We start from the raw sequence: 72089 nt of genomic DNA, 5'->3' as shown, positions 1-72089 counted from the left end.
AAAAACATGGCCTCTTCTTCCCGTCCAGCTACCCAGAACATGGCCTCCTCTTCCCGTGGTCTGCTCACACTCTTTCCAGACCTGAACGAGTCCACAAGAGAAATAACTGGTGCGGTGGCCAGTGAACCTCAACCAAACACCTCTGGTTTTGCTCCGTTGAACTTTTCGATGCGGTCTGTGGAGCAAAAAATGGCGGTACAAACTGATATTGAGGCCAATCAGTATACTTTGAAGTCATGTGTGGAGACCATGACGGCGGTCACAAACTTGTCGCACCGGCTTCAGAGTAGGACAAATGAGGTGCAACAGTTAAACGCCCAACTGGCTCTGCTCCAACGCATGTATAAGGATGCGCGAGCAGAGATAAGTGTGCTAAAGGCGGAAAATAAGGAGCTGAAGCGGAAGGCCACCGTGATGTTCCGATTTGGAGGTCCACCGTATGCTGTAGTGGAGGAGCAGGGAGGAGGCAACTTGCTTGGTGGTCTAGGAAGCACGGAGGCAACACCGTCAAGGGCCGCGCAGGACGGAGGCAAGAAGAAGAGACCGGCGGCAGAGTAGATAAGAAAAAATCCCGCCTGTGGATGTGTTGTTTGTTTTTGTTGTTGTTGTTGTTTTTTTTTTTTTTTTTTTTTTTGTAAAATTGTGATCGGGGTTGAGCCCTGAGATGAATAAAATATGGTTTGTTGTGCAAATTTGTAAATTGTTTTGTTTAGGTTTTTTTTTTTTTTTTTTTTTGAATGGAAAAATTATGTGTCAAAATAATATATTATAACAAACATATATATATAGTAAAATAAAAGAAAGTGCGCTGGATTATGGCTCCAGGCCTTGTTTTTTTTTTTTTTTTGTTTTATGTTTTATTTGTTTGTTTATTTTGCGGCAGGGGAGGTATTGGGTTTTGTGTGTTTGGGCTTTGTTTGGAATGGAAAAGGGAAGATAAAATTAAATAAATAAAGGTATGTTGGTAGTGGGGAACATGGGTGTGAAAAAGAAATAAATAAAAAAAAAGAAAAGAAGATTGGGTTTGGACGGCGTAATTAAACAATTTGGGGATGATGGTTTTGGGTGGAGAAAAAGTGTATGTAATAATAATAAGAAAAGTGACTTGGGTGGCCCGAGGAGGGTTCAATTCAGTTGCTTATTTATTTATTTATTTTATTTATTTTTGGTGGAGTGGATCACATGGGTGAGTGGTGGTAAAGGAAGTAAAAGAAAAAATAAAGAAATAAGAGAAGAAAAGTAAAATGGGATGGGGGATGTATATGGAGAGAGAGAATCAGTGCTTAGGTTCTGGTTGGGACCCACTTGCTCTACATTACCAGTAAATAGTTTCAATAACCCACCACACCCATCGAAAATGAGAGAGTGTATTTCGAAAATAGTTTCAATAAAGCACGTCCCTCGTGCTGATAACGGCACGGGGCTTCAAGGGGAGGATGTTGCGGATGATTGGGGAGCTCGTTAGGGCTTGGTGGATCGCCAATGACGCACCGCCGGGATAGGCGAAGACGGCTGGCACGCCGTCGCGCTCGAGCGCTGCGACGAGGACGTCGGAGCCCTTGCTGGATTCGTCGGCGTTGGCCAGAGGAGAAGGCGACGGTGAAGAACTAGATCTGCCAGCATGATGGCTGGAGTGGCTGAGTAAGCATCGGCAGAGAAGAAGATGGAAAGAAGGCGGCGGAAAATCCAAAAGAAGCTGCCGGAGAAAGGCCGGAATGATGGGTCATGGTTGAAGCATGAGTGCTCCTCACCAGAGATGCAGAGGGTCGGAAGGGATGATGCCAACGAAGGTATGTGTAGAAAATTCTAGGGGACTAGGTTGAGGTCTGGTGGGCGGCCAAGGCGAAGTTGCCGCCCGCCGGTGAAGCAAAAATACTAGGTTTTAAACCTGCTCTGATACCATGTAGAAATTTAATGTATAAAGAGAAATGATTGTATTATTGATTGTTGTATGTTATATTTTACAAATGGTGAGGGGCTCCTTATATAAGAGATGTAGTGGAGTAGGTGGTAGTAGGTGGTAGTGGTAGGTGTGTAGTAGGTGGTAGTAGGTGGTGGTAGGTGTAGTAGGTGGAGTAGGTGATGGTAGGTTTTAACAAACTCATACAATTATTAATTTCATTTTCAGAATTTTTTTTTTAACAAATATTACCAACAAAAAATGATTTTTTTCTAAATCAATTTCAAAATATCAATATCCTAAACACTTCAATATAATTTTTCTTCCAAAAATTAATCAAACAAAAATCTAAGAAATACATATATGCAATACCCCCTGTACGGGGAGGAAATAATTCTCCTCGTATAATCCTGTTGACCAAGTCCACGCTCCTCCGTACGACGTCGCTTTGTCACCTGAAAACACAAACGTGAGCTAGCCGGCGGGTGTGTGCCGGAAACCTCTCCGATGCCTAAGTCAGAAAACTTGACAAATAGACAAAGCTCAATGTTCTCAGAAAGAATTATGTTCAATTACCTCCTCCAAGGTGATGCTGTGAGCTTTTATAAGTTTCCCGTGGCGCAATCCTAGTAGGACTTGTACTTCTCCATGCAGAGTCCTCCTAGGATTCATTCTCCTAAGGATAATGCTTATCCTTTTATACCCTCCCCCACTGCTTAAACCAAGTGGGATGGTTTTCTTTATGGCCGAACTTCCATTTGACCGAAGTAAAATTGGCTATACCGAGCCACAGAGGGCCGAACTATCCTTAGCTCGGTCTTCTCCTCTAACTCCTTACTTCGGCTGCCCTGTTCAACCTTGATGTGCTTAGATCAAACTTCCAAGTAACAAGTTCTGACCGACCTAACCATTGTAAGTCACGACCGGACTAATTCCGAAACCGGCCTTCCTAGAACATACTGTGACCGGACTAACTCTGAGACCGGCCTAACTCCGAGTTGCTTCCGGACCGGAGTAGCTTTGCCATTCCTTTAGCCGAAGTAACTTCATCATTTGTGAGCCGAAGTAACTTTGTCTCCCCAAGGTCGGAGTAACATTGCTCTCCTGGGCCGGAGTATCCATTACGGCCTTCTTACTTAGTCCTTCGCGTTTTGGGCCTCAAAGCCCAACTTGCAGCTCGGCCTAATTTTTTCCCAAAAATTACCCTCTCAATTCCCCCTTAATTCCATCTGCATAGCATGATTGGGATTACCAGTCCACCAGCCGAGCTGGCGTCGTTTTAAGCTTTTCCAGCCGAGCTAAAAAATACTTTAGCCTCTCCAGCCGAGCTAAAAACTCTCGAACTTTTAAGCCGAGCTAATTTTACTTCGAGCTTCACTATGTCCGGTCAAAACGTCTCTTCAATCACAGCGATTGTAACGCTTCCCCTTCCCATGACACGTGGCAGATTCTGATAGGTTGAGGACGGCTGTCACACCATCTTTCGTACTTCGTGAATTTTGAACAGTCCCGCCTCCTTTTGCCGCCTCTTCTCAGTCTCTTTTCACAAAATAACTTTCCTACTCTTGAATCATTCACATACTTTTCATATTCTTCGTCTTCTCTCTGCGTGCTCTAGCTGTTCTTCCGTTGAACTCGAAGAGGCTGTGGTTTTGCTACCATTTTTCCTTCTTTGCCTTTGTTTCCCCCTGGTAAGTTCTGAAAAAACTTGTTTTTGCTTTCTTCGTTTCTGTTTTCTCTATCTTGGTGAAGCATGCTTGTGCATTTCTTATTTTTGCTTCTGTACTTTCATGAAAAAACCACAGAACTCCATGCGTGTATGAACTATTATGTAGAAAACCACTCTTAGATCCAAAATCACATAGCAACCGAACTAGGATCCTGTTTGCCCCAAATAGGTAGATCTCTGTAGTTAATGACCGAACTAGAACTTTAGCCGAAATAAAATCAAAGGGGTTACCAGTGCCTAACTCGCTTTAGCCGAAATAAGATCACCGAGTTTTGAATATAGCAAACTAGGAACCTTGGTTATCAACCGAACTAAGCTTTTGGGGCCAAGCCGGCTTTCTTGGTTCCTTTACGCGAACTCAGAAAGCCGCCCCTAGAGGCTTAACCGAAGTAACTCTATTCATACCACAACCGATTTAGGCCTTGGGGCTAAACCAGCTTTCTTAGTTTTTTAGACCGAACTCGGAAAGCTGCCCCTAGACGATAAACCGGTCTAATCTGCTCAAAACTGAGCTAACAAACCTTCTGATGAACCGAGGTAGAACCAGCCCACTAAGCCGAAGTAGGATTTGTATATCTTGCTTATAATTTGTAGCGCGGTCTAACGATCTGTGCTTAACCCCTTTGTTTTCTACTTTGCAGACTTAGGTTGCCCAGGCACTCCTGCGTGTGCTCAACCGAGCTACTGAGCCAAATTTTGGTACCGACATAAATTATAAGTAATTTATTCACCAGATGGGTAAGTATAGATATCTAGTTGAGACCCCTGGTGGCCTGGCCGAATTTAGGGAAGATTACCAAATTCCTGACGACGTCCATCTGACGTTGGCCGAAAAAGATGCTACTCCCTGGGACAATGAAGGCTTCGTCCCTTTTACCCTTCAATCCATAATAGAAACCGGACTACGGTTTCCTGTCCAACCGCTAATCTGCGAATTTCTTAGACAGACTAGGTTATGCCCACCCAACTGTCCACCAATACATATCGTATTATAATGGGAATAGCCGCACTGAACCACCAAACCGGACTAAACCTTGGTCTGGCCGAAATCTTTCATCAATACTCCATTGGCTCAAAGAATGCTGGGTGGGTCTATTACCTTAGGATTCGCCATCGCCGAGAGAAGATAGTTAAACACACACCAGATAAAGATCTTAATGATGATGATTTCTTTTGGGTCTCTGGGAACTTTGAGGATTTTCAAGCCCAAATTCCTGGCCGACCTATAAATTGGAAAATGGGAGAGCCTGGTAATTCAACTTCGGTCTTCTTCCTTGTACGTTTATATCGGTTTTTCTAGTCTGTTGACCGAACTAACACTCTTTTTTTTTTTCCGCAGATTTTGCCCACCTCCGTTCTCTATATAGCTATCCCAACCTTGCAATTTTGCGAGCCGCACTACGGTGCCAAGAGAGGAGTTGGGCTAAGCTTCTGAACTTTGAGCCGACCTACCGGTACAGCGGTCGCCGAAAAGCAAGGGTAACTGATTTTCTTCTTGAGGAAGACCCAAAACCGGACCCAACTTTGCCTGAAATAAGACTTGTTCCATTAACTGCTGAGGAAGAAATGGCAAAGAAGAGCAGAGTCAGGGCCCTTCTAACTTCAACAACCAGAGCCGAAGTACAGCCATCCATCGAGGAACAACCTGCCGTTGTGGCCCTCCCTTCTCAGCGGCCTTCTTCATCTCGCCCTTCCAAACGCGCCCGACCTACATCGACCGAACAGCAACTTGTCGATGAGGTTGAATCCATCCCCCAGAGCCCTCAACCTTCCCCTCAACCGGAGCAAACTGACTGAGCTGAATCTCCGAAGTGGGCTCCGCCGCTGACCTTCAATGACCGAAACATCAAAGCCACTGACTCGGTCGTAGCTGAAAAAGATCACCAACTGGCCTTTAACCTGGCCAAAAGTGTGTGCCCCCCCAAGGACATGGAGCACCACTTGAAGCAGCTGAACACCGAAATGAAATCAATTCGGTCTGCTTCCAAGTCCATGATCTTGGTAAGTAGCTCTGTCTGTTTTTTCTGTCTAAATTTTTCCAACTTTTACTTCGGCTGAGAGGAAATCTTTGTTTTGCCAGGCCTTGCAAAAGAACAATATCACTTATAGGAAAGTCCAAGAACTCCGCAAGACCACAAGGCAAGCGATGGCGGAAGCCGAAGCAAAGGCGGCCGAACTAGTGGAAGCCGAAAGGAGAATGACCGAGCTTCAAGCGGAGAACGGCCGACTTGCCGAGCTGGTGAACTCGGCTGAAGCGGAGAAGCAAAAAGCGGCCATTGTAATGAAAGACAAATATCTGCGTGAGCTGCTGAAGCTTGAGAAGAGAAAAGACGCCGAAATAAACGAACTGAAAAAGAACATGGAGGCGGCCGAAAAGGAGGGGTACAAGCGAGGTTTCAAGGAGGCAGAGAAGGCCTATGTCAAAAAATGCGACGCCGCCAAGGAGCTTTTCTTCAAATGCGACTGGAGGGCGGCTGTGGAGAAGCTCGGTCATGATGAACAGACCGAGGTCTTCGACCCTCCAGCGTACTTTATACCGAAGTCCCTTGCGGCGTATGCAGATGCCTTGCAACAAGAGTTCCTGGAGGACTCTGACACTGATGACTCCTCTGCTCCTGAAGACATTCCGGTTGTTGGTGCCGACCCATCACTTCGGTTGGAACCCATGGTAGAGGACTATCCTAACGAACAGCCGAATGAAGACGTGGTTCCAACCGAAGGAATCATGGCAGCCGAGAGTGAGCTTCCTCTTGAGACCGGTCTTCGAGTTAGTGATGATGCGGCTTTTGATGCTGAAATTGATGAACTTTTCTCTTAATTTTTTCTTCTCTTTGTAACCGAAGTATGCCCCTATGTAATGACTTTTCCTTGAATGAAAATTTTACACAACTCTTATTCCGGTTGTTGTGTGTATGCTTGCATTTTGTAATGTCTTCTATTACTCCAACTTCTATTTCGGTTTTGGCTTTTTAATCTATGCTTACCAGCCAACCACTCCTTAGCCGATATACTTACTTCGGCTAAGGAGTACAAAGTGTTGGTTAATTCCAGCCAACCACTCTTCAGCCGTGCACTTACTTCGGCTGAAGAGTAACAAGATTTGGTTTATTCCAGCCAACCACTCTGCAGCCATGCACTTACTTCGGCTGAAGAGTAACAAGAGTTGGTTTGTTCCAGCCAACCACTCTTCAGCCATGCACTTACTTCGGCTGAAGAGTAACAAGAGTTGGTTTATTCCAGCCAACCACTCTTCAGCCATGCACTTACTTCGGCTGAAGGGTAACAAGAGTTGGTTTATTCCAGCCAACCACTCTTCAGTCATGCACTTACTTCGGCTGAAGAGTAACAAGAGTTGGTTTATTCCAGCCAACCACTCTTCAGCCGTGCACTTACTTCGGCTGAAGAGTAACAAGAGTTGGTTTATTCCAGCCAACCACTCTTCAGCCATGTACTTACTTCGGCTGAAGGGTAACAAGAGTTGGTTTATTCCAGCCAACCACTCTTCAGCCGTGCACTTACTTCGGCTGAAGAGTAACAAGAGTTGGTTTGTTCCAGCCAACCACTCTTCAGTCATGCACTTACTTCGGCTGAAGAGTAACAAGAGTTGGTTTATTCCAGCCAACCACTCTTCAGCCGTGCACTTACTTCGGCTGAAGAGTAACAAGAGTTGGTTTATTCCAGCCAACCACTCTGCAGCCATGCACTTACTTCGGCTGAAGAGTAACAAGAGTTGGTTTATTCCAGCCAACCATCGAAGTTAGTTTTTCCAGCTAACTTATAGTATTTGGTTATTCCGACCAAATGTCCTGCAGCCTGGATCCTTATCCTGGGCTTAGGAAGGGTGTTGGTTTATTCCAGCCAACCTCTGGGTTAGTTTTTCCGGCTAACTTAGAATGAAAAAATGCTTGCAATGCGCCTAATCTTTACTAAAGCTAATTTTTACAAGGAACAACTTGTACTAAAAAGAATTTCTCATTTTATTGAAGGAAGAGAAAATTACATATGTTTGAAAAAAGAAAAGCTAAAAGTAAAATAACTTGAGATTGGCCGTATTCCATGGCCTAGGGACTGCCTTGCCATCCTTGTCTTCTAGGTGGTATGCCCCTTTGCCTGCTAACCCAACCACCTTATAAGGACCTTCCCAATTTAGGCCTAACTTGCCGTCTCCTGGGATCAGGGTGTTTCCCATTACCTTGCGTAGTACCCAATCCCCAATCTTGAATTGCCTTGGATGCACCTTTTTGCTGTATTTTCTGATTAACTCTCGTTGGTATGAGGCGATGTGGACTAACGCTCTTTCTCTTCTTTCTTCTGCAAGGTTGAGTTCTAGGGCTATGGCTTCTCCATTTAAGTCTGGATCAAAATTTTCGCTTCGTATTGTGGGGAGGCCAACTTCTAGTGGGATCACTGCCTCCATTCCATAGGCTAAGGAGAATGGTGTTTCTCCAGTTGATCGCCGAGGAGTGGTGCGGTAAGCCCATAAGACGTGAGGAAGTTCATCCGCCCACTTGCCTTTTGCTTTCTCTAGCCTTTTCTTTAGTCCATCCAAGACGACTTTATTCGATGCTTCAGCTTGTCCATTCGCTTGAGGATATGCCGGTGTGGAATTGTAGAACTCTATCTTGTATTCTTCACAAAAGCTTCTGAAGATTCTGCCGTCGAACTGAGTACCATTGTCTGAGATGAGTGCTTTTGGTATGCCAAACCGAGTGATAATATTCTGCCAAACAAACTTTTTCACATCTTTTTCTTTGATTGACGCCAATGCTTCTGCTTCCACCCACTTTGTGAAGTAGTCTGTTGCTGCGAGAAAGAATTTTCTGCCGCCAGGTGCAGTTGGAAGTGGTCCTACTATGTCTAAACCCCACATTGCGAAAGGCCATGGCCTAGTTAAGGGTAGGAGTTCTCTTGCGGGTTGATGTATTTGGTGTGCGAATTTCTGGAATTTTTCACACTTCTTCACATATTTCTCTGAGTCTGCTTGCATATATGGCCACCAATATCCTTGCGAAATAGCCCTGTAAGCGAGCGACCTTCCCCCTTGATGACTTCCACACACCCCTTCGTGTATTTCAAACAGGAATGCTTCTACTTTGCTGGGATGAACGCACTTGAGGTAAGGCCCAGAGAACGACTTCTTGTATAATGCCAAAGATGGAGATAGCCAAAATCGCTGCGACTTTGCCCTTATTCTGTTGGCTTCTTTTTTCTCTTCTGGTAGGATGCCGTCTTTTAGGAACAAGATGATGGGATCCATCCAAGAAGGGCCTAATTCTGTGCAACATACTTCTTCTGCTTCGGGGTCTTCTATGCTTGGTCTTGGTAAGAAGTCGATGAGTAATGGATGAGGGATTGATGTATCTGCCATTGAGGCCAGGCCTGCTAGCTCATCCGCTCGGCTGTTTTCCTCCCTACCAATTTGTTCTATCCTTACCACATCAAACTTCTTGATCTCCATTCTGACTAACTCTTGGTACTTGGCCATTCTGTCGTCCTTTGCTTCGTATTCGCCAGAAATTTGGTTTACCACCAGCAGAGAGTCACTGTATACCATTATTTCGGTTGCTTTCATGAAGTGTGCTGACTTGAGTCCTGCGAGAAGCGCCTCATACTCCGCTTCATTGTTGGATGCTGGGAAGCCAAGGTTGATTGCTTGCTCTATAACCAGGCCGTCTGGAGAGATGAGGACTATGCCAAGCCCTGCACCATGTCGGTTGGATGCTCCATCCACAAAGAGCTTCCACATCTCTCCAACAAATAGTTTCCAGCAAGTGGAAGGATCAGACGATGTCGTGAGGTCAAGAATGGTGTTTTCTTCAAAGTCCAGGTTGGCTGTCTGCCCTTCGTCCTCTGTTTGAACTGCTGGTGAGCCTTTGTTTGGCTCTTCCTTGTTGTCCTTAGTATGGTCTGCCTTTGTGCTTGATTGACTACCTTCCACTAGGGGTTGCGCTATTCCGGTGTCAACTTCCGTCCCTAGTTCGGTTGTGTCAGTCAGGTCGACTGGGCAGATATGATGACTTCCAAGAGTAAACTCTGCGACGAAGTCTGCCAGAGATTGGGCTTTTATTGCGGTCTTGGGTTGGAACTTAATGTCGAATTGTCCCAACTCCACTGCCCATTTTAAGATTCGCCCACTAAAGTTCGCCCTTTCAAATAGAGCTTTTAGTGGAAAGGCTGTGAGGACGACTATGGTGTGGGCGTGAAAGTAGTGCGCTAATTTTCTGGATGCCATCATTAATGCTAATGCTAGTTTCTCCAATGGCAAGTACCTTGTTTCGGCTCCCAACAATGTCTTGCTGACATAAAAGATGGGTAAGTGTTGTATTCCTTCTGCACGAACCAACACTGTGCTGACTGCGTGCTGAGAGACTGCCAGGTACAAAAAGAGTTCTTCACCAGGTACTGGAGTAACAAGTAGTGGTGGGGAAGACATGTATTCCTTCAAGCTTTCCAGAGCTCGGTCGCATTCTTCATCCCACTCAAATTTGGCCTTTAAAGCTTGGAAGAATGGTCGTAGTCTGTCTGATGACCTGCTTATGAACCGGTTGAGTGCAGCCGCCATACCAGTGAGATGCTGCACTTCTTTGGCTGAGTTTGGTCTCTTTAACTCCTGGATTGCTTTGATCTGAGAGGGGTCTGCTTCTATACCTCGGTTGGTCACCAGGAAGCCCAAGAATTTGCCAAATCCAACTCCGAATGCGCATTTGGACGCGTTGAGGCGCAACTTGTGTTTCTTCAGGATCTGGAACATCTCGCCCAAATCTTTCAGATGGTCATTCTCATCCTTGCTTTTGACCACCATGTCGTCGATGTAAGCCTCCATTGTTCTGCCTAACAATGGTTCAAACATCTTGGTGACCATCCTTTGGAATGTCGCCCCTGCGTTCTTTAGGCCAAAGGGCATGACCTTGTAGCAATATAACCCTCTTGGTGTTGTGAAGGATGTGACCTCCTGGTCTGGTTCATGCATGGCGATCTGGTGGTAGCCTCTGTATGCATCCAGGAAGCTGAGACGGTTATGCCCTGCCGTTAGGTCCACCAGTTGATCTATCCTTGGTAGAGGAAAGCTATCTTTTGGGCACGCCCTGTTGACTGTTTTGTAGTCGACGCAGACACGCCATTTACCATTCTTTTTTGGCACTACGACTGTGTTGGAGATCCACCTTGGGTAGTGCACTTCCCTTATTGCTCCTGCCTCCAGCAGGTTGCCTACCTCTTCTGCCACTATTTCGGCGTGGTGGAGTGCTGATCTGCGTGTGCGTTGAATGACTGGTCTGGCGGTTGGGTGGACATTGAGTTGGTGACTGATGAAGTTTGGATCAATGCCTGGCATGTCGTAAGGTGTCCAGGCAAACACTTCGATATTAGAGGTCAAGAATTCCAAGATCTCTAATCTCTCAGCGCTGGACAACGATGAGCCAAGCAAGAAGAACTTATCCGGGTTCTTCTCATCTATTTTTACCTCCACCAAGTCTTCCACCGCTTTCTGATCAGCCTCTTTGTCGACGTCCGTGAATAGTTCATTACTTTCTGGCTCTTCCACCGAATGAACGTATCCTTTGGCAGCTCGGCTTCCATTCGCTGTGGCGAAGCACTGTTTTGACATGATCTGATCGCCGTAGACTTCTTCAATTATACCGGCGTCATTGGGGAACCGTATTACCTGATGGTATGATGACGCTACCGAACGCATAGCATGCAGCCATGTTCTGCCCAGGATGATGTTGTAGGTGGAGGGGACCTTCAATACCCAGAACTCCACTTGTTTTGTTACACTTCCTGCTCTGACTGGAAGGATTATTTTGCCGACAGGCCACTTTGGCATGGAGTTGAATCCAATCAGGGGAGAAACTGCAGGTGCCAAGTCTTTGTCTTGCAGTTTTAGTTGCTTGAATGTGTCGTAATACATGATTTCACATGAACTACCCTGGTCAATCAGAATCCGCTTGACGTCAAAATCCTTGACTCGGAGAGTGACAACCAGGGCATCATTATGGGGGCAGTAAATTCGTTCCAAGTCCTTATCCGAAAAGGACATGACGTTTGTTGCCTCTGTCCTCCCCTTCTTGATGGCAGGTTGGGCACTTAATACTTCCCTAAAGTGCTCAGCCTTCTTGATTGAACCTCTGAGCTCGCATACGCGCTCAGGTTCAAAAACTCCATGAATTACATTGATAATGCCTTGAGGTGGTGCATCGATTGGCATTCTGTTGGGATGGTCATTATGATCTTGGGGGGCCGGTTGCGCTCCTCCTTCAATGTATTTGTCCAAGTGGCCTGCTGCCACCAATTCTTCCAAGTGCTGTCTCAGTGGCGTGCAATTCTCAGTTCGGTGCCCCTTTTCTTTGTGGAAGGTGCACCGTGATCTGTCGTCGTAATTCTTCTGGGCTTCCCCTAGCTTGGCTGGCCACTTTACAAATGGCTCGTCTTTTATTTCGCTCAGAATCCGATATATTGGTTTTTTGAACACTGTTGTTATGGCAGTGCGGATTCTCAACCATCTTTTGTCTGGGTCTTCCCCGTTATCTCGTCTGCCACGCCCGTTTTTATTCTGTCGATCTACTGTATTGACCTTTGCTGAGGTCTTCTTTTCTGGCATTGTGGTTGTACTAGATTTTGCTTTTGCACGTGCGCCATCATCTTCTTCCCTGATGTGCTGATGCACTCTCTCCATCAGGGCCTCCATGGTAAGGGGTGGCGTCATGGTAATTGAATCCCTTAGTCGGTTCCCTACTGGTAGGCCTCTTTTATACTGCGCAATGGCTAGATTGGTGGGGCAGTCTCCAATCTGGTTGAATGTCTCCCAGTAGCGACTGTTGTAAGATCTGAGGGTCTCTTTTTCACCCATGTCGATGGAGAGTAACTGGTCTATCTCCACCGGTGTTTTAGTATTTGTCCGAAATCTTGTTACGAACGCTTCCGCCAGTTGAGCCCAGGAGGCTATGCTACCTTCTGGGAGTTTTTCGAACCAAGTCAAGCCTAGGTCGCCCAGACTTGACGGGAAGAGTATGCACATTAAGGCCTCGTTTCGCCTGTACACAGCCATGACTTGGCGAAAGTGGCTCAGGTGTGTATATGGGTCCGTCTTCCCTTCATATGTATTGAATTTCGGCTGAAGGAAGCCTGATGGCAGGGGCGCGTTTTCGATCACTGGGACAAACGGCGAAGTCTGTAGTCTTGCCAATGCCTTGTCCGTTGGTTCGTAGGCCGGTCGCGGTATTGGCATTCCAACCTCGACGCTTCCATGCGTCCGAGGAGCCAACCGTTGTAAGGCCGAAACTCGGTGTGGATCTCTTGCCCTGGCATCCTCCTTGCATCGTGCTTTTTCTTCTAGCACGGTTCGTAAGTCGAATGACCTGGGCAGCTCTGTTTGTCTGGATCTGGTTTGGTGTGAATGTGAAGGCCAATACGTGCTTCCTTCAGTGTATGATCTTTTGGATCTCGTCCTTTCAGACCTGGAGTGGCGAGTCCTTGAAGATAAGGAGTGAGTGTCGCATGTCCTGAGGCTTCTGCTCTCTCCTTGGGAGGGTGTAGTATTCCTACTACGATTCTCTGAGTGGCGAGGGGGCGTCTTGTGCTTGCGCCCCTCTCCTGTCGCCACATCTTTAGTCTTCATCTGGCGTTTCAAAGCCTCCATGTCCGCCGCCATCTTTCGAATTAGTTCATCTTGTTCCTTCACGCGATCTTCCAGGGCTTGGGGATCAATCCTCCTCCTCTGCCTGTCGGGACTTTGAGAGTGACGAGGGCTGCCATTCCGCCTTCCCCTGCCACTCCTCCTGGAATTATGTTGTTGGGGCTCCAAGTCCGCCATGGGAGGGACAGCAGGTAATCCTTCACGCCTTGCGCCCCCTTCTGGAGTTAGTCCGTCGACGGCGGACTGCGGCAAGTCTTCAATGTGTGCCATTGAATGAGAAAAGGAGAAGCTTAGTCAAGAGGTTTTGTTCTTGTCTGTTCTTCCCACAGACGGCGCCAATTGTACGGGGAGAAAATAATTCTCCTCGTATAATCCTGTTGACCAAGTCCACGCTCCTCCGTACGACGTCGCTTTGTCACCTGAAAACACAAACGTGAGCTAGCCGGCGGGTGTGTGCCGGAAACCTCTCCGATGCCTAAGTCAGAAAACTTGACAAATAGACAAAGCTCAATGTTCTCAGAAAGAATTATGTTCAATTACCTCCTCCAAGGTGATGCTGTGAGCTTTTATAAGTTTCCCGTGGCGCAATCCTAGTAGGACTTGTACTTCTCCATGCAGAGTCCTCCTAGGATTCATTCTCCTAAGGATAATGCTTATCCTTTTATACCCTCCCCCACTGCTTAAACCAAGTGGGATGGTTTTCTTTATGGCCGAACTTCCATTTGACCGAAGTAAAATTGGCTATACCGAGCCACAGAGGGCCGAACTATCCTTAGCTCGGTCTTCTCCTCTAACTCCTTACTTCGGCTGCCCTGTTCAACCTTGATGTGCTTAGATCAAACTTCCAAGTAACAAGTTCTGACCGACCTAACCATTGTAAGTCACGACCGGACTAATTCCGAAACCGGCCTTCCTAGAATATACTGTGACCGGACTAACTCTGAGACCAGCCTAACTTCGAGTTGCTTCCGGACCGGAGTAGCTTTGCCATTCCTTTAGCTGAAGTAACTTCATCATTTGTGAGCCGAAGTAACTTTGTCTCCCCAAGGTCGGAGTAACATTGCTCTCCTGGGCCGGAGTATCCATTACGGCCTTCTTACTTAGTCCTTCGTGTTTTGGGCCTCAAAGCCCAACTTGCAGCTCGGCCTAATTTTTTCCCAAAAATTACCCTCTCACCCCCTATAATAATATATTTTCTCAAAATAACCAAAACATAACTTTAAAGTAATAATATGAAGAAAACTCCTACCTCAAAATATGAAGAAAAACAAATCTGAAAGGCAAATATTGCTCGATTTTTTATCTGAGACTACCACGGCGAAGAGTACGACGAGCTCTCTGACTTTCATTTACAAAAATTTTGCAAAATTTCACTCTTAAGACTCTCAATCGAAGCTCAAAGGTTGAGCTTCTATAGAATATTCAAGAGAGAGAAAGAGAGAAGCAGACTGTCTGGTCAACCAAAATATAAAAATAAAAAAAATAAAAAATAAAAAGATGGAGAAAGATGGAAGTAATGGGCATAAGGAAAAGAGGAAAAAGAAAGAGACAGCCCACATAGGCTCTGTCTCTACGCACGTCCCAACACACATGTATCCCAAAATTTTATTTATTTATTTTTGTATTATTCAATCCATTAACTGGTACAATATATATTGTAATAATATTTCAAAATTTTGTAACATAAATCATAAAATGATATAATTTTTCTTACCACAAAATATAACATTTTTATACACCACAAAATATATACACATTTTCATTCATTATAAAAATATATAATTTTTCACCGTATTATACACACCATAAATTCAACTTTCAAATATATATTATAACCATATATAACACATCTCCCAACATGGTCCCTACTTATCACGTAATTAAAGGACCAAACAGTTAAACATGGATTACAAACAAACTCAAATTAAATTGAATCTAAGGCCTCGTTTGGGAACAGGCTAATTTAGTAACTTTTTGGCTATTTGGCTAAAAAGGTAGGTAAAAAAAACTTGTATGTTTGGGATGACTTTTTGGCTAATTACGAAAAGATGTGCAAAAAGTAGAGAGAAAAGAGAATCTTTGACTTTTTGGTATGGGTTGTTGGCTTTTTGGCTAATTTAGTAACTTTTTGGCTAATTGGCTAAAATAGCCTCTTGCCAAACGAGGCCTAAGTCAAGAGTCCTGAATTAAATTCTCATCCATAAGCCAAACATAGTCCAATTATATACCAAAATAGACCCAACATATTTATCTCAAGTCATGTCTAAACATTCAAAATTAAATAACAAAATTCTGCTATAAAATAAACTGAACACTAATCGGTTCGCGAATTTTCATAAAATAAATATTCATCAATAAGTTCTGAATTTTTTACTCAAAGTGCTAGACTCATATGTGAACAACATATAAAAATTTCATAATTTTCTGAGACTAGAAACTATTTAAAAAAAATATAAAATCGAAATGTTTTCACACAGAATATACACATCACTCCAAATCTGAAAATTTGCTCAATTAAGTTATGCACTGACTATTTACAAAATAATTCGGGGTCATTACAACAAAAGTCTGAAATATTTCTTTATTCAAAAGGAGTTGAATATGCGCTAGAAGAGATGGCTTGAGCTAATAAAAGACTATGACCTTCAAATTCAGTATCACCCCGGGAAAGCTAATACAGTTGCTGATGCATTGAGCAGAAAGTCAATTGGGAGTTTAACTTGCTCGTTTGCTAAGCAGAAGGAAATCCTGCAAGATTTTGAGAAATCTGAGATCGAGGTAATATTACATGAGCAAAGCGGGTTGATAGCCGCCATTTTAGTCGAACCAACAATCATTGATGAAATCAAACGGAGGCAAAAGAATGATGAATTCCTCAAGAAGATAGTTGCTGAATTTGAGAAAAATATGAAATTGGGATATAGTATTGTAAATGAAGTGTTGAAATTCCAAGAAAGATTGTATATTCCAAACATCCCTGAGTTAAAGAGGAAAATTCTTGATGAAGCTCACAAATCAATATTTGTTATACATTCGGGTAACAACAAGATGTATCAGGACTTGAAGCAGAGTTATTGGTGGCCAAATATGAAACGTGAGATTGCGGAATATGTGTCTAAATGTCTTAAGTGTCAGCAAGTTAAGGCTGAACACCAAAAACCAGCAGGTCTACTTTAACCTCTCCCTATTTCGGAATAGAAGTGGGAGCACATAACCATAGATTTTATTGTTGGCCTACCTTGGACACCTAGAGGTACGGATGCTATTTGGGTTATAGTTGATAGACTGAATAAATCTGTACACTTTCTACCTATGAAAACTACGTATGATGCATACCGATTAGCCACTATTTATGTTGTTGAAATTGTTTGTTTATATGGAGTTCTGGTGTCTACTGTTTCGAATAGAGACCTGAAATTTGTGTCTAGATTTTGGAAAAGTCTACAAGCGGCAATGGGGACAGAGTTGAGGCTTAGTACAGCATTCCATCCACAAACTGATGGACAATCGGAATGGACTATACAGACTCTAGAAGATATGCTCAGAATGTGTGCTTTGGATTTTCAAGGAAGTTGGAAGACTTACTTATCGTTGGCTGAATTTGCGTATAATAATAGTTTCCACTCCAGCATTGGCATGGCGCCATATGAAGCTTTGTATGGCCAAAAATATAGATCTTCGATATGCTGGACTGAAGTTAGGGATAAAGTCTTGTGTAGACTTGAGCTTGTGCAGAAAACTACTGATAAAATCAAAGTCATCCGACAAAGGCTTAAGACAGCTTAGAGCGGACAAAAGAGTTATGCAGATGTTAGGAGAAGGCCTCTTGAATATGAAGTCAGTGATCATGTGTTCATCCGTGTGAATTTGATGAAAGGCCAATTAAGGTTCGACAAGAAGAGTAAATTATTGCCCCGTTACATTGGACCGTTTCAAAATTTAGAAAGGCTTGGTCCAGTTGCTTATAAAGTTGCCTTATCGCCGGAAATAGAACAAATGCATAATGTATTTCATGTATCAATATTGAGAGGCTATCTCCGAGATCCGTTCCATGTAATGGACTATCACCGAATAGCACTGGATAAAAATATAAAGTATGGAGAATGGCCAGAACGGATCATCAATCGACAAGTAAAGCGGCTAAGGAACAAATCCATTCCAATGGTGAAAGTGGAATGGAAATAGCATTATGGTAAGGATGCCACGTGGGAGAAAGAAGAAGAAATACGACAACACTACTCATATTTGTTTCCAACGAAAGGTAACGCAAGTTTGGGGGACCAAACTTCCAAAATAGGGGAAGAATGTGACAACCCTACTCTGTGTTATGCTAATTAATCTTAATTATACTTATAATTATGAACTTGATATGATTTTGAATGCTAATTATATGATTATATGGGTTTTTGAATTTCTATATGTTCACTGTAGGAAAATCTGTTTGATTTTCTGTTATAAAATTTAAATTAAAGACCATAAAGGCGGCAAAAACCGAAATTGAATATGTTATTGTGATTAGCCTAATTTTTAGAGCCTACAGTGAAATTTAATTAAAAATTGATTCGGATCGAATTAATTAGATTAAATTGATTAAATTAAGCACAATTAATTAGTTCTAGTTAAGGTTGATTAGGGAAGTGTATATATAGAAGCTAAATGTGCTTAAACTCATTACATGAGCTCAAAATCTAAAAATAAACACTCTAGGGAGAGAAAGAGAGAGAGTGAGCCGATTCTAGAGAGAGGAAGAGAGCATCCTTGAAGATTTTGCTAGAGAATTCAAGAATTGAGAGAATTAGCTCAAGAACTAGCTAAAGTTTAGAAGGTTAAAGCCTCTAGGGTCAAGTGCAAGGACGAATCAAGTACCGAAACACTGTGAGTAATATCTTAGTAAAGATAACTTGAGTATATATGTATTATTTGCTAAATGATACTTGTGTGGTAAGTTTCTAAACTTTTGATTGATACTGTAAATGAAATATGTGAAGCAAATGATATATGATTATGAAATGGGCCTAAGGCCGTTTGGTTTACTTGAAGAGGATATAACGTGGGCCTAAGGCCGTTTTGGATAAAGAAATGATTGGACCTAAGGTCGTTTTGAATGCGAAAGTGAATGTGAACATGATCATAGATTATGAGTGCGCACAAATGTGAATGTGGATTGGTTAGACCCAAGGTCGTTTTGTGTACGAAATGGATCCAAGGTTGTCTAACGTATGGTGGGCCTAAGGTCGTTTCGTATATATTGGACCGAAGGCCGTTATGCCTAAGGATTGTACCTAAGGTTGTTTTGTATATAATGGACCAAAGATCATTCTACAAATACGATTGGACCTGAGGTCATTTGGTACATGAATACGAATATGATCTATGATATGTTGAACCTAAGGTCGTTTTGTGTTGATATCGATCCACAAGTTTGGTTTATAACTTATGATTAAACGAATCTCATTCATGAACTCCTTTACTTTGGTATTATTCGCTGGGCATTAGCTCACTCTTTTTTTATATGTGTGTAGGTAAGAAATGAGGTGTCCAACCCCAGCCTCAGTGAGCTAAGAGGAGCCGAGTTTTAAGGAGTCAACCAAGATCGCCTCACGTAAGAGGCCTTGTTTTTGTTTTACTTTCCTTTTTGTCCTTTTGCGGTCATGCCTGGCCAAGTTGTGTATAACCTTGGTTTTTGTTAACACTGACTCTTGAATGATCTTGGACTTATGTAGTACATAATATGGATGTGTGCATAGTGTGAGTTATTACACTTTTATGAGAAATTTTTTAGTTAAGCCATGTTTGCACAGCTCATTAGACAATCTTTGTAAGTTCTTACTTCTGCTATTTGGCTACTGTAATTAAATATGATTTGATTTCTGACTGAGGCCGTAGGTAATCTCATGATTACTGGCCGGTTATGACCCTAATCCATGGGGGCGGGTTTGGGCCTTGACATCAAACCCTTATAATAGCTTTGTAGTGTTCTATTCCTGGATTACTTGTATATCTGCTTAATTTACTTACTGCATAAGTTATATCTGGGCTAGTGCAGTTCATCAAGTACATTAAGCTTTCAATAATTTGGGCATACTCTAATTGAGAAATACTTTCTTGTACATTCTTAGAAAGAAACAAATTAACATCCACATGAGTTCTAGCAAGATGATTATCATCTCTGCTGAATTTGTCAAATATTTTCTCAATGTAAAATGATTGTGACAGAGAGAAAGAGAGAGAGAGAATCAAGGGTGTTGATTTTCAGGAAGAGAGAAAACAAAGAAAAGATGGGGATGTTGTACATAATTCTACTGGGTTTAGGAGACGAGAAAGACATAACGCTAAGAGGTCTTAAAGAGTGAAGATATGCGGCAAAAGTGTACATGGAAGCCTACACTTCTCTCCTCTCTTTCAGCCTTTCCTCTAATGCCCTCTCCACTCTGGTATTGGAAGACAAAAAAAAATATGAGATTTGCGATTTGTTTGATACATTCTTTTCTTCAATTTTCTCATCAACCAAACAAAAAAAGAGCGTTGGGTTTGATTGTTTTCAGTCATTCAATCTTATCTTATCCTCGGCTGGGCAGGGGGTAACTAGATTTCAACTCATGTGCAGCAAAAATTGTATGGCAAGTTAGTAAACAGAGAAACTGTGAAGGAAAAAGTATACACCATATTGTCAAAAGCTCATGAATCTGATATTGCTTTTTGGTAGTTGGAGATCCTTTTGGGTAATGAACCATGCTTATTTAGTTTTTGAAATTGGCTTCTATAACACATTTAGATTATCTATATGAATTAAGCTATAATGGATGAAGTGACATAATTTTAGAAGCTTTGAGTCTTTGTAGTTTGTATAATATGTGAGATTTATGGTTTGCAAGTGACAATGTCATAGCATATCTTGGTACACTAATTGGTGCGTATAGCACCACTGTATCTATATTTGTGTGGCTGCTTTGTATATTCGGTCTGTAATTCATGATGGAATTGGGTTTTGACACTTTTTATTTCTTTGATATGTTTTAATTTGAGAGAAAAGACATTTGATCATTTTATTTGTAAAATTTTTCAAGAAAATGTTATGTTTGTTTAGGACCTTTGGGAAGTATGGGTTGATGTGAGAATATATGTTAATTATGGAAATATATTTTAGATTGATTATGTGCATATATAGATTGATTGTATATGGTTATTATTTCCTATTTCACCTTAGGTTTATGTTTGCCATATATATCGGTTGTAATCTTTGTATTGAGCAACAGTTGAATTTACAAGTTTATTCAAAAACTTACATGGTATCAAAGTAGGTCACGAAACCCTATATTGTCGGTTGAAGAGTATCGGAGACCTTCTTTAATCCAATCGTCTGATTTGGGCTTCGTTGGGTGATCGTCGGAATCACAATTTTCTGTCACCAGAATCACGAGTCGTTGGTTCAAACTGGTTCGCGATCAATCTCGCTCTCAAACGTGGTTGTCGATCAAAGCTCCTTGCTTCATGGGTTGTTTGTTCGTCTCTTTACCTCGGCTTGGTCTGGTTCATCTGGGTTTGGTTCTTCTAGTGACCCATTTGGTCGACCTCTAGTTCGTCTCTTTGCTCTCTCGACCTCTGACGTGGTTCGACCTCTTCTTTCTGGTCAACTTGGGTGACCCATCTGGTCGACCCATCTGTTCGACATGGTAGCAGTGCTTCGACTCAGTCTGTCTCTCTCTTTCTGGTTCTTTTGACCTTCATTTGTCTCTCTCGGCTTCTCTCCACTTTAGTCTATGATCTCTCTCTCTAAGTTTGCTTTGGTCCTTTAACTTGTTATGAAGTTTCTCTCTTATTACATTTTGACCCTACTCTAGAGTTTCTCCCTTATTAAATTTGACCACAGTGTATATTTCTAGTTTCGTTTGGACCCATTTAACTTCTAATATTATGAGTGTGTTCATTGTTCTTGTTTACGAATACACTTATAATGACGGATACCCATCAGCTTCAGCCTCTGTAAAGCCTAAGAAAGGGCCATTGGTATCAGATGAGTGTGTGTTCTGCCATCAAAGAGGCCATTGGAAATATCATTGTCTCAAGAAGGAACATTTGCCTTTTCAACCTCCCGCCAGTTCTATTGTATCTGCTCCAACTCCTGATCCTGACTTGGCTTCCTTGAGTGCTTAGATTAGTGAGCTTCAATATATACTGTCTACCTCCCAGTCTTCTCCGTCTGCCTCCATTGTTTCCTCTCTTCATTCAGGTTTGCTTGGGTCTTCTTCAAGTATTTCTTCGTCTGTCTGGATTTTTGACTCTGGTGCCTCTCATCATATGACTCTCCATCTCTCCGTACTTCAAAATTATACTCCTCCATTTCCTAATACTGTCAATGCTGCTAATGGGTCTCGTATGTCTGTTATATATGTTGAGTCTGTCCTACCGTCTGCTAGGTCTATTTTCTCTATTCTATCCGTCATTTATGCTCCTCAGTTATTTGTCAGTTTATTATTTATCAATAAGCTTGATGCCTCTGGTTTTGATGTTATCTTCTCTTTTTCTTAGTGTTCTGTGCAGAATCGGATGTCTAAGCAGCAGATTGGGACCAGCCGTAGAGTTGGAGACCTCTATGTGGTAGAGAGCTTGCATCTGCCTGTGATAACCTCTCCGACTGCCTTTTTCTCTTTTCAGTTAGATTCTCTGTCTAGTTCTTTTTATTTATGGCATTCTAGATTAGGGCATTTGTCGGTTGATCGTTTATGATCTTTAGCTCAGTCTGGTATATTGGGTAAAGTTTCTTCTAGTGAATTTACTAAATGTTAGGGGTGTAAACTTGCCAAAATGACAGCCTTACATTTTCGTAAAAGTACTTCTATATTTGATACACCATTTTCTTTAGTTCATACAGATGTTTAGGGCCTTTCTCCTGTTTTCACCAAAAGGGGTTCTGCAAACTATGTGTCATTTGTTGATAACTGCACTCATTATACTTGGATTTATCTTATGGCTCATAAATACGATTTCTATCAGATATACCATACCGTTTAGTATATGATTATTACTCAGTTTGGGTCTATAATTAAAGTGTTACGGTCTGACTTGGGTGGGGAATATTTTAAAAATGAGTTCTGTGAGTATTTGGCCAATTTAGGTACCATTCACAAAACTTCATGCGCAGATACATTTGCCCAAAATGGTCGAGTCGAGTGTAAACACCGTCATCTTTTTGAGACAGCTAGGTCTTTTATTTTCTCTGCCTCAATTCCGGCTCCATTATGGGAGGGAGGCAATTCTTACTGCTACTTTTCTTCTCAACCGCATGCCTACTCCTCTTCTTTCTAGTTGGTCTCCTTATAAGGCTTTGTTCTTCCAAATTCCTAACTACTCATTTCTTCGTGTGTTTGGGTCTGCCTGTTTTGTCCTTCTTCCTTGCAAAGGTAGGACCAAACTTAGTGTCTGGTCTGTCCTCTGTGTCTTTTTGGGTTATAGTCTTACTCAGAAAGGTTATCGATGTTACGACCCTGTTTCCTGTCATGTTTCTTTTCTCGAATGCCTACCTTACTTTCAGCTTCCTCATTTCACCACCCCAGTTTCCAAAGAGGATTTAGTTCATATTGATCTGTTTCTTTCTGAGGTCCCATCTGATGAGTACATCTCCATAGTTCCTCCTGAGCTTGTTCCATCTTCTCCTTCTACTTCACCTCTGGCAGCTTCTCCTCATCTGTTGTTAGTTTATTCTCGTCACAAGGCTTCTCCTCTACCGGTTGCCTCTACCCCTGCTGCTGATCCTCCTGCTTCTGACAACTCTGACCCTATCGCACACTGATATCCTACTTGAGCACGTCATCCTCCAAATAGATTGAGTTGGTCTAATATATGTTTTTCTGTTTCCTATCGTACTTTTTTGTCTGCTATTCATTCTTTTTCAGAACCTCAGTCTTATAAGAAGGCCTGTTAGGATCCCTATTGGATTCAAGCTATGGAGGTTGAGTTATCTGCTTTACAAAAAACTAGTACTTGGGAGTTGGTTTCTTTGCTTGCTAGTAAGAATCTGGTTGGTTGCAAATGGGTCTATAAAGTCAAAACTCATTCTGATGGTTCTCTTGAGCACTACAAAGCTCGTCTGGTTGCCAAAGATTTCTCACATAAGTATGGTATTGATTATGAGGAGACATTTGCTCCTGTTGCCAAGATGTTTACAATCTGTACTTTGATCTCTGTCGCTGCTGTTCATTTTTGGCATCTTTATCAGACGGATGTTAAGAATGATTTTCTTAATGGCCATCTCACAGAGAAGGTTTACATGCGTCCTCCCCCTGGCCTTCACCATTCATTTGGATAGGTTTGTCGCCTTCAGCGTGCTCTGCATGGCCTAAAGCAGTCTCCTCGTGCTTGGTATGATCGCTTTCAGACTGCTATTACTGCGCTTGGGTTTCCTCCTTGTACTCAGGACTCTGCTTTATTTCTTTTCTACACCTCTGTTGAATTCGTTGCCTTATTACTATATGTGGATGATATGATCATCACTGGCTCTGACTCTTCTACCATCTCTAAGGTCAAGCAGTATCTTTTCCGCACATTTGAAATGAAGGACCTGGGCCCCTTGCGGTATTTTCGTGGTATTGAGGTCGCTTCATCTCCCAAGGGCTACTTTCTATCTCAAGCCAAGTATGCCAATGAGGTTATTCATCGTGCCAGTCTTACTGACACTAAGTTTTCTGATACCCCTATTGAGCTTAATGTGAAGCTCACCACTACTGATGGTGTTCTTCAAGATGATCTTACTTTATATCGAGAGCTCGTGGGTTACTTAGTCTACCTAATGGTTACTTGTCCTGATTTTTCCTATGCTATTCGTATGGTTAGTCAATTCATTTCTACTCCTCGTTCACTACATTGGGCTACTTTGGTTCGGATTCTTCGCTATCTCCAGGGTACTATATTTCAAGGTTTACTGTTGTCTTCTACTTCCTCTTTGGACTTGGTGGCTTATGTTGGTTTTGATTGAGCTGGTGATGTCACTGATCGCAAGTCCACTTTTGGCTTCTGCATGTTTCTTGGAAGAGTAAAAAACAGACTGTTGTTGCGCGTTCTACTGTCGATGCTGAGTACCGTGCTATGGCTCATGTTACTGCTGAAATTGTTTGGCTTCGTTGTCTCTTGACTGATATGGGTGTCCCTCAGTCTTCTCCAACCTCCATTTACTGTGACAATTGCAGTGCTATTCATATTGCCCATAACACTGTCTTTCATAAGCGGATGAAGCACATTGAGATTGATTGTCATTTTGTCTGTCAGCATCTATAGTCTGGCTCCATCTCATTTCCTTTTGTTTCTTCGGCATTACAACTTGGTGACTTCTTTACGAAAACTCACACCATTGTTCGCTTTCAATTTCTTCTTGGCAAACTCTCAGTGTTTTCTGCTAAACCACCTTGAGTTTGAGCGAGGGTGTAAGAATATATGTTAATTATGGAAATATATTTAGATTGATTGTGTGCATAGATAGATTGATTGTATAGGGTTATTATTTCCTATTTCAGCTTAGGTTTAGGTTTGCTATATATATTGGTTGTAATCTTTGTATTGAGCAATAGTTGAATATACAAGTTTATTCAGAAACTTACAGATCACACACCATGTTTAGGAAATTAGGCTACACCTGTAAACCACAAATGTTTTGTGTAAAATATGTTATGAATAGCAGAAGTCAAGTTTCGTGATGATTGTTATCTATTGGGTACTTATAGAGAACCTAAAGCTTTTGCCTTTGGAATAATGTCAAGTTTCTTACCATGAATGTATGAGATTGTGAGGCATTGAGAGACATAGGAGGAGGGGTGGAAAGAAGTTGTGGGTTTGACATCATTTTCAATCATACCTTCCCAAGGATTAATTGTGTTTGATATTTTTCTTTGCATTTACTTGTGGGAGAAAAATAATAATGGAAAGACCAAAGAAAATGCTGTTAGACAATTTGAAATTTGATTGACTTTACTAATTGCCATCTCTGTCTTGTATCTCTTATTCTAATGTTAAACATAGCTACAACACACACTGATATTGTTGTTCGAGCAAAGAAATTGGGGGTGGATGTCAAGGTGGTACACAATGCATCAGTGATGAATGGAGTTAGAGTTTGTGGTCTACAACTCTAGCATTATTGGGAGACAGTTTCCATACCATTCTTTACAGAATCATGGAGGCCTGACAATTTTTATGAGAAGATTTAATGAAATCGCATGCTTGCATTACACACTTTATGCTTGTTAGGTAAAAATAATGTCTTTTTTAGTTACGGTGTTTATGCAACAAAAAAAATTGGATCGGCATGGTGTTTTATGCAATGTCAACTTTAATCTTTCAATTATGGAAAATTTTATCTTCTTTTTTCTTGTAACCTCTAACAACTGTGTAGCCTTGGTTTTTTCGAACCAACTGTGTAGCCTTAGATGCTTGACACCCTCCTGATTTGCACCTAAGTAAGCCTTCTTGGAAGAGAACTAAAAAAGATTCACACACACTTGAGGATTTCTAGAGAGAGAAACAATTTTAGAGAGAGAAACTCTTGGAGAACACTTGCTTTGTATTCTTTTTTTTTTTTTTTTTTTTAACAAATTTTCTTTGTATTCACTTGGATAGTTTGGACAAATGAGGCAAGGAACATTCTAGAGATACAAGGACGGAGAGGATTCTAGATCATTCCTTCATCTTCTCAAATATCATATTCTAGAATATACAAGAATGATGTACGAGCTTCAAGAATTATGTATAAGGTTCTACTAATCTCTTGATTGTTTTAGAGAATTCTAGATTATTCTATTTAGCCTTAAATTTTATAGTCATTTTCCAAGACTTTTGGCTGGACGTGACAATATGTTAATGTTACATGTTATCGTTGCATTGCTTCCCCTTCTACCTTCAAAAATATTATGCCAAATGTTAATTATCATGTTAGTGAAGGTTCTGTAGGACAATCTTCACTGTATTTAAATAAATTAAATTCTGTTGTGTACTGAACAACAACCAGAATATAAAGAAATAAAGGAAATGAGAGAATTTGTTTGATTACAAAAATCAAACTCGAAATAAAAATAAATAAATAAAAACAGATTTTATTTTGTTACAAAAATAAAATTAAAATCTGATTTAAATAAACAATAATAACACTGAAAATAAATTAAATAACTTACTTGATTAATTTCTTCGAATTATAATCTGATCAAGTCCAGTGTTTAACACTGTGTCCTTAAGACAAATTCGTCATCTCCACGGTGCTTTCAGAATTTGGACGTCTATCTCTTAGGATGAAATGATCTACTACAAACAATAGCAGCACTACAAATTGTTTGCCTTACGAACACACTAAGTGTTTACACTCTTTCTTTTAGAAATTAAATGCAGCAAAATGCAGAGATTTATAGCAGAGGATGGAGTACGAAAATTAGAGTAAAATCCAAATGGGAGGCTAGTCTATTTATAGATGTAAAGGTGGCTGCTGGTTTTGAATTGAACAGGTATGAAACCTATTGGTTTTGAATTCAAACAGATTTGAATTTATTGGGTTCATAATTTAAACAGATACAAAAACGGGAAGGGCCCTGTTTTGATGTACATTAAAAACCAGACTAGTTTATTTCGGGAAGGGCCCTGTTTGGATGTACAGTAAAACCAAACCAGTTTATTTCCGGTTTAATTTGAATTTTGGATTTTATTTTATACAAAATAAAATTAAATTCAAATATTTTTGGCCCAAAAAGATGAGTATTGGGCCGAACAAGCCCAACCCAACCTCACACCCGTGTCCAAGCGCAGCTCACCTGGATGGACGGCGCGCATGTGGTGATTTTTGGGTCCAATGGGTCTAACCCATTTTGCCCATAACCTCTCTCTCTAAAACACTTGGGTACCCCTTAGGGCACACCCCAAGTACCAAACCCAAGCCTTATAAACCCATTCAAAACTTCTAATCAAATCAATGTGGGACATGCCATTTTACAACCTTAAGGAATTTTCACCAAAACTCCATTTCCCTGGAGCACACTTTGGCTTCAATTTCCCATTCACTCGGTAATGGTTTTGAGCAACCAAATATACCACGTGAATCACAACGCGACATAGAACACGTTATCATTTTGACCCGTGAAAATTGACGCACGGGTCCCACCTAAAAAATAGACCAAACTTAGCAAAAAATTCTGATTTTATCCAGAATTTTATAACCATTTCCAACAGGTTCTTGCTATTGCAACTAGACTTGTCAATGTGTCTTTCTCTAATCTTCTTACATTATTGTCTAGCACCAAATCCATTTTATTTTAGATGCCATCAATGGTTGATGAATGTTCACCATTCCCTCCTTGTGCTTTTCCATCTTTGTATTAAATTTTCTGAATGCTTAATGAACTTGATATATAGATAAAAAAAAACCTAGATTAAAAAAATAAATAATAATACGGGATAACATGCTCAATAAGGCATATGAGAACCCATTAACTGAAATGTTTTGGACAATTAGATTTCTCATTTTTATTTTTTTATGGCCATGAAATTTTAAAACCCACATCTTATTGTTGAAGGACACAACTTGTCAAAAGATGGTGAGCAAGATTTCGTGGCTTTTTGAGAATTCCCTAATTTTCCTTGATTTTTAGTGCCTATATATGACGCGCTGCAAATATCTTAAAGGAATCCTCATTGGAATCCTTGTGCAGGTCAGAACTCGGATTAATTTTCTGCCTTTGTTGTGCGTTATTGTATGGCTTGTATTCTAAGATTAATTTTTTGAACTGGACTGCCCTTTTAATATCTCCAGAGGAAGAAAGCAGTATGTGCCACCAAGGTATATGACAATAAGGACCGCAATTGAGCAGCTCCTGGAGGTCGAACAAATGCGTGGAGAATCTGGTAAATCCTTTTTTTTTTTTTTTTTTTTTTTACTTTTATTCTTTTGACAATTTCTCTAAGGAGTGCACAGCATCTGCCATCCTTGTGCAGAGTTTAGGGTCTCTAGAGGTCAGCCTGAGTTACCACGATGAATTAGGTATAGGATTAGGTGTTGTAATGTACTGATGCTTTTCTAAAGAAAAGAAAAGAAAGGAAAACCTAAAATAATTGAAAAAGGCAATTGCATTTCTCAACTTTGTGGATGCACCACATTTTTAGCTTCTTTTTTTTTTTTTTTCTTTTTCTTTTTCTTTTTCATTTTTTTGTGAAGATCCTATGAGGAAGCAAGTCTTTAGATTGTATCAATTTTGTTGAGATTCACTATTGTCACATTTCTAGTGTTTTGTTGGTCCTTTGCCTTTTAATTTTGGTTCTTTAAATTTTACTATATTTAGTTTTTGAGTGTTTTCCTAAGTCAAGTGCAAAGGAAATGAATTTACAACTATGATAGAGACCACTAATTTTAGAACTCTAAAAAGATCACTAATGACATGACACTCAATAAACGCCAAAACATCAAATCATTTCTGGTGGGGCCCACTGCCACATCATTAGTGATAGCACTAAGTAGTGCTCTCACTCATTTTCCATGAATTTATTGTACTATGTCATATTTGCAATTTTGCAGCATACAATGCAGACACGAAACCTCTGTTTGGAAAGTTAAGGTTGGGGTTTTTTTGACGAAAATAGTTACAAAAAAATAAAATAAACTTTTTAGCCTAATAAGACAAAACATCATATCTAACTCATATTCATTACATTTTTTCTCTTACAAAAAATCAAAAAAGTCAAAAGATCATTCTTAAATGAGACTTTTTAACCCCATATCAAAATAGTCAAAAAAAACTAAAAAGCCAAGTGACTTTCCAAACGAACACAAAATGTGTTGGTTTTGCCTGACTAGGAAGTGAAGATCAGATGGTGGTTGTAGGATCAATGAAGAAACTGCTTACAGTCGACTTTGGGGAACCTCTACATTGTCTTGTCATAGTAGGTGAAACTCATCCTGTGGAAGATGAAATGCTGGGTTTTTATACACTTGGGGAAGGCAAGTAGTAAAGGGGAAATTATTTTTTATTTTTGTCTAACAGGAATTAGCAACTTCATAAATTTATTGTTCTATTGTTTTCTGAGTAAAGATCCAAAAAAAAAAACCTAAATTATTTTAACGTAGATTACTTCCCTTTAAGTCTCATTAAAATTCACCAAAGCGTAAGATTTTGATTTACTTGTCTATGTTAGACGAGGTTTTTGTTTCCTTCTGTTTTCATAAAGCTCAGAAATTTTATTTTATTTTTTGTGGATAGCAAGGTAGGATTGGTTGAGGGTAAATTCTGTTTACAAAAAATTTAAAAAGGGTAAACAAAAGCTTTGTTTTCAGATGTTGTAAAGAATTTATAAAATTTACTATATTTTCTATAAAATAAAATAAAACGCTTGTTACCTCCCACCTTCTCTAGCCACTACTATTTATAAAATTTACTAAATTTTCTATTAAAAATAAAAAGTTCGTAATCTCCCACCTTCTGTGCCCATCACCTGCTGCTCACCACTGTCACTAGCAACCCCACCTCCAGTAACTGCCACCAACAAACAACCCCCACTTCTTGCAATTGGTAATCACCTTCGTAAATATGCCAACACTCACTTTCGGCCACCACATTGAGTGTTTGGCAGAGGTTTTTTTTTAACTTTTTAGGCTAAAATTCACAAAAAAACAAAATAAGTTAAAATAGTCAATAAGACAAAATATTACATCAAATCCATAATCATTTTATATTTTCTCTCACAGACCTTACATCTAACCACAAAAAATTCACTATCTTCTCAAACACACAAATTTTAACCTACTAAAATAGCCAAAAACTAAAATAACCTACTAAAATGGCAACTTCCCTAACACTCACCATGCCAACAACTCCTTCTATCAAAACAAATTTTTTAAAACAAGTGAAATAAATGTTTTTTATTTTTATTTTTACTACAAATTTACATAAAATGTTTAATATAATTTTTTTTGTAAATAACAAAATTATAAACTGTGAATGTTACCAAATGACATCATATAATGTATGTTCTACTATTGTTATCTAAGAAATTTAAAACACACATGTAATGAAAGTGTCCACTGCTTTTAACTGATATATATCTCCAATAAAACTATGTACACATCAAGATACAAAAAAGAGAAGAGAAGAGAAGAGGTCAGTCCCTGTCCAAGTTAAAAATGGATCTTCTAGTGGACACTACCATTGTTTGTTGTCTGTCCTTTCAGAAACATAAGAATGCACTTCATATCATGAAAAACAGTGGATCTCAAACTCACTTGTTCAAGCGTGGTTCAGCTAGCTTAGTTCCAAAATTTGTATAATTGTGCACAAGCTCACATAATAGCATTTGGCCACTGTGAACTTTGTCCTCTAGATAGCAACCAACCACAATAAGTTAACATACACCAGGTCCTGCAACTGTCAACACAGTATGAGAACGTCCCACAAGGTGCCATTGCCAAAACATCTTACAAATTACCATTCATTTGTAACAAAACTTAGTACTGTACTAGAAGATGATCTTTACACTATTAAGTAGCTCAAAAACTCATTAGCTTAAATTAGAGGTGCCATTACCACATTTCCCCTTCAACCATGTCAACCTAACCTGATTGCTTTTAAGAGAAACAAAAGTCTCTCTTACATTGGAATCTTCAAAAAGGTCCAAAGCAGTAAAGTAGAGATGGCTGTCAATCCCTTCCATCTCTTCAATTTCGTCCAAGGCTTTTATGCAATTAGTTATTGCAAAGCTATCTTCCTGCTTAGGCATTGCAACTTCCCTCAACTGTGAAGCAGCAAGCATCTCTAACATGGCCTCTGCCATGGCCTCATTTATTTCGTGGTCCCTCTTGGTTTGTCCTGAAACAGAGCCCATCTCTGATCCACGTTTTCTCTTTCTCTCTGCTACATTCTTGCTTGGGTTTTGTGCTGAAAAAACATTTCCTTGCGCAAATTTTGAGGATGACGGAGTTTCAGCACGTGGGGTTCCACTTTCTAGATATGAATTTAACTTCGCAGGATCTGTCCCAGTAGACTTGTCCAACTCTTCAAAGTGACTTGATTGGGCATACTTTCCATCAGCTCCTGAGTCTGCAAATATCGTGCATAGCTGCTCATAGATGGGACACTCCTTGATCTTCGTTGTCTCAGGCTTAGTTTGAGCCTACCAACACAAATTTGTTAGAAAATCACGTGAATCCGATTTAACAAAGAATGAACTTAAAGGAGGAAAGAAATATACCCCAATGTCTTCCCACAGATCAAACCCAATGCAACAAGAATCATCTATAACAAAATCATTTTGATCAAAAGAAGACTTCACATTATGGTAACGTGTCCGCAAAACATCCAGATGCTTCCTCAATTGGTTGTTATTAAAGTTAAGATCAGTTTGTTTATTGAATTCATCACGCACATGGTTCCATGTTTTCTTGTCAAAGACATTGTTTGGTCTATTCCCCAGTTGAATCTGCTCAACAACCAGATCTGCAAATATCTTATCAAGGGATGCCGTCCATCTAGTCCTTAAGCGTTCTTGCTTAGGTTGGCGCTCACTAGCTTCACCATCCATCTACAAACCAAACCAAACAAAACACCACCAATTTAAAAAAAAAAAACAAAAAACAAAAAAACAAAAATAAAATCTGAAAATGAGAAAGAGGGCAAGATCACTAAGCTAAAAATTTCAAATGTATCCATATCAACAAAGGCAGCTGCACCAGGCAGAACCACCAACAAAGGATGGTCTTTGTAAAGAACCCGTGTTTCACGCAAACAAAGACAATCAGGGCACCTCTATTACCAACTCCAGAGCAACAAGTATAGGAAAATTATTCACCTCTAAGCAAATAATTTTCAGGAGTTGTAGTTGGCATTAGCTGGAATGTCAAATATTCAAATCTCATATAAGTATTGAACACGTCCAATTAACTCACTGTCCACATCCCTTTTCTACCAGGGGAGATATCATTAAAATTCCTAAAACATGCAAAAGCAGTTGAGTATCACTGACTATATATGCCTTGTTTGGATCTTATACTCAAAAGATGTTCTTCTGTATTATTCTGTGGTCTATGGTTGAAAAAAACTTAATACTCCGCATCTCAAACCCGCTCTTTTCATTGGTTAGTTTTATATAAATTTCTCTCATTTTTGCAACATATGATTCTCAGACAGACCTACAACATACAAAAGAAATCAAATGCACCTTCAAGGATCTATGAAATATCATCACCCTGTTAAGAAATTGCCAAAACTAATCAACTAATACAAATTGCGATTACTTCTAATAACAACATTCACTGTAAAAAGATCACTGAACAATGTATGATAACAAAATGCTGATAATGATGTAATAAGATCAAAAAATGCACAATTCAGAGATTTTCTTCTACTATAAACCCTAAAAACGAAAAACGCTTAATTATTGACGATTACTATAAACACCTCACTGAAACAGATTGATTGAACAAACACATGAATCTATACATGTACACAAAACCATGCACGAGTATATCTATATATATAAAACTCACAAACCGAGGGCTAAAAGTGCGATATCAAATCGATTATACAGATACATACATGTATGTATATACATATATATGGGGTACCTGATCGGAATCGCTACCGGAGAGTCGCCTGGAAATCGGAGAATCGAGGAGAGATGAGGCTGCAGTGGAGCGATCCAGCCCTAATTTGCGCCCAAATAGAACAGAATTCATTTATTTGGGTTTTAATTTAGGGTTATGCTATGGTTTGTAATTAAAGAGGAGTCTAGAGAGAGAGAAAGAGAGAGACTGAAAAGGCAGTGTAGTGAAGAAATTCCGAAGGGCCCAATCTCATTTATGCTTGGGATCGTGTCAGAATTTTGTTGGTTAGGAATAGTTCGTCGTTGAGAGGACACTCATTCTTCATATACTCGACTCTAGGTGATAATTTTTTTAAGGTCTTTTATTATTAAGGTAAACTATTTATACATTAATTAATTCTGATCTAAGTCTTAATGACAATAAGTTTTAGTAAATCATCGCTAAAAATAATTTTTTGTGATAATTTTTTAAATATATTGCTAAAAATTGATAATTATTGACTTTTTATTTGTTACGATTTTTATAAATTTCTTTTAAAATTTACAATTAGTGACGTTCTTTTATGATAAATTTTTCAAATTGTCGTTGAAAGTTGAAAATTAATGACTTTTTTTTTAACAATTTTTTTAAACTGTCGCTAAAACTTATAATTTGTAACATTTTTTGTGATAAAATTTTAAACTATCATTGAAAATTAATAATCAGTGACTTTTTTTAATAATGTTTGATAAAAACGTTAATAATTGAAAATTAAAATAATGCAAATAGATTTGTTAATGACTGATGAAAATTTTTGTCACAGTGTGTAATCCTATGTAAAATAGGCTCATAAAAATAATTTCTTTCTAAAAAATGAGAGTATATTCTCAACTTGAAACCCAAATCCTCATTTATGTTAATCAGATTTACCAAAAATAATAAATTTCACTTGTATTAAAATAATTTTTTTCTAATAAAAAATAAAACTACGAAAAATTCTATTATATACAAATTATGACTTGGTTATAACTTATGGTGTATTATTTTGGTTATTAATTGAAAAGGTCTTTACTAATTTCTTATATTTTTTTGTTATATCTAAAATTGTGTATTGGGTCTTTAATTATGCTTCAAGTAGTGTTTAATTATGATCTATTACAATATTTTTGTATGACAATATTTAAATATTTAATTATATGAAAAAAGTGCTTAAGGTTGATTGAATCAAAAGTAAGATTTAAAAAATTACAAATTCAAATAATAGATAGTGTCTTTAAAGAGAATTAGGTACAAAACCTCTATAACTTTAATAATTTTAGTTCTCAAAGGGGTTCTGATTAATTATGTGACGTGTTATAATAGTCGCAAAATTTTTATTGCAGCTAAATTATCTTTGCATATATCTTCTAACAGAGCTCATTAAGGTACATTATCAGTAATATTATAAATTCAAAATTTTTATTTAAAAATTATTCAATAATCATCAATAGGTGCTTTAAATATATACAATAATTTTCGATGAATCATTATTCTTTAAAATAATACTCCATATTATTTATCATTTGACATTTGCCAATTTTTCTTTTAAAAACTTAACAAAAAAATATTGAATTTCATTATTTTAATCAATCAATATCAAATTGGACGGTACATGTATATGTAAATCACTTATAAAGTGTGACATAAAATTACAATAGATTTAATTTTAATTAATATAATAATATTTTATATTATGATATGTGTTACAAAAGAATAATATTAATTTTAATTTAAAATAAAATTTTAATTTAATTTATTTATTTTAATAATTTTAGTCTTATCGTTCTATAAAAATGTTATTTGAATACTTATATATGATAAATTTAGTTAAATTATTAGTTTATTTTGATATTTCTAGTTCTATTATGCTATAAAAATATAATTATCATATAATGATTTTATATGATGTTATTAAATTATAAAATAGTAAAATAAAATCTCATTTTGATATTAAAAATAATAATTAAATTAGAAAAAGAATTAGTAATATAAAACTAAAAGAGATTTTAATTTTTTTATTTTTATTGGATTAAGAAGAAAATATATAAATTAATTATGTAAAGTATTGATTTTTTCTTTAATATTTTTTTTTGAATTATTCATAGATATTGTATATGGATATATAAAATTTAAATTAAATATAAATGTTTTGTAATAAATAATTTCATGTTAATAAAAAACTAAATATAAATTAATATCAAGGCATCAATATGATAGACAAAAAATAAAATATAAAAAATAATTTGATTCGTGTGATACACATAATTAAGCACATTATGTCTTATTTATTTATTTATATATTTGTATATCAAGATAATTTCATTTTCAAATATCATAATAATTAAATTAAAATATTAACCATATAAAGAAATCTGACAACAACAAAAATATGAGAAAATTAGTCTAAGGTCCCTCTTTCACTTTTAATAATGTATAAGATCCACAATATTATTTGATGATGTCTAAGGTCCCTCAATTTGACACTTTCAAATCAAACATTTGTCATGACCCAAACCCGCCCCTAAGGTTTAGCATCGTAACCAGCCAGTAATCCTTGGATTACCGAAAGTCTCTGAACAGAATAATATATATAACAGGGGCTACGGAAGAAAATATACCAAGTTACATAGTCCACAGAGTTATGCAGACATATATGGGACAAAATATTTAAAACTTTTGATATACATGTTTGCATACGTACATATAAGGCATTAAAATACAGTAGCCTTACATCATCCAAGCCACATATACAAGATTACTACGTGTTCAGGCCAGACATAAACATTTCAGAAATATAAAAGTCCCATAGACAATAAACCCAGGTAGATCTCAAAAGGGAACCTCCACGGGAGGCGTGATTGCTGGCTGACACCAAACCTCACCAGGCGGCACCTCAGACCTGGTCACGTGCTGTAACGTCCCACTCCCAGGTCGTTAAATACACTAAAATAGCCTAAAAAAAAATACAAGTTTTGCTCCCACAAATAATAATTACAAAATCGTCTCCAAATGGTACAATATCCTCCAAATATTCTAATTACCTCCAAAATAAACAATATTATAACTATCTCCAAATTTAATAATTGCAGTGGTAGATCCCAAATCTCTGTATTAATAAATCTTTCTAATCTCAATTTCGAGCTCTGCTAAAATCTGCTTCGCACCTGAAAAATAAATTAATTCGGGAAGTATACAATACGACAGAAATACAAGGCTCGGATACAGAATAAATTAACAGGAATCCAACAATTTATGACATTAAATCAACGATACGATAATCAAACAATTTACCAAATTGCACAACAAATGAACTATAATTTATCTATGACCAAATACTCGGTCCTACTCAGTATATGACCAGTGAATAAATTTATTTATTCACCCACCTCACCCAAGCTCCATGCTTATCCGGGCATTTTGGTGTAAACAATTAATAAGATTCACTTGATCCATGTACGGAGTATTTCTATGTCATTCAGCCAGACAAATCACCATTTAACACAGAAATATTTGTAGAGAATTTTACCAAACGATCAGAATATCAAAGATTCAACAACGAACGATTTTACGAAATCGTTTAATAACCACATTAATCAAGTGGATTACAAATTGGGGATGATTAAAAATATAGAACTCTTTGCAAAGAGATTTAAATAGAGCATATTGTATACAACCCAAATTTACCTCAAAATAATTAATTCCATCACCATAAATCTGAAATTGCTCCATAGATCTCAAAAATAATTATGATCTCCTGTAAAATTACTAACTCTCATATCTAAACTTAATATTTCTACTCTACACAATTTATGAGAGGGGAGAGCTGAATGAAGGAAGGATTGTGAAGAGCTCCTCTCATTCTGCTGATTTATAGAGGAATAAAGGAGAGAAAGAAAAGATTAAAAAATCAAAAGTAAATAGAATGATGATGTGATGGAATGGTGGGTTTGGTATGCCATGTCAAAGAACTGTGGGTTGCCCACGGTTTTGTCTTTTCTTTTCTTTTCTTTTCTTTTTTTTTATTGTTTCTTTTTCCACGTGATGGGGAATTGTGGGGAAAATTAATTTATTATTATATCTGAATAAATAACAATATGATAGACATAAAAGGGATGAGATAAATACAAATAAATAATTTAAAATTAGATTCTTATCTAAAAATCTCACCCTTAAATTATCATGATAAACCACCAATACCACTCACTAAATATTAATACCTCAAAATACAGGGTGTTACACATGCCTGCTCACGTACATACATATAAATAATACAATGAGCTAGAGCCCAGTGAATAATAACTAGGTAAAGAGTTTTAATGAATGATGTCTAGCACAGAGTTAGATTTTAGACTTTATATTACAACATATTCATGTCGGAAACAGAGTCATAAGCATATTTCAATTGTAAATCAGAGTTGAATTCGAATACACACTCATATTCATATTCAGACTTTCCATAGAATCATACGTGGTACACCCATTAGCCGTCATATCAACTTGGTCCTACAACCCGCATGTATAGTCGGTACCGACGACCACAAAGGTCTATATCTTGCGCAAATAGCCATGGTATTGTTACCCCCAAGCAAAGGCCACGTGAATATAGGCTTCGGTATTGTTACCCCGGGGCAAGGGTCACATGAATATAGGCCACAGTATTGTTACCCCGGGCAAGGGCCACGAGCAGATTGGCCACGGTATTGTTACCCCCGGGCGAGGGCCACATGAACTATGTGTGTCACAAATATAAATATAAATACATATCAGAAAAAAAAAGAAGGGTTCATAATTCGTAAATACTATTTCAGAAAACAGATCGTATCATATCAATAAGAAAATACTTGTAATTGAACATAACTTTACAGAGTTGTTATTCACAGTTGGCTTTAGGTGCAGACAAACAGAGCAGACTAATCAAATGGTTCGAGGCACGCGACCTACACGAACCTACATACAAATACACGCTTGAATCACACGCTCAAATTATTTATAACTTGCTTTATTTGTTTTGGGTGTGTTTCTAGTCTTTAACCTCATTATAGTGTCTTAAATATAGCCTAGGAATGCCTAGGATGGAAAAAAGATGCCACAATGCACTTGAAAATATTTCTCAAATTTTTGCTGAAAATGGGGTCCACGCTCGAGCGTGGCTTTCTACGCTCGAGCGGACATGCAGAAAGTGAAGGTTCGCTCGATTGTGGATTTACTCACTCGAGCGGACTGCAAACTTGACAAAAGTACTGGATGTATGTTTTTTACGCTCGACGGACGCTCGATCCCCGCTTAAGCGTAAGACTCAGACCCTCACTCGAGCGTGATTTCCCTCGCTCGAGCGGACTGTAAAACACATGAACTTCTGGGTACATGCATTTCACGCTCGAGCGTGACTCACGTCACTCGAGCGGAAGTGCACGCACTCAGAGTGCTCGCTCGAGCGTGACGTCCCCCACTCGAACGTGGATCAAATTTTTGGAATTTCTAGATTTGATCCACAGGTTCAAATTCAACCTCTGAGACATCAAACTCAATTTTTTTGGGCCAAAACTTTAGAAAACTCATAGAGACTCATAAAACAACATGTTTCAAGGATCAATTCAAGAAACCATAGCTCAAAGGCTTGCTATTTGTGCAAAATTTCAACTTGAAACTCAAGAATAATACATAAACATGTCTTGAATGCAATTCTTTGAACCAAAGCTTCTCAAAACATGATCAACTATGACAAAATGACATAGAACATGAAGGATTTCCAAAACAAAGCTAGGATCATGACATGCATGCAAGAATCCTTTGGAAAAACAACCTTAAATGCCATGAATTACATATGCATGTATGTATTGAGCTTTAATTCTTAAATCTTAGCTTAATTGCACACCTAACTCTCTTGAATTCACATACTTATTATCATAAACACAAAGTTTAAGAGTATAGTTCTCACCTAAGGTTGAATTCAAGTGTGATTCTAACCCAAGGCCTCAAATTGTCTTCAATTTCCTAGCCAAATCTTTGTTTGAGCTCAATTTCCCTCTACTCTCCCTTTCTCACGTTTGTGTGTGTGTAAGCTCAAAAGTGTGTGAGTTGAATGCAAGGAAATGAGTTAGTGGGGCCAAAAAGGCTCACTAAGTGATAGGTAAACAAAACTAATCAAATGGCATAAATTTAATCTAATTTAATCGTTCCAAATTAGATTTCAATTAAACTTACCATAAAATTCTAAAATTTTCAATTAACACATAAGTCAAGTCAATTTCTGAATTAGATGTCGATAAGGCCCTCAATTTGCAAACCGAAGTTAAAATATGAACAGATCTTTCTATGCTAAACAGATACAAATACAAATACAAATAATGCAACACACACTCATGCAAATTAATTCAGAATCCCTTCTTAATTACTGTTAGGCATAATTAATCATAGGTTAGCGTTAATCGGAGTCCAGGGTTGTTACGACATCTTTCTCTCTCTCTCTCTCTCTCTCTCTCTCTCTGTCTTCTCTGTTTTAACTCTCTCTCTCTCTCTCTAAATCCAAACCTCACTTCACTCCCTTCAATGGCCGCTCTAGATTTCGCCAGAGTTCATCATCGTCGTCGTCTTCTTCAACTCTCTCTCCTCCATCAAGAGAAGCTCAAAGCATCCTTATTCATGTACGATTTCACTGATATCGGAATCGAAATGTACTGCGACGAGAAGACAACCCAATGGTGGAAGCGAACAACGATACCATTTCTCAGAAACAGAGTCGTTTGTGAATGATGGTTTGGATTTGAGATCGTAGTCCAAAAGGCTTTGAGTATTAATTTCCATTGGCAACACCAGTAGTCAAATAAGCCCTAGAAATTCACGAAGATAGAGAGAGGGAGACAGGGTGTTTGTTATCATAGTGGAGCTTCAGAGAGTTGATTAGAAAGGTAGTTTTTGGTGGGTTTGTGAAGGATGTTATTTTAAAGAACGCAATTAAGGTATATTCACAAACACATAATCAGAAATGATGCACATAAGTTGAATTTTTCTAATTTGAACTTAAGCTACCATGCTTATTTGAAAATAATAAATATTTTTTCCCCATCAATTCTAAGTTTATCTTGGTCACTTAATTGTTTGTTTTACTATGTTTGGCCAAATAAAATGAGTCAATCATCTGCGCATCATGGTTCAGGAAAGCAAGTGATGAGCTTAATGGGTGGTGTAGATGTTAAATTTGAAAACATCCTTGTGTATCTCTGTGATTATGTTTCTCTGCCATGTGTAATTATGATGTGTGTTTGTGTATGTCTGTTTTGGATCAAATGCACCTCCAAAGAAAATCAAAGAAGCAGCATAACAAAGAAAATTAAAGAAGCAGCATGGCAGAGAAAATCAAAGAAGTAACCTGACAGAGAAAATCAAAGAAGCAACATGGCAGAGAAAATTAAAGAAGCAACATGGTAGAGAAAATCAAATAAGCAATATGGCAGAGAAAATTAAAGAAGTAACATGGCAGAGAAAATCAAATAAGCAACATGGTAGAGAAAATCAAAGAAGCAACCTATCAGAGAAAATTAAAGAAGCAGTAAAGAAGCAACCTGACAAAGAAAATTAAAGAAGCAGCAAAGAAGTAACCTGGAAAAAAGAAGCAGCATGGTAGAGAAAATAAAAAAAGCAATCTAGCAGAGAAAATTAAAGAAGAAACAAGGCAGAGTAAATTAAAGAAGCAACCTAGCAGAGAAAATTAAAGAAGCAACATGGTAGAGAAAATCAAAGAAGTAACTTGACAGAGAAAATTAAAGAAGTAACATGGCAGAGAAAATCGGAAAAGCAACCTGGCAGAGAAAATTAAAGAAGCAACATGGCAGAGAAAATCAAAGAAGCAACATGGCAGAGAAAATTAAAGAAGCAACATGGCAGAGAAAATTAAAGAAGCAACATAGCAGAGAAAATCAAATAAGCAACATGGCAGAGAAAATTAAAGAAGTAACATGGCAGAGAAAATCAAAGAAGCAACATGGCAGAGAAAATCAAAGAAGCAACCTGGCAGAGAAAATTAAAGAAGCAGTAAAGAAGCAAGCTGACAAAGAAAATTAAAGAAGCAGCAAAGAAGTAACCTGGTAGAGAAAAAAAAAAAAGAAGCAGCATGGTAGAGAAAATAAAAAAAGCAATCTAGCAGAGAAAATTAAAGAAGAAACAAGGCAGAGAAAATTAAAGAAGCAACCTGGCAGAGAAAATCAAAGAAGTAACTTGACAGAGAAAATTAAAGAAGCAACATGGCAGAGAAAATCGGAAAAGCAACCTGGCAGAGAAAATTAAAGAAGCAACATGACAGAGAAAATCAAGGAAGCAACCTAGTAGATAAATTAAAGAAGCAACATGACAGAGAAAATCAAAAAAGTAACGTGGTAGAGAAAATTAAAGAAGCAACATGACAGAGAAAATCAAAGAAGCAACTTGGCAGAGAAAATTACACATGATAGAGAAAATCACACAACTAGCCAAAGAAAACAAAGAAACAACATGCCAAAGAAAATTATACATACCAAAGAAAATTACACATGACAGATAAAATTAAACATACTAGAGAAAATTACACTAGGACTTTACTTGATGGTACTTAGTTCGATTCGAGTCGTGATAGGGGAACACCGTTTAAGTTCACTCTTGGCCAAGGTAAGGGTTTCGTAATCTTTTCCTTATTTGATAAATCGTTATTGATTGTTCAACTAGAAAAGATTGTAAGGGAGAATTTCTCTGGGTTTGGAGAGAGAGAATTTCTTTGGTTTGGGGAAATTTCTCTGGAGAGACAGGAAGGCTAGAGAAATTTCCAAAATTTCTCTGGAGTGTGAAATTTCTCTAAAGGCCAGAGAAGGAAAATTTCTCTGGAAAGAAGGGAAAGTCAGAAAAATTTCTCTGAGTTGGATAGAATTTCTCTGGTTTAGAATTTGTCTTGATAGAATTTCTCTGGCTCTGGATGAAATTTCTCTAGATCAGATTGAGGGACCTTAGATATCATGAAAATATTAGATGTCTTTTATACTATAAAATCTTAATACCAAAGACCTTAAAAAAAAAACCCCCCAAAAATAAATACATAATAAAAAACATATGACAATTAAGTATTTCTCAAATAAAGTCAATATAAAATTAGTTGTTATAATTGAAATTAAATTTGTATAGAATCTTATATAAAAATGAAAAAGGCATGTTGATGTATTTTTTTGAAAAAAATGTAAGTTTTTAAAATGTATCACATAAGAAGAAAAAAAAAATACTACTTATATATATATACACGATATATTTGGCATAATAATAAAATAAAATAAAACACTAAGACATTTGTTATTAAAAAATTGATTAATATGTTCTTATGGCACGTGTTAGGATATGATGATTTTATTGAACTCAAAATATTTTTTAATTAAATTTAATATATTGTTTTACTTATTTTTAAGATAATTCTTTATTTAATCTTGATATTAAATAATGCTTAAAAGGTCCTCGTTATTTATTTATTTTTATATTTATCTTTTGAACATACATCAAAATGTGTAGGTTAAAATTCTTCCATAAAGCTTCTTTCCCATGGACATGATAGATGCAGAGTGGGAGAGGCCTCTAAAACCACTACGGTCATAAATTAGTTGTATTAAAATATTAAAATTTTTACTTTTGCAAGTACATTAATATTTTTACATTTAATGTAAAATTTACTTGACGGTAATCTCCTATCTTTTTAACATGTATTGGAAAGGCAACTATGAATCATACTTTCATAGCATGATGTATTCAAATGAGAGAAATGAGTGATGCTTGAAATTAAATTTTTAATTATGTCTCTCCATTTTTATCAATAAAATAAAAACAAAGAAAGTAACAAAATGATATGCATTGACAATTATACTAAGATATAAAGATTTCTCTCTAAGGTATAAAGATTTTGGTATGCAAGTAATGGATGTAAATAATAATTAACAATAATGAGGAATGTATGTATTTAAAGGCTTTCTAAATTCAAAGCCATGAATTTCCCATAAAAAAAAAAAAACGAAAAAAAAAACATGAATTTCCTAAATTACCCCTCTGTCCAAATTTTGGAAACCAAGAAGCAACTTTCAATAGAGTCGTATCTATCAAGACCCAAGCCATGTGTCTTGTCTGGTTCACTCACACTCCAAAGGTAAACCCCAGGCCCCAGCCCCCCCTCCCCACCCCAATCAAATCAACCGCACACTGCAAAGACAATGGTTTAGCAATACTAGAATCATCATTTTATAATTCATATTTATTCTACACTTGTACTTTATATTACGCAAATTCAATTATAATCACACAATTCTGTATAAATTCATAATAGATAAAAGTAAATACATAGATAAAGGTGGGTATATAAAATTTTTAAATATAATGGGTGTGTTTGGTGTGTGTTTGTAGAGTAATTTTTTAGATAAAAAGTACGAAAACTTATTTGGTTTATCTTTTTTCATAAATAATTTTGAAAAATTATTTTGGGGAGAGAGTTTTAAAAAAAGTAATTGACTTGATGTGTATGAGAGAGAGAACGATTTTGGAAAGTAGGTAACCAAACAAAATTTTGAGAATTTTTTTAAAAAAATTTGTTTGATTTGATTACTCTTGAAAATTTGTTTGTAGAAAAAAAATTTCAAAAATTTTTCTAAAAAACAAACCAATCAAGACCAATAAATCTTACCTCTATGTACATGATATTTATTGTATATGTGGAAGTGAAATAAAATAACAAAATTTATTTAAAAATTATCAAATAAGTCTGGCTTATAAAATACATAATGTGAAATGAAAATTTACCATTCAGTGATAACTTTTAAAAATTATTATAATTTTATGGAAAATTTTATATTTTAATTATTAATATTTATTATTTATTTGTAATTATTTTTATTAAATACTACTGTGTTGTTATTTACCCAATCAAAAAATATATACAATCAATATAATTATATTTTTTAAACAAAACAGACATGTTTCCCACCTATTAGATAGTTACACAAGTAAGCACTGTGCCTTCAACATTTCCCAACAAATTATGAGAAGAATAACTTTTTATTCAACTCACCGTAAGAGAGTTTTGGAAAATGATTTTTCCCTTGAAATTTTTTCCCCGAACAGCCTGAAAAATAGATAGAAGAGAAAGAGAAGAGAGGAAGAGAAGAGAGAAGAAGAGAGGAGAAGAGAAAGAGGAGGGGAAGAGGGAATGGAGAGAGAGAGAGGGCCCCTTCGCTTCCACTGATCAATCGCAGCTCGTCGGCTGATCGTCGTAGCTCGTCGCAGTCCCGCCTTCGCCTCTACCTCCGCCCGCCTCTGCCTCTGCCTCTGCCTCTTTCTTCTTCTTCTCTTCTTCTTTTTTTCTTCTTCTGATTTTCTGATTGAAAAAAAAAAAAAAATTCAAAATGACGAAACGACGTTGTTTTGAGTTCGGGGGGATTTGGGGGAAGAAATGATTCGAGCTATGTAACATAATTGGAGAGTTTTTGTATATCTATTGTAGATTTTAATTAGTCTGGTCAAAATGCTTTCATTTGGAAAAAAAAAAAAAAAAAAAAAGCCATATGAGATGAGAGAACAACAAGTAGGATAAAGTCAACTAGCAACGTCTTTAATATCATGTTCTTATTTTGTTTTTTCCTTACTAACTCATCAAATTTGATGATGGTAGAATACGATTTCAAGAGATAAATTCGATTGAAAAACTAATCACTTAGACTTAAAAAATAACTTTGTTTACATATTTTAAATAAAACCATCATACATTCATTTACTATCAAGCAATTACACTACACATAGCTATTTGGTGGAGCTTTTTTAAGTTAATTTATGGCTTTTGACTTTTAAAAAGTTATTTTGGACTGTTTAGTTAAACTTATTTCAAACAGTTTCTGATTCTAACAACTTATTTTAAGTCAAAAAAGCTAATTCTGAGAAGCTGTTCACCCCTTGCTTCTGATTATCAGCTTCTGCTGTGGACATGCTAATTCACGGTTATACTCTTAAATTTTTTTTATTTTTTATTTTTTTAAAAATAAAAAAAGACCCAAATGGACTATTAAATATTATTATTATTTTTTATGAAAAATGTAGACAAATAGTGAATAATAAAAAATAAAAATTAATTGAAAAAGCTACTTCACAGCTTATTTAACAAACACTACTCAGCAACTTAAATCTATAATCCAACAGCTATACCAAACAGATTAACAGTTTCTGATAAAAGTCATAATCTATAATCTGTTAAGCTATAATTTATAACCTGTTTTAACAGGTATACCAAAGAGTATCATAATATATTGGGTGTTTACATATAACTTATCTCGACTACAATTAAACAAAAGGTAAGTTAATATTCCAATGGACTAAACTAACTCTTTGATTTCATCTTGAAACTTTATTTTATAAAAACTAATAAAAAGGAAAAATAAATAATTTTTTTAAAAAAATACTCCTTTTTTTTAGATTATTTTCTTTCCTATCACCGAAAAAAATGGGGTCTCCGCGCAAGAGTCTCCTCTCATTGGTCCTCATTAATTAGGAAAAAAATCAAATCATAAGGGCATTATTGTCATTCCACCCAAACTGATATGGCGGGTTCCCCCTTGTCGGTGGTTGCTCTGTTTCCCTCTCTCTCTCTCTCTCAACAAAAATTTACAGAGAACCAAACCAAGCCTCTGCTTCGAATTCGATCAGGGCCAATCCACATTGGCCCCAGATCATCTATCTCCTTCCTCATTCCATATTTTTCGTTTCTTTCTGCCTTTCACCACTCTTCCTTCTCCCTAAGTTCCCCAAAATTTAGTTTCAATCAATCAAACAAAAAGAAAAAAAAAAAGAGAAAACAGAGAAAAAGAAAGAAAGGTTATTTGTATAAAAACCCTCGAATTTTCTCTGAAAATCTGCACCATTTTGTCCTCAGATTGCTCAATGCAAGCCATTTTCTCTGTTATTGTGCTGGGTTTTGCGTAAAATCCCGAATCTCTGCTTAATTTCGGGTTATTTTCCGAGTAGTAATTTGTTTTGGGGGTTGAATTGAATGGGGCAGCGTTCGAGGTCGAAAAGATGTTGTGGGTGGTGCATTGTGTTGGTAGTCGTGGCTCTCGTTGCCATCGTTCTCGTAATTACTCTAACAAATAAGATAGGGCTCTCTGAACCTGTGTTAAGCCCTGTTCCTGGCTCTCCTGGCACTGTTCAGAAGAAATACGGCGACGCTCTCAAAGTCGCAATGCAGTTCTTCGATGTCCAGAGATGTAATTTTCTCACCCCCTTTTAATTTTGAAGTTTTTAACCAGAATACTAGTCATATCTCATTTTTTAGCTTCAAATTCTCTTTCAATGTTTGGCTAGTAATTTGTGATGGGCTACTACTTAGTAGAACTAAGGATGTGCATATGATCATCATGGAACATGATAGAGAAACATGGTTTTTGCTCTAATTGCGTGTCGTTGAATGCTTTTCTTTGTATATATTTGCATCTCTTGTTACGAATACAAAAGCCAATCACATAACTGGGCACAGAATACACATGAATGAAGTTTTATTTTTGTAATTCTTATTTGATCGGTTTATGTGTTTGTAGACATATTCATATATTTGTACTCAGAGGCTATACTAGCTGACCTTTCATGCTGCTTACTCTTTTAAGGAAATGAGAAGATGATAGTAGTTTCTTTTTACATGAAATGAGAGAGATGGTGGCCATGTTAGTTCAAATTGGATATTAATATGGCGTGTTTGGTTGGGATATTATTATGGTGCATTCTTCTTCTTCTTCTTCTTCTTCTTTTGATTGTATTTGATTGCGGGTGCAAATGTTAATTTGGTCTTGCAGCTGGTAAGTTGGTAAACAACAAGATATCTTGGAGAGGAGATTCGGCTCTTAAGGATGGTAGTCAAGCAAAGTTGGATCTTTCAAAAGGAATGTACGATGCTGGGGATCATTTGAAGTTTGGATTTCCAATGGCTTTCACTGCCACGGTGTTGTCATGGGCCATCCTTGAATACGGGGATCAGATGCAGACAGTTAATCAGTTGAAACCTGCTCAAGACTCGCTTAAATGGATAACGGACTACCTTATCAATGCTCATCCTTCAAAGGATGTGCTCTATATTCAGGTCTCTTTAATCTTTGATTCCTATAAACTGCACTTCTTGATGGCCATCTTTAGTCCTTTTTCCTTTCCATCTGAAGTGTTTGCATAATTTTTAAAATACCTAATGGTAATTGAATGTGATTTAAGGGTATTTTGGGCATGATCAGAAGTAGTCAAGGTCACATTTATTTGTTTATTTTTGGATTTGCATGTCTCGGATTTACTGCAATACTAAGAGGATATGTGGTAGTTTGGTTATGCTTTTATTTAGAACTACTTGAAGAATTCTTTGAAAATGTCTAGATATGTTTTTTGGTTTCTTTGTTTCAAACAGTATAACTGTAACATCTAAATATGTTTACTGCAAATGGGTTGTACTTGGTGTTGCCTGTTTGATAAAGTTGGCAGAAGTAATTAAGTGGTCAAACATTGATCCACTTTGATGGTCAGAGTAAGCCCTCTAAATTTGTTTTTTTTAAATCACTTTTTAAATATGGAGTAGGTGGGTGATCCTGCAGCAGACCATAAATGTTGGGATAGGCCTGAGACCATGACCGCGAAAAGGCCTCTCACACAGGTGAACACTTCTTCCCCTGGAACAGAAGTTGCTGCTGAAACTGCAGCAGCAATGGCATCGGCATCCCTAGTATTTAAGTCAATCGATGCCAAGTATTCAAGCTCGCTTCTTGAGCATGCACATCAACTGTTCACTTTTGCCGACAAACATAGAGGTTCTTACAGTCACAGCATTCCCGAAGTCCAAAAGTTTTACAATTCAACAGGTTATGGAGATGAGCTTTTGTGGGCGGCTAGCTGGCTCTATCATGCTACCGGGGATCAATCCTATTTTGATTATGTTACCGGAAAAAATGGAAAAGCTTTTGCTAAGTGGGGTACTCCAACCTGGTTTAGTTGGGATAACAAACTTGCAGGGACTCAGGTATATTTCTTGAATTCTTATTTATATGATGTATCAAGAATCAAGTTTGTCCAAGAAAAGTTTATTTGTCGAATTTGACCAATGTAGAATGAATTTAGCATTTTGTATCCCAAGTAAACTTATCCAATATCCAGTTTTGTAATATTGAATTGGCATACCATTACTTCTCTTGGACCGGGTAAACAATTATGCAACTTTGATGCAGGTATTGTTGTCACGGGTGAGTTTTTTTGGTTCAAAAGAAATCGCCAACTCAGAAAACCTCCAGAATTACAGGAAAAGTGCCGAGGCTGTCATGTGTGGTCTCCTGCCAAAGTCTCCGACAGCCACATCCAGCAGAACCGAGAGTAAGCTCTTTTCCCAACGCTACTCAATTCCATTAATCACGCTCAATTTTCTTCATTCCTCCTTGCTCTCTCCCCTCACCCCATTTTTTCCTGGTTGGTTTCCAATCAAATGCATTGTCGCAAAACTCTGTTTGCACGTTTGTGCACACACTTTAGAGAGAAATTTCAAACATTGAGAGTATGGACGTTGAGATTGTGTGAAATTTCACATTATCAAACATGTTAGTTCAATTTTCTAGTCAGCATTAACTTAATGGGTCAAACTGTAACCTACATGGCTCACCATCATAATCTGTTAAATGCAGGTGGTCTGATATGGGTGAGTGAATGGAATTCTTTGCTGCATCCTGTGGCTTCTTCATTTTTAGCCGTGCTTTACAGTGATTACATGCTTACATCTCGTACTGCTAAGCTATCCTGCGATGGAGATTCATTCGGACCATCGGATCTTCGGAAATTTGCCATTTCACAGGTATTGCTTTATGTGTTCATTTAGAAGCACAAATATATAAAAATAAAAAATAAAAAATAAAATATGCATTAACGACCGTTATAACTTATATTATTCTGTTTTCTAGGCCGATTATGTGTTGGGCAATAATCCAATGGAGATGAGTTATCTTGTGGGGTATGGGGAAAAATACCCAGAATATGTACACCACAGGGGAGCCTCAATACCGGAAGATGCAACCACAGGGTGCAGTGATGGATGGGAGTGGCTCGAGTCAACTGAGCCCAACCCAAATGTTGCAGTTGGCGCGGTAGTTGGGGGACCAGCTCTAAACGAGACGTACGTGGATTCGAGGAACAATTCAATGCAAGGGGAACCAAGCACATATAACACTGCTCTCATTGTTGGCCTTCTTTCTGGTTTGGTCACCTCCTCTTCTGTGGCCAAGTCTTTCACCTAAAGCCAGGGCTGGCCTCAGTGAGTGAGTACATGATCCATTGTATTAAATATATGTGTAGTTGAATGAACGGTCCGCTCCATATTCTCTTTTGGAATTTGTGTTTTTAATAGCTTGTTTTACACAGCAAATTGTTCCATTGTAGTACCCACTGTGCTTTGTAGGTGTATCTGTTTAATTAAACCTTAACTATATAGGAAAATGTTTGGAATCCCTTTGGATGACCTCCATATCCCAAAGTGATCCTGACCTTTCATGTATGTGTGTGGTTCACATCATGAGTGATTCAAATTTATGAGGGTCTTGTGAGGAGTGGAGGTCTCAATCATTTCTCAATTATATAAAATCCTATATATTGTTGCTTTTTTTTTTTATTCAAACTCAAACCGGGACTTGTATCTAGCCATACTTGAAATGGATTCACAAGATCCAATTGATCTCCGAGTTATTTCAAATCGTCTTTACTTTTGATAAGGGGAAAAAAAAAACACACACACACACACATTGATCTACCACATATTTTGTTGCAGTTTGGGCCACAAGTGCATTGCACTGTTGGGGATTCTATTTACACTAAAAAAAAAATCATTAATTACTTCCAATTTCTAAGTATACCTGTTTAATTATTTAAAATTTCAGTTTGTTCTCATTACATCCTATTATTTTTCCTAAATTACCTTCAAGGTAAACCTAAATAATAAATAATAAACAAACTAAAAAAACTAAGATTATGTTTGGTAGGGTTTTAGAATTATGATTTGAGAATAGAGTTGTATTTTGAGTATGTGAGTTTTAGAATTATGATTTGAGTGTGAAAAATTCGTTTGGTTATGAGTTTTAAAAAGAGTTTGAATTGAGTGATGTGACATATGATATTGAAAAGTGGGTGTTTTGAAAAGTGTTTTAAAAAGTAGGTGTGGAATTAATTTACTAAAGTTGTAACCAAACAACACACTTAAACTAAAAGGTAGAATTAAACTTCAAAAACTCTACCAAACAGAGAGTAAATGATTTCAAAAACATTTCAATACAGAAAATAATTCTCAAATACCAAAAAAAAAAAAAAAAATACACCAACCAAATTTATAAGCACGTAAGCATTGTAAATATAGAAAAAACCTAACTTTTACATAAGCAATATAAAACTTTTCAATACAAAAAAAAAAAAAATTATATTATAAATTATTCACAAGAATGCTCGTGAAAAAGTACAAACCAAACTTATAAGTACATAAGTATCAGGTACTAACATGAAATAGTGGTTCTCAAATAATGTATTATTTAAATGATAAAATAAAAACAACTCTAATAATATGTTATTAATAATTTAACTACTGGACCCTTTAATTTTTGTCAAAAAAATGACATAGAAAATAATTGATGGTGCTCTACAAAAATTGTGAAACCCCTTTATATGAATATTTACCTCATTTTTTAGGGTTGTTTCAAAAAATTATTTTGATTATTACTTTTATCCATTATTTGATTTTGTTCAAACTTTCTTCTAGGATTTAGGATTTCAAAATAATAAAAAACAATCAGTGTGCTTGATTTAAGTTTTTTGAATTAAATTTTTTGAAAACTTAATTTTTTGGTTTTCGTATTTTTTTATTTTTAGTGAATATTTTTTAAATTTTAAACATTTTTTTAAAACTTTTTTAGATACATCTTACTTAGATGTATTTAAAAAGTAAAAAAATTGTGAAAAAATATTTTAAAAAATTAATAAATACATAAAAATATGAAAAAAATATATTGAATTCTCGTTTTTTTTTTTTTGTATTTTTGGTATTTAATGAATTTTCAAAAGGTTTTTTTTCCCAATTTTTTTTTACTTTTTAGGTATATTTATGTTAGGTATGTCTAAAAAGTAAAAAAATTTGTTTAAAATATTAAAAAAATTCAGTAAAAAAAAAAGGAGAAAATAAAAAAATAATTTTTTTTGAAAAGTATTTTTAGAAAAATGGAACCAAGCAATGTTACGATAATGGTGAGTTTTGGTAGGATGGATTGGAGTTTTGGAGAGAGAAGGAGGAAGAAGAAGAAGAAGAAGAAATAACTTTGATCTATTCACCAAAAAAAAAAAAAACTTCGATCTATTGGGAGAGAAGATACCATAAGAAAAAATATATATATTTTAAGATTTAATATATATTGTCTCTATTAATAATTTATATTAGAATAAAATAAAAACTAAAATATATGAATTTAAACATATTTTGAGTTTAAATAGAATCCATCGCATTTTGGGTAGCTTTTCTAGTCCAGAAATTGAACAGTGGGCCCAGTGAGGCCACTCTTCTCATTTAGGCCATCTGGTACAGAGCCCAATTTTTTTTTTTGAAAAGCACTAAATTAATTTTGAATTCTAAAAAATTAAACAAAAATCTATTACCTAATAATTATATTTGTTTTGGCTGAGATTAAAAAAAAAAATTTAACTTATGTTATGAATTCTATGAAACTGAAAGATCACATGACATTAAATTCTATTTTTTTATTTTATAAATTTATATAACATCATAATTTATAATTAAAATACATAATTATGACAGACAATGAAAAAATGATTATGAATATTATTTAATTAAAATTTTTAACTTTTTAAATTTTTTAAAATTAATAAATTTGTATGTCCTTTATAATGGATTTTATGTTAGGGATACTAATAAAAATGATGATGCAATCAGTTGGGTAGTAACGGAGAATTTTTGTATATCAATAAGGTATTAATATTACGTTATATTATTTTTTACCAATTATAAATATATATATCTCTTATTATTTTTTAAATACACAATATAAATATAACACATCTTAGGTCTCGTTTGAAAATAAGTTATTTTAATAATTTTTTGACTTTTTACAAAAAGATGTGTAGAAAAATAGAGAGGTGATGTGACAACTTTTAGTAACTTTTTGACTTTTTAGCTAAAATAATCACTCTCCAAACAAGGCCTTAGGCCTCGTTTAGGAACAGGTTATTTTAGTAATTTTTTGATTTTTTACGAAAAGATGTACAAAAAAGTAGAGAGGTGATGTGATATCTTTTAATAACTTTTTGACTTTTTAACTAAAATAGTCGCTCCTCAAACGAGACCTTAGTGTTAAAATTAATTACAATAATAGACACATACTCTATCCCTATATAAAAAAATTACTCTGTAATAAGACTTTAAGGGGTGTGATCTAATGATAACCTAATGAGTGAGAGATTGGGAAGGAGTTCAGTAGACACTTCAGTTACGAATCAGGATCCTCTCCTTGCAGCCTTCATCCTTGCGCCCGTCCTTGCAAGCCTTCGGGTCTACTTTTAGACCCAATTTTGATAATCCGAACCGTTCATATTTTATGATTTATTCAGTATATCATACCTGTAAAAAATCAAGTTGATCGGATATCAGAAAGTATGTGTTCGAAAAATTGAACTAAAAACTATTTTTTAAATAATTTAATAAACAGTTTTCCAAACACATACTTTCTGATATCCGATCAACTTGATTTTTTACAGGTATGATATACTGAATAAATCATAAAATATGAACGGTTCGGATTATTAAAATTGGGCCTAAAAGTAGACCCAAAAGCCTGCAAGGACGGGCGCAAGTACCAGGCTGCAAGGAGAGAAACTTGGCTCCTTCAGCTACACGTTGTTTCTTTGACAATTACACACAAAAAAAAAAAAAAAAAAAAAAGGGTGGGTACTAGTAAAACCAATAGCCAACGATAATAAGGAAGCTTCGGACGCAGTGGCGGTACCGGGCGTCGCTTATGATTGGTCTAAATTTTTTTTTATTTTAATGTTTTCCGCCAATTTTATGTTATCACGTCACGGAGGGTGCGACCCCACTCGCGCGGTCCGAAGCACGACTCCAATAATAAATAGATAACAAGGACGAGAAATAACGAGTCTTTGAAAATTTGTTATTTTAATAAGTTATTTTAATTTTTGATTATTTTAATAAATTAAAATTTTTATATTTAAAAAGATAATTGAATTTTTTTGTAATTAGATATAATATTTATGAAAAAAAATATAAAATAATTATAAATTTAATATGATATTTTATTTAATTAATTATTTTAACCCATTTTAATCCAAAAAGTTAAAAACAGCCTTTGCCAAACACCCCATAAAATGAATAATGAGAAAAACATTTATCTCCATGAGCTAGCTTTAAAAGCGAGAAGAAGGAACTCGTGGTGGTGGTCACTGTTGAGTTCACGGCATCGCTTTCTCTATTTCTCTCTCTCTCACGGCAAAAAGATGTCCACCAAATTTAGAGGTGGTGTTTCAGTCCACCAATTTTGGCGGATCTCTCTCTCTTCCTCCACAAACAGCAACAACAACAACACCAACAACCCATCCTCACTCTCAACTCTCAATCTCAAAACCCAACCCACCTCTCATAATCATCACCATGTCTCTCACAATTAGACTACAAATCACCACTACCCATCTCAATCTCTACCTCAACACAACAACAATCTACAAAAGAAACCACCACAATTGCAGAGTTGTAGCAAAACCCATTTACCATTCTAACCCATTAACCCAATCCCTTTTTCTTCGAAGAATGAGTTGTGTAGATTGTTCCGCAAAAAACCCTTTAGCTGTCAAGAGCTCTCTGATCGACCCAGATGGTGGGTCGTTGGTTGATCTCGTGGTGTCGGAGAGCCAAAGGGATTTGATGACTCTAGAGGCTGAATCAATGCCGAAGCTGAAGATAACAAAGATTGATCTCGAATGGGTTCACGTGCTCAGTGAGGGTTGGGCGAGTCCGCTCAAAGGGTTCATGAGAGAGGATGAGTATTTGCAGAGCTTGCATTTCAATTGTTTGAGAATGAAAGATGGGTCTATTGTGAACATGTCGTTGCCGATTGTTTTAGCCATTGATGACCAGGCTAAAGAAAGAATTGGGGCTTCGATTCATGTTGCATTGGTTGCGCCTGATGGTGATTTGGTTGGTGTTCTTCGGAGGTTAGTCTTTCGATGCAATTAAATTGTTTCAGTGATTTTTTAATACTCAGTTCGCCTTTCGAAATGAAAACAGTTTTGCTAGTAATCTGTAGATTGTCCAGATGAATGTGGAAGAGGGAGATATTGGATCACATAAGAGCATCTACACCCAAATATTTAAAAATTAGTTTTTTTTTTTTTTTTTGGTAAGGTTGGTTGAGGAATTACACAACGAATATACCAAATATATTAGTTTATTATTATTAATTTTTATTTTAACTAGTTTTTTACTTTTTAAAAAAGAGGACAAAATAACAAGTTTAAGCTGAATATTTTAAATGGAGCATTAAAATATTGAAAAAGAATCAAATTTGACATCTCTCCTTGCCATGCCAAATTTGGCAGAGATAAAGTCTATGCGAATTTCACCTCAGATTTAAATTTCATGTCAATTCTGTTCATTATGGTTGCCAATTCAAGATATAGAGTTTCAGGTGGAGATGCTCTAACATATTGTCAGTCTAACAGAATGGTATAGTCAGGCTCGGGGGTTGCTTCCTTACACTCTTTTTTACTTGAAAATAAAGTTGTTTGTTCAAAGATCACATTCTTGTTCTGGATTTCTTGATTATAATTTTTTAAAATTTGCTAGAAGTGTTTTTTTTCTTCCTCTGAACTATGAATGGCTGATTAACTCTTCAAATTCTGTCTGAGTGGAGATTGAAACTGCCTTAATTATGCTTACTCTGAGCAGGGTATGCCCAGTCTTGTCAAAATTATGACATTATTATGCTACTAGGTGTTTTGAGGAACCCACATTTTTTCCTTCCTCACCCTCAAGCACACAATGGCCCTTTTGTCGTTCTCATGTTAGTTGGGTTTTCATTGGGAAGGACTTCACCGTTTCTTTTATATTCTAAAAACTTCTTATTGCAATTTTCTGGTAGATACACTTGAAGTAAATTACATGCCTAAGTTACTTTTCGTTGTGTTATTTATGCTTTCATTCTAGCTTTAGTACATATTTTGATTCTGCAGCTGTTCTGCAGCATTGAAATATATAAGCACAACAAAGAAGAAAGAATAGCAAGAACTTGGGGAACAACTGCTCCAGGGTTACCTTACGTTGAGGAAGTAATTACTCCAGCTGGAAATTGGCTCATTGGTGGCGATTTGGAAGTGTTAAAGCATATCAAATATAATGATGGTCTTGATAACTACAGGATCTCTCCCCAACAACTTCGGAAAGAATTTGACAAGCGTCAGGCTGATGCAGTTTTTGCTTTTCAGTTAAGGAATCCTGTGCATAATGGGCATGCTTTGTTAATGAACGATACACGCAGGAGACTTTTGGAAATGGGTTACAAGAATCCAATTCTATTGCTTCATCCTTTGGGAGGTTTTACAAAAGCTGATGACGTCCCATTGGATGTTCGTATGGTGCAACATAGCAAGGTTAATGTTGCTTTTTTTTACACATATTTAGCACTATTCTGTTTTATCTGGGACAATGATATGCTATCATAAGACATGATAATTTGACATCATAGGGAAAATAAACTTCTTGTTCTACATAGCCGGCATAATGGCTTTACTTGCTTTCTCCAAAGCCACTGCATTTCAGCAGAATTTCCTGTCCTAAACACTTTGTATCATTTTGGAATGACTTTTAATTATAACAAAAAAAATTCACTTTTATTATCACTTTGCCTATGTCTGCCATTTGAACTCTGAACTTGTGTTTTTCAATTCTATTTTGTTGGGATTAAAAAATTTCATTTCCATGACATGTCAAAAATTTAGAGCTTACAAGGATTTTGTTAATGCTCAGGTTCTAGAAGATGGAATTCTTGATCCTGAGACTACTGTCGTGGCGATATTCCCATCACCCATGCATTATGCTGGTCCTACAGAAGTACAATGGCATGCCAAGGCACGAATCAATGCAGGTGCAAATTTCTACATTGTAGGTCGTGATCCTGCTGGTATGGATCACCCTATAGAGAAGAGGGATTTATATGATCCTGACCATGGGAAGAAGGTGCTAAGCATGGCTCCCGGCTTGGAAAAGCTAAACATTTTGCCATTCAAGGTAGGTGCCGTAACATACTTTTTGCATTGGCTATGAAAACTTTTTATTCTTCCTTTTTAATTTTTAAATTTAAAATTTAACCTCCTCTCTCTATAATTTATTATTCTTCTGTTTTCAACATTTTGTTGCTAAATTGAACTATAATTGATAAGTCTATTAAGTTATCTTGATGGTGTCCATCATCTCTTTCTAAATTATCTTTTTTGGTGTTTTATCCGAACGCTTCTATTTAATGTGCCATCTTCATCTTCTCCAGGTAGCAGCATATGACACAGTGGAAAAGAGAATGGCATTTTTTGAGCCTTCACGTGCTAAAGATTTTCTCTTCATCTCTGGAACCAAGGTAGGAATTGAGTCCTGATTTTCTGGTTGTTAGTGGTGTATCTCTGACTCTATATATCTTAACATAAACTCTTCTAGAAGAATTCGTTATAGAACATTAATCTTTTAGAGTTCTAAAATATTATCTACATCCAAGTATGGATATTTTGTGTTTGTGTCAGGGGGGCTAGGTTTTCTTTTGCCAGGAGCTATCTCCAATCTGAATGCTGTGAGGGTATGATGTTTTGCTCAAAGTTGCATGACAATTCAACTTGTCATAACTTGGATAGAATAGGCTAAATGAATTAGGTCCAATCCTGTGATCTTAACTCTTAAGCATTCAGTGGAAATAATATGACAAAATTGGTTTAAAAATCTGCTTCACGAGAGAGTCATGCCTATTGTGGAAAGGGAAAAAAAATATTCCCTTCCAACTTGTGTGTGTTTTGATCGAAGGTGTATGCTATCCTTGATGCATGGAAGTGGTATTCAAGAGTTGGTCTATTTTCTTGAGATCGAGTATTGACTAGCATTATTACTAGCTGGGATAAGAGGTCGTGACTTGGCATGATGGCTAGTGTTGTCCACCCAGCCTTGTGGCATGGGTTTGAGTCATGTGAATTAGCTTCTCCACCGAAAAAAGAAAAAAAAAAAAAAAAGTGGGGTAAGGTTGCCTACCTACCGACTCTCCCAAACCCCACTGTAAGCGGGAGCTTTTTGCAACAAATAATGTGGGTAAGGTTGCATACCTACCAATTCTTTGACTTTACTATAAGCAGTAGCCTTGTGCACTGGGGAAGACAGATTTATTTATTTATACACGGGATATGCATGTTTAGAAGGTAAAAATTTTACTCTCTATTGTCTTCTTTTTGGTAAATGACAAATTGTTTACATTTTTTTTGGAAAATATTTTTTTAATGTCTAATTATACAATTCTTGCATAGGCTTGGACTTGATGTTTAAGGGCAAACCTTTTAATTTTCCACTGTTGAATGTTAAAGAAATTATGTCTCTTTTGCTTTGAAGTCTTTTTTTTTTTTTTGGGTTGAATGTTTTGCTTTGAAGTCTCCATACATATCAGGCTGATTTATTACACTGCTGCAGATGCGGACTTATGCAAGAAATGGTGAGAACCCTCCTGATGGTTTCATGTGCCCTGGGGGATGGGAAGTCCTGGTCAAATATTATGCGAGCCTGCAAACTGAAGAGACTCCACAGAAACCTGCTGTTTTATCCACACAGACATAATTTTAATGCAGTTACATTGAGTAATTTGTAGCAGGAGTAGAAGGGGGAAGTGAAAGTGAGGTCTGATGGGGCATCATTTCGAAATTCCACCGTCACCTAATAGATTGACACTTGGCACGAGCAATTTTAGTTATATGCTTTTCTTTTAACTCCTGGTGGTTGGAACACACTGCTCAACTAAGTTGTTTTCAGTGCACTTATTTATTTGTTACATTGTTTGAGAGAGAGAATTTATATGTTAGACACATGTATCGAGTTGTTGTAGTGATTAATCACGTATCTAATTGATCTTCCCTTCAAATTGGTCTTTCATCTTTTTCTTTCAAATTGAATGTCAGCTTTTGCTCCTGTAATGCATGATATAATTTGATTGTTTATTGGTTAATCTCCTGATTGTTAGGCTTGGAATGATATTTCTTTATAAGGTATAGATCTCTGAATCAAATTTGAAAAATTCATTGTGATATGTTCTGAACATGCCAATATAGTAGATCTGAGTTATAGCTCATAAAACATTATCTTAAATAGTTCTACAAATTACAGTTTCCACTGTATAACTTGTTTTCTCATAACTTTGAGAAGCTTTGTCGAGGGAACTTGCTGTGAACGGTTAAATGACACAGTATCTGATGTGTTGTATGAAATTGTTTGGTTGTTAGTTTTTTCCAATCTTTATAATTTGTTGGTATAAATTTGCAGTGAATTTGGGATTTAGGTATTAGCACTATATAATGTTTGGTAAGTTGCATGTTCTAGTCAACAAACTTTGGTTTTCGGAAATCAACCAAGTAGATAGAGGCAGATAAAATTTTCTCAACCTTGCGACGGGAAAAAAGAAGAAAAGGAAAAGGAAAATAAATGAAGTGACTTTCCTGAACTCCTTCACATAAAATTGAGGTCATAACATCTGGAACTTGATTTTTTAGCAATATTTTGATGTTGAAGGAGCGATGAAGGGTCTAGCTTACAACAGAGACATTAATGTTCGCATGAACTTAAATGCCTGCTTAAAATAAAACATGAAAGTTCAGGGCCTCTAGGTCATATGCCTGTTTAGAATGAAAGAAACCTAGAAAATCCGTCTGAATGTCTTGTTGATTGCTCAACTAACACTCTTCTAAATGGAGTCACACATCCTTGTAGATTTGATGGATATGCATCGAAGGAGGATACATCCACTAGATCTTTCGCTATCTATTCAAAACATTATATCAAAATCTCAAACTTTGCTGAAAATTTTGAAGCAGACTTTTTCAGTTTCATACTTTGTATTTTAGATAATGAGGAATTATGCAATAAAGAGATATTTGGAGGAGCATCATTGTATATATGGCACTACTCTGTTTTCAAACTTTATTGATAAGAACTTTTAGATTTCATATTTGTTTTATGTCATATTTTGTTGAAAGGATTTTCAAGAGGAAAGAAGAAGAAGAATTACGAACAGACATATGTGGACAATGATGTCTGAGTCAAAATTGGAGACGACAAGTTTAACAGGTAAGCAGTCATTCATAGGTATGGAGAGAAAAATTTAGCCTTGCTGATCATCTTTGCTCAGTCCTTTTTTTGCTGTTGTCTCCTGTCTTAGGAGGTATGCAAACAAGAATTGAGCTCAACAAAAGTGCTATTTTGCATGGAATAGTAATTGCATGCATAGGATATTCAAATCCAAACACTCCCTCTGCTAGGCTCTGCATATCATAGAATGAAGGGATGTTTCAAGAGAGATATTGGATTGACTAACTGCTCTTTCTAGTTTTCCGAACTAGCGTTTTGGAACATCTGCTTTGATTACTACTAGAGATAGTTGATTTCTTTTAAGAAAAGGATGTCGTCTCAGATTCTTCTTGGCTTGAGAAACTAATAAAAATGAATGGAAAACCAATCAAAAGCATCACTTTTATCTATCAGCCCTCTTGTTATTTGTTTATTTAAATTGAAATGGCTGTCAAACTGCTAGTAATTGCAGTATTGTTGAAGTTGGAGAGCTAGTCCAGTTCGTGCTTATTCATATGCTGTACTTCGGTAATTATATTTAGGGTGTGATCAGGGACCTACCTCATTAATAATCACATGGCTTCGCTCATGTAACTCTTTTCTCTCAATTGTTATCCAGTTTCTGCCTATGGTTTAGTGGCCCTACTTGTCTTCGTAGAGAGTTAGTTTTGTGGTTACTAATTTTGCTTATGTGCCAACCAGACACTAGAAAATAAACCTGGAGTAATGGATCCATGTGGTGGTGTCTTTGATAATAACTCATTCTGCTTTGAAGCATATAGCTTACTGGTCAATGTTATGTTGTCTATAATGACTGATTCTGCTTCAAATTTTTTGGCTTATCCGACAATCTGGTTACACAGATCAACAGAGCACATGGTTTTGTTTGGTCTGCAAACTGACTCAGTTGGAGATGATCAAAGTGGACTTCTGTGCGGGCAAGGTTGCAAGAGACTCGCAGTATAATGCACGGCACTGGGTCCTACGGAATGTTCATAGACATGACACGAGTGGATGAAGTCTGTTTGACTAGTTTTTAGGCTTGTTAGTGCCCTACGGAATGTTCATAGACATGACACGAGTGGATGAAGTCTGTTTGACTAGTTTTTAGGCTTGTAGTAACATACTTAAGGTTCTTATAAACCTGTGGCTTTGATACTGCTTCTTTCAAATGCTTAAGTCCAGGTTTTTTTTTTTTTTTTTTGGAATGGTTAAGAATAGAGAAATTGCAGCGAGTGCATTGTGTGATAATTAGGCATGTTCACCTTTGCCAATTTGTTCGGTGTCTGATTGCAAACAAAAATTCCTACTACACGTCAGTTTGGGTAAAGAATTATTTGCTTTCTCTGAATTCAGTGGTGGCATCTCAACTCTTTCCTGCCCCTGCCTTGCTCAAACTTGGGATTTTTATTTATTTATTTATTCAAGTAATGGATTGGAGATATTCAACTGAAATTTTGGTATTTGATTTGGATGGAATTGTCTGTGATCGTTGTACTTAATTTTCTACATTGATGACTTTCTAGAGTCTGATGGTAGTTTGTTTAATAATTCATCAGTTAATATACATATATGTTTGGCTGCTATAGTTCTGGCAACTTCTGCAAAAGTTTATGCTATGTTGTCATTTACTTGTATGATAAGAACATACTGGGAAAATTAGCTGCTTTTATGTTATGGAGATTGACTATCAGACCTGTATTTGTGAAAATATGATCAGTATGTATGTATTCTCCTATGTCTATTTGCAGGAATGTTGGTTTTGGTTTTTGCCTGAAGCTTTATTGGACATGGCTTGTGAAGCTTGATGCTCGGCTGCTAGAATTCGGTTATTTGGCCATTGTTTATCGACCTAGTCCAGTCAAGTATTTCTTGAAGATGGCAGAACATAGGTATGAATTCTATGAGTGAATGGTTACTCATATGATTGAATGTATTTGAAGGCCCGAGTGTAAATAATGCTCTCTGGCAGCAGAGCGGTGTACTTTCATTATGCAAATTTTTTTGTTGTTATTCTTAAAACCTGCATATAAGAAGACTACATTCATGTTCAATATAGTTTGTCTTTAAATTTCTCGGAAAATAAAGCACATGGGTTTTGGTACGTCAGATTTTGTGTTGAATTGGATTAAATGTGGGGTTGTTTGAGAGCCACAAGAATGATAAGTGTTGTGGGCATTTGGCATATCCTGATGAAGCATCGTCTTGGACACCATTCCTCGTGGGCGTATTAGCCTTTGTCAGGCTCACCAGGTCGCATTGCACGCCAGTTTTGGGCCTTCTAAATTTTTATTTTTATTTTTATTTTTATTTTTTCTCTTCGTATTCTACATGGTGAAAATAGTGTCGGTTGGGCTTTGTTTTGGTCACCATCCTTATCGTGTGTTTGGTTGGGGGATTTGGAAAGGAATTTAGAAAGAGAAAGGGAAAAGGTGTGTGAAACTATGTGAAATATAAGCATGATTTATTCACATTTCACCTACCTTTTCCATTTCTCTTTCTAAATCTCTCTCCAAATCCCCCAACCAAACACAGCATTAAGATGTCACCGACCAATTTTTTCCAAGTTTACATCGCAGCTCTAAGTTCACCGATCTTGATATTACAAAATTTATAAAGACAATAAAAAAAAAAAAAAAAAATTATTTGTTTTTTTGGGATGATAGCAATGAGGGTATATTTGTTTGGATGAATTGGATAAGAATGGATTGTAATCTATTGGATTGTTAATCTCGGAATACACGGTCATTGGATTATTTGGATGAATTGGATAAGAATGGATTGTAATCTATTAGATTGTTAATCTCGAAATACACAGTCATTGGATTATTTGGTTAGAAATGATGTGTATCCCATGTTTGTTTAGCCATGGGATTAAAAGTCAGTAAATGACTATCTAAATATTTGAAGGGAAAAATTATGGTTGTGTTTGGTTATATGTTTCATACGCATTTTTACCCACTCACTCATTTGAGTATAGTGTTTGTTTTGAGCTTTTAAATTGTAATTTCACACCTACTTTTGAAAACTCCTTTCCAGGCGAAAATTTTTGGCTAACCTAGTCATCCTTCCGGATGTCCGGCCGGTTGACCGGAACAGTGTTCGATTTTTTTTTTTTTTTTTTTTTTGGGCACTCAAGACTCCCTCCAAAACTTAATTCAAAACTCTTTTCAAAACTCATAACCAAACAAATTTTTCACACTCAAATCATAATTTTCAAACTCACAAAATTAAAATACAACTTTATTCTTAAATCATATTTAGAAAATTTTATCAAATGCTACCTATATTTTTATTAGTTAAACCAGAGGAGAGGAGGGTTTGTCCAGAGACTGTTTATCACATCCTTCTCCTATGACAGGATAGTTCCACATATGGGGGACTCACCAACCAATTTGGTTGAACTATTAGTTTAATTTATAATTTTTCAACCAAACAATAGACTACTCAATATGATAGAATGGAATTCAATTGCTCATTTTAATTCTTTCAATATGATAGAATGGAATTCAATCGCTCATTTTAATTCTTTCAAATAAACATCCAGTAATTCTAGTATAATTAAATTTTTGTAATAATTTTTTTAACCATTTCATATATTAGGATCACTGACTCGAATTTCTTTAAAATAATAGTTGGAATTGAGCTGTAAAATAAATACTAATAAGGGATTGATTCAATGGTAAAATTTTCGAATTCCTTACTCAAAGTTTGGGTTCCAGTCTTTATAATTTCTTATTAGAATTAAACGATGTGAATATTGAGGGTAATAGTCTCTGAGGGACATGTGAAGTAGCATATTTATATATTCATTTCCGGCCTCCATCATACCAAAAAAAAATAAAAAGCTGTAAAATAAATACGTGGTTAGAAGTTGTTTGGAATTTACCAAAAAATTAAAGTTGGTTGGTTTGGTGAAGTCAAATTTATTAAATTCGTTACCAGCAAATTGTTGACTTTTCGTTGTAGAGAGGTAGTAGTAGACTCCTTTTTACTGTGTTTTCATCTTATTAGATGAATGATGGTGGTGCTAGTGTTTTTGTGTCCCATACATACAACAAATCAGCCACCCTGTGTTGTGTTGGACCCTCTCGATCCCCGTGCAACTTCAACTCTTCCACTTGTACAGAATTTAAAATTTGTTTGAAAAGTGATTTAGGGTTAAAAAGTTTCAGTTGAAAAGAATTTTTAATTTTTTTTAAAAGAAAAAATATAATAATTATAAATTGATTGTGATATTTTGTCTTATTAAATTAAAAAATTTATTTTATTTTTTGTAGATAAAATAGCAAAAAAAAACTCCAAACTTAACTTCTTAAACGAAGCCTTAATAATAAAATTAGACACTATCATATCATCTTATATGGATCTAACCATGTATTATATCTGATTCAATGTTTAAATTTTATATATTTAAATTTTTTATGCATGATGTCAAACAGTTGCCTCTTTGGCTAAAAAAGATATGAATAATATGCCACTGCCAGTAAGTCCTGTGGTGCTCCAAATTCCATGGGTGAGATTTAGGTCTAGTTTGGAATAGATTATTTTAATAATTTTTTAATTTATTAATTAAGTATGAAAGTAAAAACAATTAGTATATTTTAGAATAATTTTTTAGTTTTTTATGAAATTGTGTGTAAAAAATAAAAAGAAAAGGGAATCTTTGACTTTTTAATATAAATTATAAACTTTTTGATTTTTTAATATTTTTTTTGACTTTTTAATTAAAATACTCGCATGCCAAACGAGGAGCCTAACATTCTTCTCCTACTATGAAGAGTTATTTGGTTGAATTTGATTTCAGGTTTTCCACCGTTTTCTTTCTTTCAATATTTTTTCTTTCCTTCTTCATTCATAAATCTTTTATACTGTGAATCTAAAATCCAAACACGGAATTCCCCTCTTTTATCAATTTCTTGATGTGCTACCTACCGGTCCATGAGAGTGGTTGCATATATAGTTGGTTCCTAGCCTTCTTTGAGTGAACCCTGAAACATGTTCAATCTAAGTTGGTACAATTATGTCTTATATTCAACTGTTGTATACAATGGAAAAGTAACAACCCTCATATGCTATAATGTGGCCTACATACTCATACTTCCCTTGAAGAGGTAGAGAGTTATCCACACCAAATGCTCTCTACCACCTTGCTCTCATTTCTTTACTACTAACAACATTCTAGCCAAAAAGACAATATGTTGATGTGTATATCTATGGGTGGGTGGGTGGGTGGATGTACAGAGGAGTGGATTATAATTTATAAAGAATAAATCTTACAACACATTCTAAAATGACGTAATTTTACTTCAACTTTAAATATAGACCGTTAGATTACCACAGTAAGATTAATGTAGAGAGATTTATTGTAGAGAGTCATGATTTTACAAAATGTAGTGAATCCTACTAACAAATTATGTAAAATCTTACTGATTCATATGTATTATGTACCTAATTTTATGAATAGTATATGTATTTATAGCGTAAGTGATGAATTTGGTTTTGGATAAATGAGGTAAGCAGGTGGTTTGGACATTAGAGGTCCTTACAAGGTTGTCTTTAGATGAGATAAGAGGGGGGAGGCAAAATGCCAGTCATTTTCGACCTTGGGAAATTTTCCATAGTTTGATTTATAGGCTAAGCTAGTCACTGCCTTTCGGTGAAGAACAGATGACCCCACTGCTTTCTTATTTGTTATGTTTCTGTCCTCTCCTCCATATGCATCGCCAATCAATCTCATTCACAGAACATGGGGTTTGCGTCTTCTCTGGGCTAACTATCCCCCTGGCCCCCAGTCTGTTTTCAGTATCATCTTTTACAACAATGTTCTCCAAAATATAATTTCACATAAATAAAAAAAAATATTATGAGAAAATATAAAACTTAATATATTACACATCCGATAATAAATTGACAATTAAAATACACTTGAGTACAAAATAGATTTCAAAAATAGTAAAGAGATTCTCTATGCAGAGAGGATACGAGTCCCCATATGGAGAGAAAAATAATACACTAATATATATTGTCAACCCCACATGTGAGACTCACTCTTTAACCTTTGTTTTAAGTCTGTGTTTCAATTTGCATTTCATTTTTTTTTTTTTTTTTGTATTCATAACATAATTGGATATAAAATATATAGTTCTGATTTCTCCTAGATGCGACCGGCTTCAATGAAATGGTAAAGCTAGTCATCCTGATTTTTCGGAATATCCTCTCTCCACCTGTATCTCTCAATGGGAAGTATTTCATTGAGTCTATTAATATAAAAACTAATTATAAAATCAGACAAAATATATATAAATTAATAAAATTTTTAAATTTTATTCATTCATATATATTCTGTATCAAATTCTGTGATTGATTTATGTATTCATAGTGGAGTTAATTTTTGACGAAAGGATATACTTTATGGATCTTAGAACATGGGAGAGGGCTATTCTACATCAAAGGATTTGTTAGTGCTTCTCAATTAGGTTTGAATTTATGCCTCTGATTAGGACGCCTCCCCCTATTTGGTGGGGGTGCTAGTGTTAGATTGATAGTTAGAGGACCACATATGAGAGAACTCCATTGAATTGGAGGCATTAAATTAGTATTTGTTCTCTACAAGAAAATTGAAAGGCCTTGGTTCATTTTTCTTTGCTATGTCACTATTATATTAACCTAGAACTAGCCTAAAAATGAATAGACCAGATGACTGTTAATTAAAGAAAACAAAAACTTACCTAAACCGTCTGAAATGGGTAACCACTGTTAATAGGACTTGTGCACATGGTTGCATCATTACATTGACAATTTATTTAAAGTTTCTTGGTTTTAAAATCAAGGTTAATTACATTTCTACTTTTATTAAAATTTTATTTTCATCTTTTAATTTTTTTAATTGTATCAGTCAATCTGTTACACTTTAAATCAAGTAGTAATTTCAACTTTCTATTCCCCATCTACCATTGTTGATATTGATGAGAGTTGACAAGTGCACAAGTGCCCTTCCTTAGGTTAATATATGTACAATTAACAAAGAGTTGTCCAAATTTATGTCTCTCTAATATAATTTATTACAACTCTTGTAATTCGGTTTTTCTCTTTGATGAAGCTATTTTTCATGGAAAATTTTTTTTTTTGCACTAAAGGCTTGAAAAATAGGTCCTCCATCTGATGGGTTAATTGAAAGCTAAAAAAAAATAAAAATCGTATACTCCAAATTAGGAGGTTTGGGGGAACAATATACATTTCATTTTGGTTAGTTAAAACAATATGGTGAAGAAATGAATTCCACGGCTTTACCAATTAGAAATGGAAGTTTTATATCCATTCACATGATAAGTAAACGAACAAAATTAAACTCGTACTCTAAGGTCATGTTTGATTCACAACACTAATAGTGAGGTATTAATAATCCTATCAAATTAGTGTGGTATTAACTATCCCACCCCTACCCCATTACTAATAATCCTACAAATTTGTTGGATTAATTATCCATTGAATTAATAATCCTAAACCAAAATATCAAAACAAACATAGAATAATTGGGTCTACGGATTAATAATTCCAATCCCATCCTTTAATCCTTCAAATCAAACATGCCCTAAGATATTTAATGCCCCTACCATCTTTAAATAATTGATTAGAGATGCAGGTTGGAATATTCGAAACCACAGTGAGAGCTTCACTAGCAAGACCTTCATTGGTCAAAAAATGACTACACATCTGTTCCATTCTCTAAAGATTGGCAAGAAGTATTTTAGCCTCTTTCACACTAAAATTTATAAAAAGACAAAATAAGTTAAAATATTTAATAAGAAAAAATATCACATCAAACTCATAATCATTTTATTTTTCTCTCATAAATATTACATTTAACTATAAAAAAATTCAATAATCTTTTTAAATACAAAAATTTTAGTCTACTAAAATAATCAAAAATTAAAATAACCTACTAAAATAACAACTTTTCAAATGAGCAAGGATCCTCTAGAGTTTTTTTTTCCTAAAGTTTTCTAGAGTAGTGCATTGTGTGGTTGAGATTTAATGACAAGTCATATCAATTTTTCAACATTAAATCTCAACCACACAATACACCACTTAAGAAACTTTAGGAAAAAAACACTCTAGAGGATCCTTGGTGTTTTCAAACACCTACAATGTACTGACTTTTTCTACACGTTTATTTCCCTTCTTTGAGTACAATAATCATGTGCTTGTGATTTAGGCCAAGTTTGCCGATCCAAAAATAATTCATATCTTTATCTTTTTATCTTTTTTTTATCACATCACTTCTCTACTTTTCTACACATCTTTTTGTAAAAAGATAAAAAGTATATTTATTTAGTTATTATCAAATGATTCTCTTTTAAAATAACCTACTAAAATGTTTATTTAGTTATTATTAAAAAGTATATTTATTTAGTTATTATTAAACTCGTACTCTAAGATAAAAAAATTCAATCATATTTCTAAACACAAAAAAATTCAATCATATTTTAGTCTAAAATAGTAACTTTTCAAACACCTACAATGTACTGACTTTGTCTACACATTTATTTCCCTTCTTTGAGTACAATGGTGCTGTTTGGTGTAACTGTTAAAATAGATTATAGATTATAGCTTAACAGATTATAGATTATGACTTTAATCAGAAGCTGTTAATCTGTTTGGTATAGCTGTTGGATTATAGATTTAAGTTGCTGATTAGTGTTTGTTAAATAAGCTGTGAAGTAGCTTTTTTAATTAACTTTTATTTTTTATTATTCATTATTTGTCTACATTTCTCATAAAAAATAATAATAATATTTTATAGTCCATTTGTGTCTTTTTCTATTTTTAAAAAAATAAAAAATAAAAAAATCTAAGAGTATAACCGTGAATTAATATGTTCGCAGCAGAAGCTGATAATCAGAAGCAAGGGGTGAGCAGCTTCTCAGAATCAGCTTTTTTCACTTAAAATAAGTTGTTAGAATCAGAAGTTGTTTGAAATAAGTTTAACCAAACAGTCCAAAATAACTTTTTAAAAGCCAGAAGCCATAAGTTGGCTAAAAAAAGCCCTACCAAACACCCCCAATGACGTATATACTTTCATGTGCCTGTGATTTAGGTCAAGTTTGGCAATCTAAAAATAATTCATCTCTTTATCTTTTTATCTTTTTTTCATCACATCACTTCTCTACTTTTTTATCTTTTTATAAAAAGATAAAAAATATATTTATTTAAATCATTTCAAACAACCCTTAGTATACTATGAGAGAGTTTAAAAGAAAAAAGTCATTATAGGATACTAAATGAATAAATTTAAAGAATTATTTTTACTTAACGGAATACATATGTGAGATAAATAGTGAGTTTCAACTTTGTATTTTATATTTGTATATTATTTTATAAAAATATTTTGTGTTTTTTAGTTCTGCTCCTACTAAATGGACCTGCAAGAGTAGTAGCAGAGAGGCACATGGTGAGCTATTGCACTTTTTCTGCACTTTGATCCCCACAATGACAAATCACAAGCCCGACAATATGAAATGACCAAAACCCCCATAGCTCAGTAAAGGGTGGTGAATATGTGCTCAGACAGAGTAATTATTGATCTGTGGTGAATTCTGAATCACATACCAAAATTGTTATTTACATATTTCATTGTACTCTATTGCCACTGCCTGCTCTATTACCATCTCTCTCTTCGTCTTTCTTTCTTTTTCTATACCATTATATTGCAAGAAAATTTTTTTAGAAAATGCTAAATATAATTTAAAAAAATTTATTGTGGAGATATATTTTCTGAGTATCAACATGTGACAAAGTGACGTCGACATGTCAATCGAGGTGCCACGTGTTCTGGTTGTAACGCCGAGGTGATCTCGGCAAGGCCGAGATTATCTCCGAAGATATCGGAATCCGAGATAAGTGGATAAGAGACAAGAGTCCTAGGATGAAGAGGAGACTTAGTCAAGATAAGGATAAATCTCTTAGGGAGTTTATCTTTATCTCTTGAGGAGTCCAAAGTAAGTATTGAGTTAGAGTCCATAGAAGTCAGGCTTCTAGTGAAACTAGGATTAAGGTAACTATAAAAGAGAGGCACCCCCGTGGGTCTAAGGCACGCAGTTTTATGCTTTGAGTAGTAAGTTTAGCACTTGATTATTTTTTAGAGATATACTGACTTGATCGTCGAAGTGCCCCCGGGTTGAAGAGCCACCGCCGGAGCCTTTTATTTCTGTTGCAGGTTCGCTGAAATCATCTATTCTGCCGGTGCTCTCCAGCTGATTACTAGGCGGGCAGTGTGGTCAGAAAATCACCCACACAATTTGGCGCCGTCTGTGGGAATCTTAGAAGAATAGATGACCAGTAACGGACAGAAGGAAAACATTGGGGCGACACTCCCGCTGGAAGTGACAGACCAATTGACCTTGACATTGAATGAGACAACCATAATGCAGAAACTCATGACCAGGGCCACGGAGAGAAAGACGTCGGCCAGGAGGGCGACACTTCGAAGAGGACAGACCAAGACAAGTACTATAACGAAGATAACCTTCAAGTATGGAGGGATAGGTGCCTATGGAGGGATGAGGAAGTAAAAGAATTTACGAACAAGTTGGCAGACCTACAGTCGGTCGTCAACTTCATGATGCAAAGCAATGCCATGCAGCCACCATACCCGCTGCAGGATACGCCGATGCCAGCAACTAATACCCAGAAGGGAGGAGGATACGCCGATGGCAGTCTCACCGACTTTCCAGGGAAGTCGGACGAGAGGAGCCGAGACGAGAGGAGTCCCGAAGAACGTATCACACAAAGGACCCAAAGCCTAAAGAACATCGGCATGTTCAAGGGCATGCGCTATGCTTTGACACAACACATGGAGAGAGAGATTAAAACGAACCTACCACGAGGCTGAAAGTAATGTACCGAAAAGATTGAAGTCCAAAGATAGTCGAGCTCCAGGGAGGAATGAAGAAGACTTGAGAGATTACCTCAAGAGGAAACAACAAAATGTTGAAGCCGAGGTAACTTCCTCGGTTAAGCCGAAGACACCATTCTCGGTGGAACTGAACAAAATTGAAGCACCAAAGAGATTCAGTATGCCGAGGTTCTAAATATATGATGGTAAGTCAGATCCCAACTTTCATGTTGGACTATACCTGAATTCAATGGCATTATATAGTGGGAACGAGCCGTTGCTCTGCAAAGTATTCCCCTTATCCTTCGGGGAAATTGCATCAGATTTGTTCCATAAACTACCGAAGGGAAGTGTAAAGACTTGGGAAGGCCTGGCCGAGATGTTTGTGGCCAGGTTTGTGACAAATAAACTTCAGCCCTTGAGGGTCGACGCACTGATGGCTTTAAAGATCGCCAAGGATGAAGGCCTTAGGGCCTACGCAAAAAAGTACTACGAGGTGTTCAATCGAATACCCGATTGCAACCAAGAGGTGGCGGTCGTGTCCTTCAAGAACGGCCTGAAAGATGACTGTCCACTACGAAAATCTTTGGCAAAGACATTGCCAAAAAGCATGGAAGAACTCATGGCGAGAATAGAGAAGTATGCCAAAGCCGAGGAGGATACGTCGGGAAATAAAGAAACAAAGCAGGAGAAAGGAAACGGCTCGCCGAAGCGAAGCCGAGGTAACAACGGACCGACCAAACAAGAAACGGACTTGAAGGCGAAACATGCAGTAACGACTATATTCCGAGTCCCGATGCACAAAGTCTTGGATCAAATACGAAACCAACCCTATTTTAGAGGACCGACAAGAACACCGGGGGAATTCATGGGAAGAAACGTCGGTAGGCATTGTGCTTACCACAATGAAGAAGGGCACCCAACTCAGGGCTGCAGAGCCCTAAAAGCACACTTAGAAGACTTGGTAAGGCAAGGACATCTTAGGGACCTTGTTGATAAGGCCAGGACTAGAGAAGAACAAGCAAGATTGCCTCAAGCACTAGCAGTTCCGCCTCCCCTAGCACAACAACCACCCGTAGGAGGACCACGGGTGGTTAACGTAATTCACTCAAATGTGAACGAAAACGACATACGAGGGGAGACCCAGAAGGTAAAACACCTGCAGCACGTGAACCAGGTTGGACATAAATGATCTCGGCCTGAAGAATACCAGGGACGGGCGATAGCCTTTTCTGAAGCCGACCTAGAGATGGTCCAGCATCCCCATAATGATTCCTTGGTAGTATCCCTTTAGGTTGGGGAGTGCCAAGTGAAATGCATCCTGATTGATCAAGGCAGTTCTTGCGACATCATGTACGTTAGATGTTACAAAGAGCTGGGCCTTTATCCTGATGACTTGGAGCAATCAAATAGCTCGATGGTCGGCTTCAATAGAACGCCGACATGGCCATTGAACGCAACAAGCTTGGAAATACAGGCTAGCACTAAGAAGATCATGACAGAATTCATGGTGATTGACACACCTTCGCCATATAACATCATCTTGGGGAGGCCATGGTTGCATGCAATGGGGGCAGTTCCCTCAACATTGCATCAACTACTGCGGTTCCCAACAGAGCATGGGAATGAAGAAGTCAGAGGAGATCAACTGCAGGCAAAGAATTGCTCCATGGCGACAATGAAATCCACCTGCAACATTCGAGAACCAGAAAAGGCAAAAATTGAAGATGAGGACACGAAAGTCCTAGAAGACGTCGGCAAAGAACCAGCCGAGAAGAGCGAAGAAGCGCTGAAGAAAATCCTTGTCCAGGATGGAGACGAAGAACGCTTCTTTCTTCTCGGCTCGGGCTTAGTCGAAGAAGAGGAAAAAGAGTTGGAGACTTTTTTAAGAGCCAACATTGAGGTGTTTGCTTGGACACCTTACGAAATGCCTGGCATTGACCCCGAGG

At 36.6% G+C, this 72089-nt stretch overlaps 3 protein-coding genes and 1 pseudogene across 3 annotated transcripts; 3 read left to right on the top strand and 1 right to left on the bottom strand.

Moving 5' to 3' along the window:
- Positions 1-19547: 19547 nt before the first annotated feature.
- Positions 19548-29374, top strand: LOC145823105 (putative diphthine methyl ester synthase; annotated as a pseudogene).
- A 1307-nt stretch (positions 29375-30681) lies between these two features.
- Positions 30682-33152, bottom strand: LOC114302299 (L10-interacting MYB domain-containing protein). The gene is made up of 3 exons (XM_028247304.2): positions 32840-33152; positions 31468-31797; positions 30682-31389 (listed from the first exon to the last, which is right to left on the bottom strand). The coding sequence occupies exons 1-3, from the start codon at positions 32948-32950 to the stop codon at positions 30778-30780; spliced, it is 1053 nt and encodes a 350-aa protein (XP_028103105.2). The 5' UTR covers positions 32951-33152; the 3' UTR covers positions 30682-30777.
- A 12297-nt stretch (positions 33153-45449) lies between these two features.
- On the top strand, positions 45450-49492 carry GH9B7 (glycosyl hydrolase 9B7). Its single transcript, XM_028247303.2, has 6 exons — positions 45450-46080; positions 46663-46946; positions 47427-47864; positions 48070-48211; positions 48517-48683; positions 48790-49492. Exons 1-6 carry the CDS (start codon positions 45867-45869, stop codon positions 49120-49122), a joined length of 1578 nt encoding a protein of 525 aa, XP_028103104.2. The 5' UTR covers positions 45450-45866; the 3' UTR covers positions 49123-49492.
- Positions 49493-53254: 3762 nt separating this feature from the next.
- On the top strand, positions 53255-58053 carry LOC114302296 (Pseudouridine synthase/archaeosine transglycosylase-like family protein). The gene is made up of 5 exons (XM_082922278.1): positions 53255-54100; positions 55129-55534; positions 55911-56175; positions 56432-56514; positions 57600-58053. Exons 1-5 carry the CDS (start codon positions 53541-53543, stop codon positions 57741-57743), a joined length of 1458 nt encoding a protein of 485 aa, XP_082778404.1. The 5' UTR covers positions 53255-53540; the 3' UTR covers positions 57744-58053.
- The last annotated feature ends 14036 nt before the right edge of the window (positions 58054-72089 follow it).

The sequence above is a fragment of the Camellia sinensis genome, chromosome 3 (assembly GCF_055761805.1).
Source record: "Camellia sinensis isolate YWXY chromosome 3, ASM5576180v1, whole genome shotgun sequence".
In the NCBI taxonomy this organism is placed as follows: domain Eukaryota; kingdom Viridiplantae; phylum Streptophyta; class Magnoliopsida; order Ericales; family Theaceae; genus Camellia; species Camellia sinensis.
The sequence above is the reverse complement of the archived record's forward strand: the minus strand, read 5'-3'. Positions and strand labels throughout refer to the sequence as shown.

Bases quoted from the DNA above. Each gene is read 5' to 3' on its own strand.
- LOC114302299 (XM_028247304.2), bottom strand. From the start codon at position 32,950: ATGAATTCTGTTCTATTTGGGCGCAAATTAGGGCTGGATCGCTCCACT. The intron at 31,798-32,839 runs GTACCCCATATA...TTTGGTTTGTAG, and splicing joins CCGGTAGCGATTCCGATCAG to ATGGATGGTGAAGCTAGTGA. The intron at 31,390-31,467 runs GTATATTTCTTT...TTGTGTTGGTAG, and splicing joins ATCTGTGGGAAGACATTGGG to GCTCAAACTAAGCCTGAGAC.
- GH9B7 (XM_028247303.2), top strand. From the start codon at position 45,867: ATGGGGCAGCGTTCGAGGTCGAAAAGATGTTGTGGGTGGTGCATTGTG. The intron at 46,081-46,662 runs GTAATTTTCTCA...TTGGTCTTGCAG, and splicing joins GTTCTTCGATGTCCAGAGAT to CTGGTAAGTTGGTAAACAAC. The intron at 48,212-48,516 runs GTAAGCTCTTTT...TGTTAAATGCAG, and splicing joins CACATCCAGCAGAACCGAGA to GTGGTCTGATATGGGTGAGT.
- LOC114302296 (XM_082922278.1), top strand. From the start codon at position 53,541: ATGTCTCTCACAATTAGACTACAAATCACCACTACCCATCTCAATCTC. The intron at 55,535-55,910 runs GTTAATGTTGCT...GTTAATGCTCAG, and splicing joins GTATGGTGCAACATAGCAAG to GTTCTAGAAGATGGAATTCT. The intron at 56,515-57,599 runs GTAGGAATTGAG...ACACTGCTGCAG, and splicing joins TCTTCATCTCTGGAACCAAG to ATGCGGACTTATGCAAGAAA.